The sequence below is a fragment of the Haliotis cracherodii genome, unplaced genomic scaffold, assembly GCF_022045235.1.
Source record: "Haliotis cracherodii isolate W230 unplaced genomic scaffold, xgHalCrac1.p SCAF_7, whole genome shotgun sequence".
In the NCBI taxonomy this organism is placed as follows: Eukaryota; Metazoa; Mollusca; class Gastropoda; order Lepetellida; family Haliotidae; genus Haliotis; species Haliotis cracherodii.
Window position 1 is genome coordinate 56,210,456 of NW_027266330.1, and position 72,089 is coordinate 56,282,544.

Here is a 72,089-nt window from a genome sequence, read left to right on the forward strand (position 1 = left end):
TGACATCCAATCTATTCTGTAAACAATAGTGTGACCAACAAAATTTCTTATCTAAAATATTATTTGAGAAACATGATTAAATAAGATGTTTTTTTCATCTGGTGAGGAACTGAGACAATGCTCACAGTATTCTATTCATGACATCTTAGCAACACAGTCCAATCACAACACTGATTGAGTGAGTATGGTTTTACACCGCTTTTAGCAATATTCCAGCAATATCACGGCGGGGGACACCAGAAATGGGCTCCACACATTGTACCCATGTCGGAATTCGAACCCGTGTCTTTGGCGTGACGAGTGAACGCTTTAACCACTAGGCTACCCGACTGCCCCCTTCAGTCACAATAATAATCCTTCAATAATAAAGACTTTTCCAATCCTAACAGCACAATTGTTCACGAAATGGACGTATAACATGATGTCCGCGTTGCATGAGATATCATCAGGCATAACTCTTCCAACACAAGATAATACATTTTATTTGGTTTACAAAACATTTAGAATAAAATTCAATGTAGGTGGTCGAAAAAATATATAAAAAATCTTCCAGATTACTACTGCTAGTAATGAATAAAAAAACAACCTCGTAGGTCACACCATCACGGAAGTGATTGCAAAATGATATCGAAAGATAAGCAATTGTTTTCTCACCTAAAAATCACAATTTCTGTGTATAATTGACAATTTCTAACTCACGGCAGTGACATAATCTTCTGTATGTTTTTCATTTCACCTAATTGTAAAATAGATACAGATGTCACAAGTCATTTACTTTTTTCCTAATTCAGTTTTTTGTGTTGGTTGGTATCGTAAACGAACTAAAAAAATATAAAGCCTAATACCAAAATAATCTCTCCATTGATAATAAATAGATGGGATACAAACAGGATGTTTTCTGATGGACGAGGATGATGTCATCACGGTAATTCGATACAAGATCAACGAGAACTCTTCTTCTTAGTCTGGCCACCATCTTTAAACAGCTTCCATGACTTGACTTCGGCCACAACAAGACTAAAATCACCGACAATCTCCGTAAACGACAGCTCCCGTTTAAACCATTCTACCATCCTGGGTGGATCTTCCATACTCAGATGCCAATATTTGTCCACAGTGCCATACTTGACGCTCAGCTTTCTCACATCTGCTACCACCGTTTTCGGCGCCACGACCCAAATTCCACTCCTTTCATCTTGAGGTTTGTCCGCAGCAATGGTTCTGATGCTCTCCATTTTCTTCTCCAGCTTTTCAAACGATGCTCCTCCGAGATCGTAGATGTACAGTTTTGACTCCGAATCTTCTGGATGGAGGAAGAGATGTTCTGGCGGCATGTAGGTGTGGTAGAAAACGACGTGACTATCGCCTTTGTTTGAGGCGATCTTCTTCTGCAGTTGCGAGATCCCCGGCACAATTCCCCCTTGATGCAGGAACCCAAAGACCAGGAGACCCAGCAAGTTGACCACGCAGAACTTCATAAAAATCAACTTCTTCATCTTGAACGACGCCATTGTTTTCGTCGCTATGACAACACCTAATGGAAACAGCGGTAGAAGAAACCTGGGTTCTTGATGCGATATACACGAAAACACGACAAGCGGGAAGGAGAAACAGGACACAATGTAGACGTCATCGAGATGAAAGTCGCTGTTCACTTTGAGAGACCCGCCGAGCATGACATTCAACACGTTCTTGAGAATTCGCCACAAGACGAAGATCACCATCGGCCCAAACAACAATGGCAGACTGACCAGTGTGTGGAAGTAGAAAGGATGGTTGCCATGGCGACTCAAGTTGCTGGACTGGGAATTGTACGCTAAGAAGTTGTAAGGGGAGATAACTATGGATGGCTTGTACGTAGTGTACATTTTCCTAAGACACTCAATCTTTTTGTCACTGACCACACAATTCTCGATATCTTTCGGGATATGTCGGACAGATTCGTATCGGAAATAAATTGTATCCACAACAACAAACACGACTGAAATTAGGACACAAACAATGGACATGACTGAGAGCTGATTGACAACAAAATTGATTCTATCAGAAAACCTTCTTTCAGAAATAACACTGTTCCACAACCAATGAGTGACGGGCACAAATGCAAATATAAGGAACGTTGGTCTGTTGAACATCCCAACAGTCAAGATCGCAGCAATCAGAGCAGTTTCACGAGACGAACTTTGACCTCCCCGCCTCTGTTTGCACATGATTGGACACGCTCCACTCGTCACAGCCAATAAGACTGCAAACAGAATGGTTTCGATGGAGTTTGAGAACGTGTGGGTCATATAGGTCCAGGCTACATAGGACGTTGAGTAGAGCAGCATGCTGGTGTAGCCGTTGTTGTTGTACTTGCGGCATAGGTCGAAGGTGCAGCTGTCGACGATGATGCCAGCGATGGAGATGACCAGCCTCGGCAGCACCAACACCAGACACGGGGTGGCCAGATTCAGCAGACGCAACAGGAACAGGACCGGTCCATAGGCAGCGTAGGGGAGCAGGATAGAGCGGATTGGATTCTCCCAAGTGAACTCCCAAGTTCTGTGGTGTTGGACATCAAGGATATCACCTGTAGGGGAGAGACAGAGTGAGTGAGTGAGTGAGTGAGTGAGTGAGTGAGTGAGTGAGTGAGTGAGTTGGGTTTAACACCGCTTTTAACAATATTCCAGTCATATCACGGTGTGTCAGCTTAATGTGGGAGGAAAGCCCGAAGTGATGCAGGTCTCAGACGTTTACCACTTCGGTGAAACCCACGAGCACGGGTATGGTGCTGACAAACCTAGAAACATAATTGGGGAGAGCCGGGATTCGAACCCACAATCATAGGTTTCTGCCATGCCCAAGGGACACAACTCTGCTTTTCCTGAAGTAAGTGCATGTACATATTACTTGAGACCTGTGAAGATCCGGGATAGAATAGGTCTTCAGCAACCCTGCGAGTGGCGACTAATGGGATCGGGTGGTCAGGCTCACTGACTTGGTTGATACATGTCATCGTATCCCAATTGCATGGATCGATGCTCATGATGTCAATCACTAGATTGTCTGGTCCAGACTTGATTATTTACAGATTGCTGTCATATAGCTGGAATATTGCTGAGTGAGGCGTTAAACAAACAAACAAAACATGTTTCTTGAAAACTATTAAGCAACTCATGATGATCTTGGTTAGAATTGGTCTACAGCAACCCATTCTTTGTTGAGTGAGTGAGTGAGTGAGTGAGTGAGCGAGCGAGCGTACAGTTTTATGTTTTGAGCCCTTATGAGGAATCAAACCTGCATCTTCAGTGTGACGAGTGAACGCTTTAACCACTAGGCTACCCCACCGCCCCTTATGGCATAATAGGTTCATTGATCGTCAACATTCATCAACTTCACAGCCAGCAATATTCCAGCTACCCGGTATGTAATTGTTGCCTTATGTTAATCAAGTCATGATCAAATAAATAAGTGGTTGATATCATGAACAACATTCTTTATTGTCTCTTCTGACAAGTATCTGTTGTTTAATTTTGAAGTCAGCCATGTTCAAGCTACCCGGTATGTAATTGTTGCCTTATGTTAATCAAGTCATGATCAAACAACCAGTGGGTGATATTATGAACAACGAAATGTTTCATCGCTTCCTATGACAAGCATCTGTTGTTTAATTTTGGGGTCAGCCATATTCCAACTATATAATGGCTGCCTTTTAATAATCAAGTTGAAATTATGTTCGAATATCGGCCTCTAAGGTCAAGGTAAATCCCTGGAATCACACCTATATCTGTGGGTATTACCAAGTTGAGTGAGGGAGGGAGTACGGTTTTACGCCGCTTTTAGCAATATTCCAGCAATATCACGGCAGGGGACACCAGAAATGGGCTTCACACATTGTACCCATGTCGGGAATCGAACCCGGGTCTTCGGCGTGAAGAGCGAACGCTTTAACCACTAGGCTACCCGAATACATGGCACATTGCCGATTTACAGTTGGATGAAAATATACCTGCGACAACTTCCGTGGTCTGGAAGAACTCGTCCGGGTGGAGATAACCGGACTGCGGCACGAAGACGCTGAGCAGACGCACAACCACCAGGATCCGCCACACTTGGGTAGCATCCATCTTGTCCAGAGAGATCATCAACCTAAAACAAACGAATTTTGTTCAGTCAATTTTCATCCTCAGTACCAGATCAATATCAGTATCTTCAGGTAAAAAAGTATGCAAAACATCAAACCATACCTCACAGGAAAAGTTATATGACAGAAATACAAAAGAAAATATGTCCAAATGAAGAATACTGTATTTAGCATCCTGCTCCAAAAAGCAAAACCTCACGATAGTCCTTATTTTGTGTGTGTATAATACAGACCTTTTACAAAAGCAGCAGCGTCAATACAGGAGATAACTGCCTAATAACTATTAAAAATGTTTTTGTTTTATTGACTTTTGAACTACTGTTAGATCTCTGAAAACAAATATAACGTGTTGTATATGGTTTGATAAGTCCCTCCTTGTCAATTTTTTTAAGCAGCCAGCATGCTTATTATGGCAAAAACAGTATCTCAAATCAAACAGCATTTTGATTTATAAAGTATTTTTTCACTCATTTTCAATGTGTGGTCAGAATCATTCATAAAACCTAGGTTTTGAAATGGGTCACTTCTTAAACCTGCTTTGAGGTTTTACATTTCAATTGTAATACCCAGTCTTTACAATTAATGTTTTATAAACTTGATGTGAACACAAGTGTGTTTGATGCTTGGTTTTTTAAAAGTCGCAAATTCTTTTGCATGAAAATTCCATGACGTGAATCGAACCTTTTTACCCTCTGTTTTCCCACTGAGCTACTGGGGAAGGTGATGAGAAGTTGCTCAGTTTATCATGTCATGATCCCAGCTAGTCCATGCTGCACATGGTTTCACTATAAGGCATGTCAAAGTTTTCTTATTTTTTCTGGTATTTCTTGCATTTAGACAGTTTATAAGTTGGATAAAACACGCCTCCGGGGTTTTGGTTGAAAGTGTAAAACCGTGAGCGAGGGAAAGGCCAGGGGGCCGAACTAAATACAAACACATACTCCGATATATTACTTCCAGTGATAGAAATGTATGTTTTTAAGTGTGTCCCTTGGCATTCAGAAAGATTAGAATCTCATTAAAATCAGATCTTAGTTCTCACTACCGCTAAACAAAGATCTGAGGACATCCCATTATGGGTCATGTCAGACCAACCTTGCGCGAACTTTGACTGACCAATGGAATGACTGACAAGAAGTCGACATTTGCCAATCAGAAGGCAGCTTTCTCGTGCTTAACAGCACTAATTTCAAATTGGCAACTACGCTTCGAAACATATTTTGACAAATTCTTGGTTAAAAATGTGAAACCTGAACAAAAAGAACATTCTGGAATGGCTAACAGATGGTCTAGATTGTAAGGATTCAGTCGTTAAGCCTATTACTATCGTTCGGAACAACCAGTGTTAAAGTTTTCGAGGTTGCATGGTTCGAAATCACATTCCAACTGTCACCTTCATGATCTGGTAAGCGACGCTCTGATTGGTCGGATGAAAGGTCGTTCTGATATGACCCCTAATGGGATGTCCTCAAATCTTTGTTCAGCGGAAGCAAGAACTAAGATCTGATTTTAATGAGATTGGTTCAGGTGTGCCAAGAAGAACACTTTTGGATTCTGAGTAGGACCTGGGTACCCACAGGACTACCCGGACCCGTTGTTAGTCACGTGATGCATTGTTTAATGACAAGACTTTATGGTTACATTAAAAGTCACTAATGTTTGTTTTTCTTTCTGACTATGCATGCATTCCTTCTGACTTTTATATGTTTGAATAAAGATAAAGATTCAGTCAGCTTCAGTGTATGTTTCATGACCAGATTGTTTTTTGTATTTGAATACTTTTGGTCAGAGCTCTGGTCAAACAATTCCAAATCGGACATTCAGTGCCGATCTCTTGGGACCTACAGCAGGTACCCGGTAGGGTTGGGCAATAGGGGTTCAGGGACCCCGGGTAGTAAATCTGTACTCGTCCCAGCCCCTAGCTGCGGTTGTTTAGAAAGTTTGCCACATTCCTTTTAATTGAGAATGTAACAATTTCTGAATCACCAGGTCAAGGATTACCAGGTATTATGGATCCAACAGTGCATTTTACAGGTTTGTCAAGACGACTCCTGCGAAGGAACATCTATCAATGGATCTGTATCAATCACACAAATCACAAGATGTTGTTCGAAAATGCTGAATTAGATTTCCAAGTGTGCCCATTGGTTGCAAGGAACTTATTTCAACTATTCCCTTAGGACTTAAAGAGTGACGTTGGTAATACAAGGAATTTCGAATCCTGACTTCGATCTGTCCCTCTAGGTATATTTCAGTCAGCTTGTTTCCTGATTTCTACAGGACCATTGTGCCATTTGAATCTGACTCAGAAAGAACCTGTGGAAGCAAATGGGTCCGAGTTTGTTTGTTTGTTTTTTTGTTGCTGCACTCAGCAATATTCCAGCTATATGACGGCGGTCTGTAAATAATCGAGTCTGGACCAGACAATCCAGTGATTGACATCATGAGCATTGATCTACCCAATTGGGATACGATGACATGCATCAATCAAGTCAGCAAGCCTGACCACCCGATCCCGTTTCTCTCCTCTTACAACAAGCATTGCCTTTTACGGCAAGCATGGGTTGCTGAAGACCAATTCTACCCTGGATCTTCAAGAGGACTTAACAGAACAGAGTAAAACAACAGAGATAAGATCCACTGGATAAGCGAGGGTGAGAGAGCAGGGGGCCTATCCCATCGTGGGTCCTCACAGATATCATGAATACTTCCGACTACAGCACATCACTCACTCCTTTAAAGCAGCCAATCAATGGATCTTTCCGTCCACACCTACGACAGCCTGCATCAATTATTTGTTATGCATCAACTGTCAGGTAAATGTTGGTATCAATTATCTGCCAGATCAAGTGGACAGAACGAATGGACTACAGCACTGTAAAGCATGTAGATCATGTGAGACTTGGTCATTAACTGGCCTGAACAAGGTGGGACGTTAACCCAGATACAGCTCTTCATCACTAATTAATTGGTCCACCCAAACTTCCCAAATGAAGAGGGAGATAAAAACGATGAGGTTGTGTTAAAATTTCAGTAATAAAAGCCATCTGGTGTATTTTCAGGTACGCCATCCATTTCAGCGGAGCTGCATGCATTGATAAGCTGGCAGGTATAGGATGCTTGGCCGTTACGAGAGTTTTAACACATGTAATATCAACCGACTTATGTCATCATCTTAATGCACGAAAACATCTGGCACCAATGTAATATTCAAAGAAAGCTTATGGCCATGACAAATTAACTCTACGAATTTGAAAAAATTGAGTGTTCTTTTTCTTCTTTGGAGTAGAAAATATTTTCAGGTCATTTGGTGCAACTGTCTTTGAGAAGCCACATGTTATTTTTGCAAAATTGTTAATAGTGGCAAAATATGGGTGCTGATGAAGTTTTCTCAAAGAATATACATGAAACTTTCCATCATCATTATCAGTGGTTTCCATGGTTTCTAAGATTACTAGTTGTTTTTTAGTTGGTTTTTTTACAAAATTGGCTCTTATCTTGATTTGAGAACAATTACAAAGAAAATGTAAAGACAATGACATAATAATTGATGATGTATTTGTTGAAATATTTATTACATGTGAGAATGAAACAGTTTTAATCCAATGACAGAACCACATGACTGTTTTTATTCAGTGCTACAAATTCTTCAAAAATAATCTATAACCATCCTTCGCAAGTTTATTTTTTCCAAATTAAAAGTTTTTTCTTTCAAATTTCAATCTATTCATCACTCATTTGTTTTTGTTTTAAAAAGGGAAACATTTTGAGACTATAAAAAAATGAAATGTTTTAGATGTATATAACGGTTCTTATTATAGGCTTGGCTCGGAAAGTTAATTAGCTTGTAATTGTGTTTCAGAAATTAGCTCTGTTGTGCGCATGCTGAAAACGCTTCAATGGGTGTTTGCGCATGATGTTTTTATACATTTGAATTTTTGATTTAATGCATGTTTCTTTACGCATGTTAATTGAACCGGAGACTGGGGGCTCTGAACATTTACAACTCCTCACCCCTAACACGCCTTTTCCTGCACTCTTGAGATTAAATCTTGGCTTGCATTTGCCTCGTTGAGAGGTGATTTGTGAGGAAATAAAAATGTTGTCATACACAACATTACAATATGGCCGCCGGTTGTCATTCTACCAAGATGATTGATATATATTTGTCTTTGAGTTAACCACTGACATGACCTCATCCCCCCTAAATATTTTATGGAAATTAAACAATTCACGAGCAGTGTCTAATTTTAAAAAAATTAAACATACAGGGGTGAAATTTTGACAAGCCAGATGGGCCATCTACTTTACGTTTCAGCAGGCCCTTCGTAATTTTAACTGGCCATGGGCCAATAGGCCAGCAGTTAAATCGAGCCCTGTACATCCAACATGTTCAAGGCAAATCTGGGATTTGAACCAACCACCAGGGATTGTTTCCATAACCAACCAACCCCTCACTTCAACTGCATATGTATTGCACCAGTAATCATCAAACAATCCCTTCAAATGTTTTACAAATGTAACTTCTAAGTACCAACAAGCCCATGTCTGTTGAGGACAAGCTACCCACCACACATCTGTAAGGACATGCTACACAAGGCCGACTGTGCTATCAGCACACATATACATAGCACCAGGAAGTAATGGCTGTTGCATGAAGCTTGCTGTTGTATCAAAATCAATTTATATCAAAATAAGATAGTCCCAAGACCAAACTCCGCTTCCCTCTATAATACATGACTAGTCCCTACTGTTAAGATGACAGTAACAACATGCTGGAAAGTAGGTCATCTTACATCCTGGTTGCTAGAGGAACTAAAACGTGTTTTGGTGTTGCACAACAGTGCATATTAGTGCACATGGTATTAACAAATGTAAGCCAGACCAAAATATTTCTTGTTTTGTGGATTCTTTTCTTGGTCAGTATGTACAACTGAGAGGAATTTGAGTGTCAGGTTAACACTGCTTTCAACAGCATTTCAGTCATACCAAGGTTGGTTGGTTTGTTGTTTAACGCCGCACTCAGCAATATTCCAGGTATATGACGATGGTCTGTAAATAATCAAGTCTGGACCAGACAATCCAGTGATTAATATCATGAGCATCAATCCACGCAATTGGGACTGATGACATGCATCATCTAAGTCAGCAACCCTGACCACCCGATCCCGTTAGTCGCCTTTTACGACAAGCATAGTCGCCTTTTACGGCAAGCATGGGTTGCTGAACACCTATTCTACCCCGGATCTTCACGGGTCTCATACCATGGCATGTCAGCTTAATGCTGAAGGAAAGCCTGAAGTGATGCAAATATTAAACATTTATTACTGTGGTTATATTATTAGTTATTGTGTCTTTAGTTGCTGTATACGGTGTCATATTAGGTTAGCAGAAAAATATTGGGCGAGGAGCCTTGCCCAATATGTTTCTGTTAACCTAATATTGCACCCTATACAGCAACTAAAGACACCATAACAAATTTATTATGCAGAAAGGTTTACACTATTTGGTATATTTGTCTCACATGTCATGTCAAAACTTAAAACTCAAAACCTAACACTTACAACCTAAGACGTTAAGGGTCAAAGGGAGACTACTCTTCAAACCTCAGAGGCCAAACCTTGTTGATAATTTTAACTTTATAATCTTTATTAAAGTCACAAACGTGATCCAAAAAAACATTAACACCCTGGCACATCAAAAATAATGATATTAAAACACAAAACAGTGTCAAATAACGAATTTCTGTACCAGAATTTTCATGTGAAATATGAGAGGTGGGTGTTGGAAAATCCCAAATGGCTGTTAATGACGGTATATTAGGTCAGTATCAACCATCTTGGATTTTACTGACGGTATACGGGCTCATATGGGGACAGTTGTTCTGCTCTCTGATTGGTCAACCTCACTTTGAAGCATAATAACAACAAACACAGGTATGAGTGAGTGAGTGAGTTGGGTTTAACGCCGCTTTTAACATTATTCCAGTTATATCAAGGCGTGTCAGCTTAATGTGGGAGGAAAGCCCGAAGTGATGCAGGTCTCAGACGTTTACCACTTCGGGGTGAACCGGGATTCGAACCCACAATCATGTTTCTGGCGTGTCCAGGGAACGCAACTCTGCACAGCGAATCGCGGCGCCTTAGACGACTGGGCCACCCGTGCCCCCCAACACAGGTATGATGCTGACAAACCTAACAACATGGACCTGGATACACAGGCTCCTGGCATGCCTAAGGGTCACAACTCTGAACAGCCAACGGTGGTGCCTGTAGTCGACTGGGCCACTTTTGACGGCACCTCTTTAAAACATACAACAGAGCCACAAGGCAGTATGTATCTTTCCTTAGAATGCATATCTTACAAACAAGCAAATTGTTAAATAAAAGCTCATTTTCAAACCTTGTAAAAAAGACGATCTATTGAGCATACGGAAAATGTGAGCCTTACAAACAGGGTTTGAGATTGGTTCATTTTCTAGGGCACTGGTTCATTTTCTAAGGCACTTGCTGTCTTCCAAATCATTGAAATGCCCTGAAGATCGTTATCTTCACGAGGCAAGGGAGTTAACTGACTTTAAAAGTCCAGTTTCCAACCTCGCCGAACTAGACTGGAATATCCAAGCTCAATAGTAGCGCCACCAGTGGCTGTAACGAGTTATGTCCCTTCTATGTCCTTCCTATTGACCAATCAGATTCCATCTCTCTATCATTTGCATTTGCTTCAAACAAAATGGCGGCACCCAGCCAAGTGAGTGAGTGAGTTGGGATTAACGCCACTTTTAACAGTATTCCAGTCATATCACGGCGTTTCAGCTTAATGTGGGAGGAAAGCACGAAGTGATGCAGGTCTCAGATGTTTAGCACTTCGGTGAAACCCACGAGCATGGGTATGGTGCTGACAAACCTAGAAACATAATCGGGGTGAACCGGGATTCCAACCCACAATCATAGGTTTCTGGTGTGCCCAAGGGACGCAACTCTGCACAGCGAATTGTGGCGCCTTAGACGACTGGGCCACCCGTGCCCCCCGCACCCAGCCAGGATGAACTGATCGAAGATCAGGATCTATATTGTAAAAAACCAGGTCTTACCCTGCAAAGTGCATCAAATCATTCGAGCACCTTGATTACAATCATGAAAAGATCTGCAAAATATCTGTTGACGCAATGTCGATGGTACACATGCTTTGCAAAGCTTGCACTCCACCGAAATCTGTATGTTGAAATATGTGTTGTTTATGACTCGTTAGTCCAGCCAAAATGTAACTCCGGAATTACAGCTTAGTTCAGCAAGGATGGAAACTGGACTTTCACAGTGCATGTCAAAAACTTTCATTAGTCTGCCTAACCCACACTTGTCCACACAAAAATTGATCCTTGAACACACTCAATACCACTTAAGTCTATGTACCATACTTCATTACCAACCCGTGTTACCTGTAATTTGTCATGCTTTCTTAGGCTTGACGCCATCAAACAGTGGGTATATTTTCAGATTAAGTGCATGTCAGGGTTGGAAATTGGCACTAGTCCTGTAGTCCTTGCCAAACTGCCCAATAGTTAAGGTATCAAAAGGACTAGTAGAAATTTGTCATTTTTAAGGGGTTTGCTATTTATTATCATTATAAGGACTAGTGGACCAAAAATGTTAGTTTCTACCGCTGCAAGTTCATATTGTGTCTTACAGCAATGTGTCATTTATTTATATGACACTGACAGCAGATGGCCCATGTCTAAACTTGATAAATTTATGGGACTTTGTTTTCATGTCAACATGCACCTTGTGCAAGTTGAGCAAGTTTCTCAAATGGAATCAGAGATACAGAAAAGCTGCGTTTTTTCATAAAATACTCCCCAAAACAATTCAAAACCCAGTAACTTTCAATTAACTTGCGTACAGAAAACAGATGCATTAGATGGAAAACTCAATTTTTGAAAACATACGTAAATAACCAATGAAGATTTTCAGCATGCGTACAACAGAGCTTACTTCCGAAACACAATTACAAGCTAATTTACTTTCCGAGTCAAGCCTATATTTAGAACCGTCATATTACATCTAAAACATTATTTCCTTTGTTTTAAATCTGAAAATGTTTACTCATTTATGGAAAAACCCAGTAGAGTGATGAATAGATGTGTGGAAAAATATTGGTTACCCAATGAAAAATACAATAACCCAAACTTTCAAGAAAAAACCCAATTGCTTAAAAGGTTATCTGGAGATCTGTGGAATCCTGCAGAGTCCTGCAGAATCCTGCAGAGTCCAATGTTTCATGACCTTAAAGCCAAACTCACTCCATGGATCTCTTGCCCTGTTTCTGAAACAGGCAGTCCCTGTTGGATCACATAGCAATTAAATGTTGAAACACATTTTATAATAAATTAAGACAATTTGGTAACTATGGTTTCTTGTATGGTTGTGCAGTGTCACGTCATACATGTTCTATCTATGGCATGAGTGAGTGAGTATGGTTTTATCAATATTCCAGCAATATCACGGCGAGGGACACCAGAAATGGGCTTCACATATTGTACCCAAGTTGGGAATCGAACCCGGGTCTTCAGCATGACGAGCGAACGCTTAAACTAGTAGTCTACCTAACCGCCCCTTATGACATAAGGGAGTCTGGACACAATACTTGAAAAACGTTTTACATCAATTTTAAAACAACAAGAATTTTTTATTTTATTTTGGCCAATCACACATTCAATACAAGAAAAAAACAAGGTTACTTTGGAAAGATAACATGTTGGATTCATCACCATTCTGGACACCAAAAAAATTGTGTTTATTTATGAAAAAAACAGCGACTTGTTATCCCAACAAGAAACAAAAACACTTTTATTTGGTGTTTACTGTCACCACACGTTAAAATACAGGACCAAAACTGACAACGTTATTACAGAAAGATAAAATGTAGGATTCATCAACATGTGCCACACCCAATACACCTCTGTCCCAGTTGTCTCCCTTGTCACAATCTCCAAGCAGTTATCAGAACTGTACACATTTCTTGGTTCCTGCAATTTCTCGGACACAACGGTCACACAGATAATGTACCCAGAGGCAGGACTCAAAGCTTTCAAAACATACCTCCCTATCTGAGGATGAACAGACACAGATGTCAATTGCTTCTTTCTACCAAATTTATGAATGTTAAACACCACGACATGCTTTTCCTTTGAAGGCACTCCAATATTCACTGAATCCCATTCAACCTTCAGGTACGTATCCCCTATCTCAGCAATTCGGACCGAGAGATCTTTCAGTCTCCATAACAGATTGTCATCTTCATCTTCATTGGCTGTTCCAGAAAGAGGCTGATTGCAACCAAATGCTTCATTGGCCAGCACATCCCATGTATCTCCATGGAGATGGTCAGGAGACGAGCACGCTGGGATAAACTTTTCCGTTTCTACATCAATGTATTTCAGCTGATATTCTCTCGTATCAAACAATTCCTTTAACCACAGCATTTCGCACACACAATTCAAAGGGTTTTGGCCAAACAGAAATACTTCTTGCGGATAAAGTGAGATTTTCTTTTTTTCAGGAACCACAGTGATTCTATTGTTGGAGATATCAAACCATTCAATCATGGGGAGTTCATCAGGAATATCGTCTATGTAATTCCGGGATAGTGATAAAAATTTCAAATCCTGCAAATGTTTGAAAGTTTTAGGGTGAATAGTTTTAATTCTATTTCCAGTCAAATCAAGATACCTCAAACCTCTCAATCCTTTGAAAGTATCTTCTTTGAGTGTTTTTATTCCATTGTAAGCGAAAGACAAATACCTCACACTCCTGACATGTTTCCACATCGTCCTGTCTATTTTCTCGATGAGATTGTCGCGAAATGAGAGGATTTCAAGTTTCTCCAAACCAACACCACAGTCTTCATCATGCTGCCCAGTTGGGATTATTTCCCCTAGTTTGTTATGATCCAGATAAACATGAATAGCATTTTTCAAATGACACAGATCACTCAGACGAACAATGTCAATATCATTTGAACTCAGTCTGATATACTGCAAGCTTGGCGTGATATTTTTGGGCACAGAAGTCAAATGATTATGAGAAAGATTTAGCGAAACAAGCTCGGGAACAACACCAGCCCCTATTGCATCAATTTCAATTCTATTTATGTTGTTGAAACTCAGGTCAAGCATTTTCAGAGTTGGTGATTTTTCCAAAGATTTTCCATGCATAACTGAGATGCTGTTTGCACTCATGTTGATAGACAGAACATTCTTCATGAGGGGAATAGTATCTCTACCTTGACAGGTTACATGCATTAGCTTGTTCTCTTGTCCCTCGTCACACTGACATCCATCAGGACATGTAGAGGTCATGTGACATGTCGTTATTACAAGTGTTAAAATGTGGAATAAGCCCATTATTTCCATAGTGACATGCAATATTGGACACGGATGCTGATATCACCAGAACTAGTTTATAGCAGGACCAGCGATCATCCTCACGTCTTATCATCAATGTTGTTATTTCATTCTGAAAGACAGTTTTTTTTTTTCTAGTAGTTGTCTCAAAAATCCAATAATTTCATTTTACTTTAAATACAAACATATCAAACTATCAGTTCACTCTGAAATACTTAAATCCTTTAATCATGTTAATAATATACCATTAATGTATGTCTTTGATCAGCAGAATCTATTTCAAGAGAATTCAACTCAATAAAAATTAAGAACCTGTTTCACTTCAAAGATATTTCAAACAGGACATTTTGACATTACTTAGATATATATAAAATTCATGTTGGTATAAACAAACAAAAGAATCCTTTCAAAGAGCATCATAATTTCAGATACCGGAAATTTGAAATAAAATTTGGCTTCACATATGGCTTGAAGCTACGTGTTTGCTTCTCCTTGTCAGTAGGCAAGGATTCGAATGCTGTGTTCAAATTGCTAAACTTCATCTTATGACATAAACACCTCGTCTCCACATAACTTACTTGTTAAGACAGAGCAAAATAATTATATTAATGTGGAAATACCTCGCCAGTGAAACCGGCGTGTTTTGTCAACACAAGGGGAGCACCTGTCGCTATAAATAGCTGCTAGTGACCTTAATACGAGGACATCCGGGCTTTACTGTTAATATCTTCCTTAAAATGGTGTTGTAGTCTTCTGTATGATGTATTATTTGTGCTGCTTGTACCTTTGTGGATATGTTCTAACGAGACAACCCTCAAATACGCTTGCATCCCATCTCCCATGCAACAATCACTCTAAACGCGTGGGTACCGACGCGAGGGAGGCTTCTTTGACCCGTTTTTCAAAGCGGGGGTTAGACGCGAAATTATGCAGGAAAGACAGATTAACAGCATCTGAGACATATCTTGCGTTCTTAAATAAATACAAGAAATCGACATGAAAAACAAAAACATTTACATACGTGGTAACTGAACGTGCCGATGCAGCCGAAGAATTTTAGTCTTACGAATTGACCCCGATATACAAAATAATCAACCAATCAAAATATAATGGCGTTCTAGTCACGTGGTTAGTGTTCGTGGCGTGCTCGAGCTGTCGAAAGCAGCTAGTCGAGGTGCGCCATTGTTCGAGGGAAGGGGGATTGTTGGGGGTTCCGACAAAATCCGCCGTTTCATGCGGCTGGTGAAGATATAGGCCTCATTCCCCGATATCAAACAAATATGACGATCATATTATTTCTTCTTGACACTAGTGCGTCGATGAATCAACGCACGTACATGGGAACAGCCCTTATCGATGTCGCTAAAGCAGCAGTTGAGACATTTATGAAGGTAAAGCTGACTAAATCAGCTTAAATCGCGGTAATCGGATGTTTTGAGGAATGACCATATGTGGTGACAGCCTCGCTAAATCAATGTTTTCTTTCTCTTTATTCAGATAAGATCCCGCGATCCGAATAGCCGATGGGACCGATACATGCTACTGACATTTGAAGATCCTCCTGCTAATGTTAAGGTAAAATCCAAGTGTCAGGCAGTATGTTCCCTTTGAAATTGATATGGTCGATTAGTTCTGCATTGGGCCAGTGGACAAAGCCACATTTCTTTTACCCCACCCCCAACGAGAAGCTAAAAGCAGGCACAAACTGCAGAGGTAAATTCTCCAGCTGCACACCCGCCATTTTCCTGCTCCTCTGACGCAATGCACTCTGGGTATGCTAAGCAACAAGGTCTAATTAGCATATTCAAATCGCCCGGGTCACTATGAAGGAAATAGTATGAAAATGACTGCAAAGATTTAGAAAATGAATTATAATTCCGTACTGAATTCTGCAGCCATCTCACATGCAATATACGTAGTATAACCACATTGTAGCGTTTTTAATGTAATATAATGCTATATTTATACTTAGTAATTATATTATTTTTCTTCAAGGAAAGTTATATGAACAAATAATTCAACCAAATATTTTGTGAAATTTGTCTAAAGCACTGAATGAACATGTATACACATTGCATCCACAGCTATAATGTGACAAACATCAAGTCATGTGCACACATCTGAACAAATTAGAAAAGTTCATAAAGAACTTATTCCATATGTGAATGATGTTACAGAGATTGAGAAACAATCCTCCTATCAAACACCAGTCACAGTACTATAGACCCATGAAGATCCGGGATAGAATACCGTATTCGACGTAATAAGCACCCAGACCGCTCTCAAAATTACAAATAGGGGTCCCTTATAAGAATATTATTTTGGTGAAAAACAACAGAGTTGAAAGATAAATTTCGTGGTTTATGCTGACAGCCTGAAATGTTTATATACAACATATATATTTTTCCAGAATTTAATTGCCTATAATTAAGGGTGCATATAACACACGAGTGCGTATTATACACAAATAAATAAGTCTTGTGTACATTGATCAACCCGAAGGGGTGCTAATTGGGATTGTTCACTGGTCAATATATTAGAAAATATCGCCGTGGGTGCATATTAGAGCGGGGCGCTTATTACGCCGATTACGGTAGGTCTTCAGCAACCCATGCTTGCCGTAAAAGGTGACTATGCTTGTCGTAAGAAGCGACTAACAGGATCAGGTGGTCAGACTCGCTGACTTGGTTGATGCATGGCATTGTGTCCCAATTGCGTGGATTGATGCTCATGATGTCAATCACTGAATTGTCTGGTCCAGACTCGATTATTTACAGACCGCCATCATATAGCTGGAATATTGCTGAGTGTGGTGTTAAAAGAAGGTTTGTGACATTTTTGTGCATATTTGTATGCAAGCAGTTAAATATTAATGGGTTAATGCCACTAATCGTCATATATTTTGCACATTTTACGCAAACGCAGTGCTCAACACTAACAATAACACTGATCCGTGTCTAGTATATTTTCTTATAGACCAGTAAAATTAAATGGTGGTCTAGTGTTCTTTGGGGACGAACAAAGTAATTTAAGTTTGACTTTTAATCAGCAATAGATCAAATCTAAACTCCTTGCATCATTGTGTCTAGTTGAGGGGCTGCGGGGTAGCCTAGAGGTTAAAGTGTTCGCTCATCATGCCGAAGACCTGGGTTCGATTCACCACATGGGTACAATGTGTGAAGCCCATTTCTGGTGTCCCTGCCGTGATATTGCTGGAATATTGCTAAAAGCGGCGTAAAACCATACTCACTGTCTAGTAAAGATCCAACACGACTAGTAGATTTATTTTTTGTCCTGTTCCTTTGGACCACTGAACAAGCACTGAAATATGCAGCTTATCTGGACCTCTCAACCTGTTTCGTAAGATATAAGAAAATCAGTCATTAAATCCCTGAAATTTCTTTTATTTCTAACTAGAATAGAATTATCACTTATTTGTAACTTGCAATCCACAATTTTGATAAATCTAATAATTCAAACAGTCATCCTATTTTATACCCCAAAGACTTGCTATGTGAATTGTTTGTGTCCATTCTTAATTTGTAGGCATATAAGATGGAATATTTTGCATCCAGTAAAACCCAAATCGTAATCACAGTAACACAATATAGAGAGTATTGTCTGGAGCAGATAGTAATGAATTACAGCACTACCACTTGATAATGTAGGATCATATCAAATCATGAATAATTCTTGATAAAGTTGATAGTTGAAAAACCATACTCGTTTCTATGTTGTTGTTTTTACATTCTGAATTTGTTGGGACACTATCACAAACCACCAGCGGCACATTGGAGCTGTAAATATGCAGATTATAGATTATACAGGCAGACATGATGGTAGTCTGTGCATATGCAACTTGATTCTTTAATCATATATCCCATTGTGCAACTGTAGTCCAAATAGTCCAAAGCAGGATGGAAATTAACACCATGGTTACACTACAAGTAACTAATGTTTGCATTTCTTTCTGACTGCACGCGGGGGGCGGTCGGGTAGCCTAGTGGTTAAAGCGTTTGCTCGTCATGCCGAAGACCCGGGTTCGATTCCCGACATGTGTACAATGTGTGAAGCCCATTTCTTGTGTCCCCCCGCCGTGATATTGCTGGAATATTGCTAAAAGCGGCGTAAAACCAAACTCACTCACTCACTCACTCCAACTGCACGCATTCCTTCTGACTTTTATATGTGAGTAAAGATAAGGCTTCAGTCAACTTCAGTGTAAATTTAGCCAGGCGTGGTATGTTGTTGTCCATGACCAGATCAATTTATACATGTATTTAAATACTTTTTGCCAGAGCTCTGGTAAAACAATTCCCAATCTCTTGAGATTTTTAAAAACTTACTGGCTGTTTGTGTAACCTCATTATGGAGTTTTTGAAATTGTAGTAACACCTCGCAGGAGGGCTTACAATCATTGTAAACCCTTGATAGAACAAAAACTACGAACAGCCTACGAGACGCACGTTCAGATTTCGTGCCATTGCGAGATGCACGTGCAGATTTCGCACCGTTGCGAAACCCACGTGCTGAGGTCACCGGTTTCATTGAACCGAGTTCACGACTGCAGGCGATATTTCATCTCTGATACAGGTTATACATTTGAGAATTTTTATTACAGTTATTTAATTAAAAACGTTGTCTATGCGATGAGTCGGTTTGTAAGTTGGACAAACCATGTCTCCTTGAGATTACTAGAGATTGTAAACCCTCACATAGGAACGTCCCCCATGTGAGGGTTTACAATCTCTAGTAATCCCTCGGAGACATGGTTTCTCCTACACATAGCAGTTGCCCGGTAGGTCTTGTACCCAGGTAGTAAAGTTGGACTCGTCGTAGCCCTACTGACAACTGCGCTTAGTTAGGAATCCTGAATAAATCCCAGATCTGTCTGATGAAGAAAAGATGAGATTTTGTTTAAAAAGCTATTCCAAATGGTTGCAAGTTCGTAGTCATATCTAAGTTGAAAAGCAACGGAAGAAGCAGTTGAAAGAGGAATCCAATAACTATTGCTATGTAACAATTACAAACATGTCATCAGATATATTAGTGATATTTCAATACGAGTATGTCACTTTGTGAAGATACGGGTAAGAATAGGTCTTGGCAGACCATGCTTGTCGTAAGAGGCGACTAACGGGATCAGGTGGTCATGCATGCTGACTTGGTTGATGCATGTCATCGTATCCCAGTTGTGGAAATCGATGCTCATGATATCAATCACTGGATTGTCTGGCCCAGATTCGATTATTTACTGTCATACAGCTGGAATATTGCCGAGAACAGTGTTTAAAACAAAAACCACTTTGTGAACCCCCAAAATGTATCTGATAAGAAAATTGATATGCGATACATTTTTTGAAAATTGTATGAGGGGAGGGTGCAGGACTTCTTTCCGGGAACACCTGGTGTCATCACTGATTTTCAGTGATCCATTCATATCACTGTCATCAATATTTTGCCTTTTATGGCCAATGGAATCTGTTTCGGCATATAATTGATTGATATTTATGTATATCTATTTTTACAGGCGGGGTGGTTGGTTGGTTGCTTGCTTTGTTGTTTAACGCCGCACTCAGCAGTATTCCAGCTATATGATGGAGGTCTGTACATAATCGAGTCTGGACCAGACAATCCAGTGATTAATATCATGAGCATCGATCCATGCAATTGGGATCGATGACATGCATCAACCAAGTCAGTGAGTCTGACTACCCGATCCCGTTAGTCGCCTTTTATGGCAAGCATAGGTTGCTGAAGACCTATTCTACCCTGGATAATGGCGTTGACATTTATATTTATATATATTTATTTTTACGGGCAGGGTGGAATGGCGTTGACATTTATATTTATATATATTCATTTTTACAGGCAAGTCGGAATGGAGTTGACATTTATGTTTATATATGTTTATTTTACAGGCAGGATGGAATGGCGTTGACATTTATGATTATATATATTTATTTTTACAGGCGGGGTGGAAAGAGAGCCATGCTACATTCATATCTGAGTTGAAGAATCTGAAGGCTGGAGATTTGTCCACACTCGGCCCTGCCCTGAAGAATGCGTTTGACCTGCTCAACATCAACCGCATGCAGTCGGGGATTGACACATATGGACAGGTATGATCTTGTGCCTTTAACATGTCTGGCGGGGACAGGGATTGCCCACTTGGCTGTGGTGCTTCATTTCTATGGAGAGTCGTATCCCTTAGAATGCCTGCGATGATGAGTTTGAATTCCTGATTCCTCCTGTAGACAGCACCATTTATGTTGTCGTGGGTTTCACCAAAGTGGTAAACAGCTAACATCAGCATCAATTCAGGCTTTTCTCCCTCAACAAGCTGACTTGCCATGATTATCTTTGAATTTCTGTTAAAATCGGGGGTGGTCGGGTAGCCTAGTGGTTAAAGCTTTCGCTCGTCACACCGAAGACCCGGGTTCGATTCCCGACATGGGTACAATGTGTGAAGCCCATTTCTGGTGTCCCCTGCCGTGATATTGCTGGAATATTGCTAAAAGCAGCATAAAACCATACTCACTCACTGTTTAAGTCGTGTTAAACTCAACTCACTCACTCACTCACTCACTCACTCACTCACTCAAAAAGACTCCCTAACCCAACCTTACTCAATCAACTTCACATACTCACCCAACTGAGGGCAGGTGGGTAGCCTAGTGGTGAAAGTGTTCGCTCGTCACGCCGAAGACCCAGGTTCGATTCCCTACATGGGTACAATGTGTGAAGCACATTTTTGGTGTCCCCGCCATGATATTGCTGAATGAATGTTGTTAAAAGCGGCGTAAATCCATACTCACTCATCACCCCCACAACCTCACTTACTAACAGAATTAATGTCATTGCAAGTTGTCCGTCCCCCCAAATAGAAAAAATAATCATTGGTCATCATGATTAATGAAGCCATTCTGTTCTGTTTGTTTTGTTTTTTTAAGTGATATTGAAATTTTCACCTTGGTTTGACCAAATAAGAAAACACAACTTTATGGATAACAATTTCTGGTATATTGCATATAGTGACATTTTGATGTAGATTCTTACACCGTTATCAAGCTGGAGTGAAATGCAATAAATCAGAAGTTGTTATCCATAAAGTTGTGTTTTCTTATTTACTCACCAACTTCTAGAATGCCAATCAAACACTTGCCCTCAAATTCTCTCAAACATCATCACCTTGCACTATAAACATCACCTCCTCGCACAAAAACATCATCACCTCGCACTATAAATTTCACCTCCTCGCAAAAAAACATCATCTCGCACTATAAACTTCACCTCCTTGCACAAAAACATCATCACCTCGCACTATAAACATCACCTCCGCGCACTATAAACTTCTCCTCCTCGCAAAAAAACATCACCTCCTCGTACTATAAACATCTTCTCGCACTCTAAACATCACCTCCTCTCACTTTAAACATCACCTCCTCGCACTATAAACATCACCTCCTAACACTATAAACATCACCTCCCCGCACGATAAACTTTACCTCCTCACTATAAACATCACCTCCTCTCACTATAAACATCACCTTCTCGCTCTATAAACTTCACCTCCTCGCACTATAAAGTTCACCTCCTCGCACTATTGACATCTCCTTGCGCTATAAACATCACCTCCTCACTATAAACATCACCTCCTCGCACTTTAATCATCACCTCCTAGCACTATAAACATCACCTCCTCGCACAATAAACATCACCTCCAAGCACTATAAACATCACCCCCTCGCACTATAAACATCACCTCCTCCTTAAAATCATCACCTCCTGGCACTATAAACATCACCTCCTAGCACTATAAATATCACCTCCTCTCACTATAAACATCACCTCCTCGCAATATAAACATCACCTCCTCACACTATAAACATCACCTACTCACTATAAACAACACCCCCTCGCACTATAAACATCACCTCCTCACTATAAACATCACCTCCTAGCACTATAAACATCACCTCCTCGCACTATAAACATCACCTCCTCGCACTATAAACATCACCTCCTCACTGTAAACAACATCCCCTCGCACTATAAACATCACCTCCTAGCACTATAAACATCACCTCCTCGCACTATAAACATTACCTCCTAGCACTATAAACATCACCTCCTCGCACTATAAACATCACCTCCTCGCACTAAAAACAGCACCTCCTCACTATGAACATTACCGCCTAGCACTATAAACATCACCTCCTCACTATAAACATCACCTCCTCAGAAATCACTAAACCAATGAATTTGTTCCCACCAATGAGAACCCAATGCAGAATTCTCAAAAATATCCACCAAGGCTATTTGTGGCCATGAGTTTTGTTCAAACTGTAATGGACATTCCATTCATGTTTTGTTGTGTATTGCAGGGGCGGAGTCCATTCTTCTTGGAGCCAGCCGTGATTATCGTGATTACTGATGGCGGCTACCTCACAACCATGAACGGCGTGCAAGCTGAGGTAACACTCTGCGGCGGTTGAATGTTTGTGTTTTGTCCATAAAGTGGGTCTACTCGGACATTAATATTGGGGAGTACTGTTAATTCCCTATGTGACAAGGCAGATAATTGTCCAGGCTAGCAAGCACCAGGTGCTGAGATCGTATAGGACAACACTATATTTCTTATTCAATAATGCTTCAATGATAGGACAACCCTATATTTCTTATTCAATAATGCTTCAATGATAGGATAACACTATTTCTTATTCAATAATGCTTCAATGATAGGACAACCCTATATTTCTTATTCAATAATGCTTCAATGATAGGATAACACTATTTCTTATTCAATAATGCTTCAATGATAGGACAAGACTATATTTCTTATTCAATAATGCTTCAATGATAGGACAACCGTATATTTCTTGTTCAATAATGCTTCAATGATAGGACAAGACTATATTTCTTATTCAATAATGCTTCAATGATAGGACAACACTATATTTCTTATTCAATAATGCTTCAATTATAGGAAAGTATATTTCTTATTCAATGGTGCTTCAAGACGAAGACAAGGCTGTATTTGTTGTTCAATGGTGCTTCAAGTCTAAGACAAGTCTATATTTGTTATTCAATGGTGCTTCAAGTCTAAGACAAGGCTGTATTTGTTGTTCCAGTTGAACCTGCCCATGAATAACAATGTTCCTGGCACCGAGTTGACAAAGGAACCATTTCGGTGGGACCAAAGAATATTCAGCATTGTTCTCAGAATGCCTGGCAGTGTGCCGCCAGAAAATGCCTTCCCATTTATCCTGCCCGCGGAGTCCCACCCTATAGACGCCATGTGTGATGTGACAGGAGGTGAGAGGCCATATTGTTTACGTTTGCTAAAGTTGTACGCACATTTGGTAGATCAGTTTCAAAATGTTTTAGTTATTGGCAAATACATTGATGACTTGATTGTGTTTTAGGGGCGATTAGGTAGCCCTGTGGTTAAAGCGTTCGCTCGTCACAGCGAAGACCCTGGTTGGATTCCCGACATGGGTATAATGTGTGAAGCCCATTTCTGGTGTCCCCCGCTGTGATATTGCTGGAATATTGCCAAAAGCGGCTTAAAACTATACTCACTCACTCACTGATTGTGTTTTATGATACACTGATGTGTTGGATCATTGCTCACAATATTACCCACTGGGCGACGCCATCTTGAATGGAGTCTCGCTCTCATGAGATCTCGTTATGTATTTACAAACTAACTTTTAACATTTAACAATCCATGAGGATCCAGGGTAGAATAGGTCTTCAGCAACTCATGCTTGCCGTAAAAGGCAACTATGTTTGTCGTAAGAGGCAACTAATGGGATCGGGTGGTCAGGCTCACTGACTTGGTTGATGCTTGTCATCGTATCCCAATTGTGTAGATTGAAACTCATGATATCAATCACTTGATTGTCTGGCCCAGATTCAAGTATTTACAGACCGCGTCATTTGGCTGGAATATTGCTGAGTGTGGCGTTAAACAACAAACAAAGAATATTCAACATTTAACAACTGTCTGGTCCAGACACCGTTGTTGTATAGATGGAATATTGCGAGTGCGGCAGTTAACAACTCACTATCAGCAGTACTTCTATCATGGCATGTTTCAGGCCGGTCGTATGCTGTCTTCACTCAGAAGATGTTGAATGGAGCTCTAGAATCTTTGGTGCAGAAAGTGCAAAGTGGAGTGGTGATAAACTTTGAAAAAATTGGAAACGACCCACCACCTTTAATCACCGAGGGTAGGTCACACCTGTAACATGTACACACTAGGGTAGGTCACACCTGTAACATGTACACATTAGGGTAGGTCACACCTGTAACATGTACACACTAGGGTAGGTCACACCTGTAACATGTACACACTAGGGTAGGTCACACCTGTAACATGGACACACTAGGGTAGGTCACACCTGTAACATGTACACATTAGGGTAGGTCACACCTGTAACATGTACACACTAGGGTAGGTCACACCTGTAACATGTACACACTAGGGTAGGTCACACCTGTAACATGGACACACTAGGGTAGGTCACACCTGTAACATGGACACACTAGGGTAGGTCACACCTGTAACATGTACACATTAGGGTAGGTCACACCTGTAACATGTACACACTAGGGTAGGTCACACCTGTAACATGGACACACTAGGGTAGGTCACACCTGTAACATGTACACATTAGGGTAGGTCACACCTGCAACATGTACACATTAGGGTAGGTCACACCTGTAACATGTATACACTAGGGTAGGCCACACCTGTAACATGTATACACTAGGGTAGGTCACACCTGTAACATGTATACACTAGGGTAGGTCACACCTGTAACATGTACACACTAGGGTAGGTCACACCTGTAACATGTACACACTATGTAGAAAGAGTGAGACGAGGAATGATGAGGTTATATTCTTGAAGCTTGCTGTATTAAACAGTTATGTGTCATTAGTTAGGCAAATATAAATATTAGTCTTGGTTCTCAGGCACCAAGCATCATCATAAAGCCTGCCGAACGTTAATATAAAACTCCAAATACTTAAACCAAATGCACAAAAAAAATGGAAAATGGAAAAAATATGAAATGTGTAATGAACTTTATGATGACGTGGGCAGTGCCTGAGAACCAAGACTATTATTTTTTTTAGCCTTAGACACCCACTTATCAGACAAAATCTAGACATGTCTGATGAATTTTTATCTTAAGTTTCAAATTTGTACTGACCAAGTTTCTTATCACCCGTTTGTTTACCTGAATTTTCTGAAGGGGTAGGATGTAATATTTTTCTGTGCATAATACTCGAAGAATCTTTGATTTAAAATATACTGAATCCTATAGAGGGGGATGCGCATCACACTTAGGTGCGCAGTGTACTCAAGAAAATACGGTAGGATAATGCCTACAGCCCATCTCAGAGCGGTGTAGTGTGATCGCAGTCTATGTGCAGATGTGTGCACTTGTAATTGAAAGTTTAACCGTCATCACAGACTGTTTATTCCCTTACTCAAGGAGGGCCTTTTTCAAACCACAAATTAATCTTTTCGATCTTCAAGTTTGTTTATGCTGGGATTTTTATACCCCCGACTTTTTAGGTCGGGGGTATATAGTTATACCAAGGATCCGTCCGTCCATCCGAAAACTTTGTCTCTCCGCGATTTCTCTTAAACTATTCACTGGATTCATCTCAAACTTAGTACATATAATCTGTGTCATATTGAGGGGTGCAGTCAAAAGAATTTTTTTTTTAAAAATAATTTTAACATTTTTTAATGAAGTTTTCAAACCCTAACCCTATCCATTATTTAATTTGAAACTACTGACACACTACTGCCCCCAAAAGCCACTATGCTTGTCGCAAGAGGCGACTAATGGGATCGGGTGGTCAGGTTCGCTGACTTGGTTGATGCATGTCATCAATCCCGATTGCATGGATTGATGCTCATGATATTAATCACTGGATTGTCTGGTCCAGACTCGATTATTTACAGACTGCCGTCATATAGCTGGAATATTGCTGAGTGTGGTGCCAAGTTACGTCCCTTGGGCACGCCAGAAACCTATGATTGTGGGTTCGAGTCCCGGCTCCCCCGATTATGTTTCTAGGTTTGTCAGCACCATACCCGTGCTCGTGGGTTTCACCGAAGTGGTAAACGTCTGAGACCTGCATCACTTCGGGCTTTCCTCCCACATTAAGCTGACATGCCAGGATATGACTGGAATACTGTTAAAAGCGATGTTAAACCCAACTCACTCACTCACTCACTGAAGATTTTAGAATTCTCTACCCTACAGCGCCTTTGCACTCTGAGATGAAATCTTGGCTTCCATTTGCCTCAATCCGTGGTTATTTATGAGCAAATAAAATTGTTGTACACAACATTACAAAATGGCACTTTCGGTAAGCAATAATACAAATGTCAACTTGAAATGAAATAAAACCACCTTTCAACTCACATGTTAAAATTCTGCAGTGTATTTGACAAATTCTTTGATAGATGAAAAATTCTGATCGGGTTCTGCACAAAATGTAATTTTCTGCAAGATGGGCATATTTCTGCAAAATACAGCGGAATTCAGCAGGTTCTGTGAGATATTACGTTGTTATTCATTTCAGGTGTTAAAGCAGACGGCAGCTCAGAACTAAATGGGACTCTGAAAGGTAAAGTGTCTATTTAATAAAGCACCCAAGTGGTACAGATTCCTTTGTTTTGGTTAAGCAGTTCAGGGAACCCTTGAAGATCCGTGTAGAATAGGTCTTCAGCAACCCATGCTTGCCGTAAAAGGCGACTATGCTTGTCATAAGAGGCGAATAACGGGATCGGATGGTCACGCTCGCTGACTTGGTTGAAGCATGTCATCGATCCCATCAATATCAATCACTGGATTGTCTAGTCCAGACTCGATTATTTACAGACCGCTGCCATGTAGCTGGAATATTGCTGAGTGCGGCATTAAACAACAAACAGACAAACAAAGAAATAAATGAGTGAAGGTTATTCCAACGTTAGAAATTGGCACAAGTCCTAAAGTCCTTGCCACACTGCCCAATAGTTAAGGTATCACAAGGCCTCGTAGACATTTGCCATTTTTAAGGGGTTTGCTATTTGTTATAGGACTAGTGGACTGATTTCTATCGTCGGATTCTTGGTACCCAGGATCTGACATGTGGAATATTTCTTATGTGAACTAAACTCTCTCATATAAAGAAGTAATCTTTTCACTTCAACCAATAATGCCTGAAAGTATGTGTGGTCAGGTTGATTGTCTAGTATCAGAACAATGTCGATTCCTTCCAGGCCCAGCGCTAACTGAGAATCAAGACGCCAACAAGATCATCTCTGACCGTGAGAATGGAAATGAAGATAAGAAACAGTTGAACTTGCAGCAGTCTCAGCTGAATGCTGCATGGCACAACTGCCGCAAGCTCATCTACGTCCCGAGATCTGCGCAGAAGGGGTACTCCGTCGGTCACTGGCCCATCCCTGAGGCCTACTGGCCTGACGTCAGTAGTCCGCAGTTGGTGAGTTTACAGCTTGTTTGGAATATGGGTTAGACAGTCTTTAAAGTTAATACCAGCCTACTAGCCCAACACTTATTCTGGCTGAGGACAGTTAAGAATCCAATGATGGTTCTCAATGACTGGTAGTAAGTAGGAGCCCACAAAGAAGATATAAATTGAATATCATTTACGGAATTTGATTTTTTTTTTTTTTTAATTTTGTTTCCATAAATGGAAAACAAATTAGGCCATGCCCACAAACAAATTACTCTTTCCTAATTGGCTGATAATGGAATGGGTGGGGCTTGTGTTGAATTTTAGCGCTGACTTATTGTCACTGATTTTGTAGTGTCTGCAGTTAATGTGTTAATAATTAAATTTGTCTTTGAAGTTATTATTGTTGATGTATTTATTTATAATAATTAACTTCAATATGAATTTGCATTTATGGAGGTATAAATTTACAAAATGCTGTGCACTCGTTGTATAGGTCTGTACGCACACATCTTTTATTTCGTGTTTTACATTTATGCCTCCATAAATGCAAGTAAATGTTAAGGTCAGTTCTGAGTTTAGACAATTTATGAATGTGTATTGTATCCCCAGCCTCCGCGGTCAGCCCACCCTGTGTTGCGATTCTCCTGCTCTCCGTGTGATCCCATGGTCATCGAGAACCTACCCTTCGACAAGTACGAGCTGGAACCATCACCGCTCACTCAGTACATCCTGGAGAGACGACAGCCAAACTCCTGCTGGCAGGTCAGTCACCCTGGTCGGTCACCCCTGTTGGTCACCCTGGTCAGTCCCCCCTGTTGGTCACCCCGGTCGGTCACCCTGGTCAGTCACCCCTGTTGGTTACCCCTGTTGGTCACCCCGGTCGGTCACCCATGATGGTGTCATCCTGGTCAGTCCCCCCTGTTGGTCACCCCGGTCGGTCACCCATGATGGTGTCATCCTGGTCAGTCCCCCCCCCCCCTGCTGGTCACCCCCGTCGGTCACCCATGATGGTGTCATCCTGGTCAGTCCCCCCTGTTGGTCACCCTGGTCAGTCACCCATGGTGGTGTCATCCTGGTCAGTCCCCCCTGTTGGTCACCCTTGTCGGTCACCCATGGTGGTGTCATCCTGGTCAGTCCCCCCTGTTGGTCACCCTGGTCGGTCACCCATGGTGGTGTCATCCTGGTCAGTCCCCCCTGTTGGTCACCCTGGTCGGTCACCCATGGTGGTGTCATCCTGGTCAGTCCCCCCTGTTGATCACCCTGGTCGGTCACCCTTGGTGGTGTCATCCTGGTCAGTCTCCCCTGTTGGTCACCCCTGTTGGTCACCCTGGTCGGTCACCCATGGTGGTGTCATCCTGGTCAGTCCCCCCTGTTGGTCACCCTGGTCGGTCACCCATGGTGGTGTCATCCTGGTCAGTCCCCCCTGTTGGTCACCCCGGTCGGTCACCCATGATGGTGTCATCCTGGTCAGTCCCCCCCCCTGCTGGTCACCCCCGTCGGTCACCCATGATGGTGTCATCCTGGTCAGTCCCCCCTGTTGGTCACCCTGGTCGGTCACCCATGGTGGTGTCATCCTGGTCAGTCCCCCCTGTTGGTCACCCCGGTCGGTCACCCATGATGGTGTCATCCTGGTCAGTCCCCCCCCCTGCTGGTCACCCCCGTCGGTCACCCATGATGGTGTCATCCTGGTCAGTCCCCCCTGTTGGTCACCCTGGTCGGTCACCCATGGTGGTGTCATCCTGGTCAGTCCCCCCTGTTGGTCACCCCGGTCGGTCACCCATGATGGTGTCATCCTGGTCAGTCCCCCCCCCCTGCTGGTCACCCCCGTCGGTCACCCATGATGGTGTCATCCTGGTCAGTCCCCCCTGTTGGTCACCCTGGTCGGTCACCCATGGTGGTGTCATCCTGGTCAGTCCCCCCTGTTGGTCACCCTTGTCGGTCACCCATGGTGGTGTCATCCTGGTCAGTCCCCCCTGTTGGTCACCCTGGTCGGTCACCCATGGTGGTGTCATCCTGGTCAGTCCCCCCTGTTGGTCACCCTTGTCGGTCACCCATGGTGGTGTCATCCTGGTCAGTCCCCCCTGTTGGTCACCCTGGTCGGTCACCCATGGTGGTGTCATCCTGGTCAGTCCCCCCTGTTGATCACCCTGGTCGGTCACCCATGGTGGTGTCATCCTGGTCAGTCCCCCCTGTTGGTCACCCCTGTTGGTCACCTTGGTCGGTCACCCATGGTGGTGTCATCCTGGTCAGTCCCCCCTGTTGGTCACCCTGGTCGGTCACCCATGGTGGTGTCATCCTGGTCAGTCCCCCCTGTTGGTCACCCTGGTCGGTCACCCATGGTGGTGTCATCCTGGTCAGTCCCCCCTGTTGATCACCCTGGTCGGTCACCCATGGTGGTGTCATCCTGGTCAGACCCCCCTGTTGGTCACCCCGGTCGGTCACCCATGATGGTGTCATCCTGGTCAGTCCCCCCCCCCTGCTGGTCACCCCCGTCGGTCACCCATGATGGTGTCATCCTGGTCAGTCCCCCCTGTTGGTCACCCTGGTCGGTCACCCATGGTGGTGTCATCCTGGTCAGTCCCCCCTGTTGGTCACCCTTGTCGGTCACCCATGGTGGTGTCATCCTGGTCAGTCCCCCCTGTTGGTCACCCTGGTCAGTCACCCATGGTGGTGTCATCCTGGTCAGTCCCCCCTGTTGGTCACCCTGGTCGGTCACCCATGGTGGTGTCATCCTGGTCAGTCCCCCCTGTTGGTCACCCTGGTCGGTCACCCATGGTGGTGTCATCCTGGTCAGTCCCCCCTGTTGATCACCCTGGTCGGTCACCCATGGTGGTGTCATCCTGGTCAGTCCCCCCTGTTGGTCCCCCCTGTTGGTCACCCTGGTCGGTCACCCATGGTGGTGTCATCCTGGTCAGTCCCCCCTGTTGGTCACCCTGGTCGGTCACCCATGGTGGTGTCATCCTGGTCAGTCCCCCCTGTTGATCACCCTGGTCGGTCACCCATGGTGGTGTCATCCTGGTCAGACCCCCCTGTTGGTCACCCCGGTCGGTCACCCCGGTCGGTCACCCATGGTGGTGTCATCCTGGTCAGTCCCCCCTGTTGGTCACCCTGGTCGGTCACCCATGGTGGTGTCACCACGGTCGATTTAACTGCTGGACCATTGGCCTGTGGCCAGTTAATAATTTTGGACACTGCTTGTGAATCATGTAATTTCCATAAAAAAATGTTTAGGGGGATGACGTTGTGTGAATGGTTAGCTGAAAGAAAGATATATATTGATCATCTCTGTGGAATGACAGCCGAACACCATTTTGTAATGTTGTGGACGACATATATCACCACTGATAAGGCAAATAGAAGTCAAGATTTATTCACGGTGCAGGAAAAGGCGATTTTCGGTGCAGAGTTGTGTCCCTTGGCCACGCCAGAAACCTATGATTGTGGGTTCGAATCCCAATTGAGTGGATCGATGCTCATGATGTCAAACACTGAATTGTCTGTTCCAGACACGATTATTTACAGACTGCCGTCATATAGCTGAAATATTGCTAAGTGCAGCGTTAAACAACAAACTGCAAGATTATGTACATATGTTCCTCTAATGCAGCAATACTTCATTAATTAAGGTAAAATCATGACAGTCGTCAGAGATTTGAGATTTTATTTCTTTAGACTAGTTTAAAATGCTTCTGTGTTTCAACTTTGATAAATTAATGGGACCAGGATACAACATGGTTTTGTTTTCATGTGAATAAGGGGCAGTCGGGTAGCCTAGTGGTTAAAGCGTTCGCTCGTCATGCCAAAGACCCGGGTTCGATTCCCGACATGGGTACAATGTGTGAAGCCAATTTCGTGTGTCCCCCGCCGTGATATTGCTGGAATATTGCTAAAAGTGGCGTAAAACCAAACTCTCACTCACTCATGTGAATAAGCACCTGGTTCATGTTAAATCAATTTTCTTAAATCGAACTCTGTTATCAAATAGCTGTTTGTCTTGTTGCAGGTGTTTATTGGTAACAGTGCTAAGTACAGTGATATATGTCATCCGTTCGGCTACCTGAAGGCCAGTAGCGTTCTGAGCTGTGTCAACCTGTTCGTGATGCCGTACAACTACCCCATCTTGCTGCCTCTGCTGGGTGAGTCCTCAACCTTGCTCTCCATTCATTTCGGAATTTATGACATCTTCATGAGGCAAGGGAGTTAACTGTGAAAGTCTGGTTTCCATCCTTGACGAACTAGGCTGGAATTTCAGGACTTTTTCTTAGCACCACCAGTGGCTATTATGAGTTATGTCCCTTCTATGTCCCTCCTATTGACCAATCAGATTCCACATCTCATATCACTTGCATTTGCTTCAAACGAAATGGCTGTGCCCAGTCAAGACGATCTGATCAATAATCAAGATCTGTATTGTAATAAAACGGTTCCTACTTCGCGAAGTGCATCAAATCAAGTGTAAAACATGAAAAAATTTGGAAGCTATCTGTTGACACTGCGTTGACGGTACAGATGCTTTGTAATTCCTGCAATCGTCGAAATCTGCATGACAATTTACAAACCGGATGTCGATTTAGTTACGCGACTAAATTTGACTATGCATAGACTCGTTAGTCCAGCCAAAATATTACTCCATAATATCAGCCTAGTTCGGCAAGGGTGGAAACTGGACTTTATAGTCAGTTAACTCTCCTGCCTTGCGACCAAATAAGTTATAATAGATAACTGTATTCCATTATTAGGGAGGTTTGATTATTTATTTACAAGTTATTCACAGAGGGTAGAGATAGTGTTAGCGACATATTCAATATGAATATGTCGTCAAACCTGTCTTGCTGTTTCACCTTTTGTAGGCACAATGTTTTAGTGGGGAGTATTTATGTTTGCACCCAGAAGATTTACTATTCCATATTCGACTTAAGGCGCTCTAAAAATTAGAAGTAGGGGCTCTTAATAGAGTATTATTTTGGTGGAAAAAAAACAGAATTGAAAGATAAATTTTGTGGTTTATGCTGACAGCCTGAAATGTTTATATACGACAGATATATTTTTTCCAGAATCTAATTGCCCATAATTATGGGTGCATATAGCACACGAGTGCGTATTACACACGAATAAATAAGTCTTGTGTACATTGATCAATCGGAAGGGGTGCTAATTGGGATTGTTTACTGGCAAATATATTAGCAAATATCGCTGTGGGCGCTTATTAGAGCGTGACGCTTATTACGTCGAATACGGTATGGTGCTTTCAGATGTATTTTCCACTTTTTATTATTTCAGTCATGCAGCTATGTTGATTTTGTGTGAAATACAACTGTGTCTTTGATGCTTCTATAAATATTTAAATGTTTTCATCAACAGAGGAGCTGTTTAAAGTCCACAAATTAAAACCAACACCAAAATGGAGGCAACAGTTTGAGAACTACCTCAAGACTATGCCTGGTTACTATGCTGGGGTGAGTGCCTCTTTAGTTTACTGCATGCTGACTGATTGGTTGGTTGTTGTACTACATGCTGGCTGAGTGACTGCGTAACTGCGTAGCTATCCTAGAGTAGAGATCCTGACTGTATAACTATCCTAGAGTAGAGATCCTGACTGTATAGCTATCCTAGAGTAGATATCCTGACTGTATAACTATCCTAGAGTAGAGATCCTGACTGTATAACTATCCTAAAGTAGAGATCCTGACTGTATAACTATCCTAGAGTAGAGATCCTGACTGTATAGATATCCTAGAGTAGATATCCTGACTGTATAACTATCCTAGAGTAGATATCCTGACTGTATAACTATCCTAGAGTAGAGATCCTGACTGTATAGCTATCCTAGAGTAGAGATCCTGGCTTAGGGTAACTATCCTAAAGTAGCGATCCTGAATATATATAACTATCCTAAAGTAGCGATCCTGAATATATGTAACTATCCTAAAGTAGCGATCCTGAATATATGTAACTATCCTAAAGTAGCGATCCTGAATATATGTAACTATCCTAGAGTAGCGATCCTGAATATATGTAACTTTCCTAAAGTAGCGATCCTAAATATATGTAACTATCCTAAAGTAGCGATCCTGAATATATGTATCTAATCTAAAGTAGCGATTCTGAATATATGTAACTATCCTAAAGTAGCGATCCTGAATATATGTAACTATCCTAAAGTAGCGATCCTGAATATATGTAACTATCCTAAAGTAGCGATCCTGAATATATGTAACTATCCTAAAGTAGCGATCCTGAATATATGTATCTAATCAAAAGTAGCGATCCTGAATATATGTAACTATCCTAAAGTAGAGATCCTGAATATTTGTAACTATCCTAAAGTAGAGATCCTGAATATATGTAACTATCCTAAAGTAGCGATCCTGAATATATGTATCTAATCTAAAGTAGAGATCCTGAATATTTGTAACTATCCTTGAGTAGAGATCCTGAATATTTGTAACTATCCTAAAGTAGCGATCCTGAATATATGTATCTTTCCTAAAGTAGAGATCCTGACTATGTGTAACTATCCTAGAGTAGAGATCCTGACTATGTGTAACTATCCTAGAGTAGAGATCCTGACTATGTGTAACTATCCTAGAGTAGAGATCCTGAATATATGTATCTAATCTAAAGTAGAGATCCTGACTATATGTAACTATCCTTGTGTAGAGATCCTGAATATATGTAACTATCCTAGAGTAGAGATCCTGAATATATGTATCTAATCTAAAGTAGAGATCCTGACTATATGTAACTATCCTTGTGTAGAGATCCTGAATATATGTAACTATCCTAAAGTAGAGATCCTGAATATATGTAACTATCCTAGAGTAGAGATCCTGACTATGATTAACTATCCTAGAGTAGAGATCCTGAATATATGTAACTATCCTAGAGTAGAGATCCTGACTATATGTAACTATCCTAGAGTAGAGATCCTGACTATATGTAACTATCCTAGAGTAGAGATCCTGAATATATGTAACTATCCTAAAGTAGAGATCCTGACTATATGTAACTATCCTAGAGTAGAGATCCTGACTGTGTGTAACTATCCTAGAGTAGAGATCCTGAATATATGTAACTATCCTAAAGTAGAGATCCTGAATATTTGTAACTATCCTTGAGTAGCGATCCTGAATATATGTAACTATACTAAAGTAGAGATCCTGACTATATGTAACTATCCTAGAGTAGAGATCCTGACTATATGTAACTATCCTTGTGTAGAGATCCTGAATATATGTAACTATCCTAGAGTAGAGATCCTGAATATATGTAACTATCCTAGAGAAGAGATCCTGACTATATGTAACTATCCTAGAGTAGAGATCCTGACTATATGTAACTATCCTAAAGTAGAGATCCTGACTATATGTAACTATCCTAGAGTAGAGATCCTGAATATATGTAACTATCCTAAAGTAGAGATCCTGACTATATGTAACTATCCTAGAGTAGAGATCCTGAATATATGTAACTATCCTAAAGTAGCGATCCTGAATATATGTATCTAATCAAAAGTAGCGATCCTGAATATATGTAACTATCCTAAAGTAGAGATCCTGAATATTTGTAACTATCCTAAAGTAGAGATCCTGAATATATGTAACTATCCTAAAGTAGCGATCCTGAATATATGTATCTAATCTAAAGTAGAGATCCTGAATATTTGTAACTATCCTTGAGTAGAGATCCTGAATATTTGTAACTATCCTAAAGTAGCGATCCTGAATATATGTATCTTTCCTAAAGTAGAGATCCTGACTATGTGTAACTATCCTAGAGTAGAGATCCTGACTATGTGTAACTATCCTAGAGTAGAGATCCTGACTATGTGTAACTATCCTAGAGTAGAGATCCTGACTGTGTGTAACTATCCTAGAGTAGAGATCCTGAATATATGTAACTATCCTAAAGTAGAGATCCTGAATATTTGTAACTATCCTTGAGTAGCGATCCTGAATATATGTAACTATACTAAAGTAGAGATCCTGACTATATGTAACTATCCTAGAGTAGAGATCCTGACTATATGTAACTATCCTTGTGTAGAGATCCTGAATATATGTAACTATCCTAGAGTAGAGATCCTGAATATATGTAACTATCCTAGAGAAGAGATCCTGAATATATGTAACTATCCTAGAGTAGAGATCCTGACTATATGTAACTATCCTAAAGTAGAGATCCTGACTATATGTAACTATCCTAGAGTAGAGATCCTGAATATATGTAACTATCCTAAAGTAGAGATCCTGACTATATGTAACTATCCTAGAGTAGAGATCCTGAATATATGTATCTAATCTAAAGTAGAGATCCTGACTATATGTAACTATCCTTGTGTAGAGATCCTGAATATATGTAACTATCCTAGAGTAGAGATCCTGAATATATGTATCTAATCTAAAGTAGAGATCCTGACTATATGTAACTATCCTTGTGTAGAGATCCTGAATATATGTAACTATCCTAGAGTAGAGATCCTGAATATATGTAACTATCCTAGAGTAGTGATCCTGACTATGATTAACTATCCTAGAGTAGAGATCCTGAATATATGTAACTATCCTAGAGTAGAGATCCTGACTATATGTAACTATCCTAGAGTAGAGATCCTGACTATATGTAACTATCCTAGAGTAGAGATCCTGAATATATGTAACTATCCTAAAGTAGAGATCCTGACTATATGTAACTATCCCAGAGTAGAGATCCTGACTATATGTAACTATCCTAGAGTAGAGATCCTGAATATTTGTAACTATCCTTGTGTAGAGATCCTGAATATATGTAACTATCCTTGTGTAGAGATCCTGAATATTTGTAACTATCCTTGTGTAGAGATCCTGAATATATGTACCGGTAACTATCCTAGAGTAAGAAAGGTGCAGTGTTTGTGGTAATTCCTTCATGATATGTGTCCTCCTCTGCAGCCATTACGCCGGGCGATGGCCAGGATGGGTGCGGCGAACCTCGTCCCTGACAACATGGACAACTGCCTCAGCTACAGCGTCATCACCTACCTCAAGAAACTTAAAAACCAGGTACTTCGCACGCAAATACGATGTCCTAATTTTGACATTTTTATTGGCAGTCAAAACCGAGGCGGAGTGTAACTAACTTATTAACCATCTAAAAGCTGGAAGTACCAAAAGTATAAGAAAATATCTGGATACCTTACAATGAAATAATACAATAGTCACAGTATAAATCAAATTCGATGACAGCAAGCGAGAGAAAGATCATGTGCAGCAAGCATACAACTGAAGTCATGACATGTAAGATTAAACTCTTTCATCACCTGCCCCAGGGGCTCAGTGGGAAAACAGTGGGTTATTATAGTAAACATGACTTGTGAGGTTGCAGGTTCAATTCACATCATGGAATTTTTATGTAAAAAATCAACATTAGGAGCATATCAAAAGGCTGTTTATACAGTTCAGCTGTAAAACCATTTCAGCAGGTCTCACTTGAAAGTAGGACCTCTCACAAGGTTAGGATTAGATAGCAAGATACCTACAATACTATAGCCCAAAGGTGCAGTGGGTTTAGGATTCTAGATAAAGCCCTTGGTAATCCAGGTGTTGTTCTGAAGGTGCAAAATTTTGTCACAATCACTGATCACAATAACATTTTAAAACGGTGGCACAGGGACCTTTGCATAGCACACGTATTTTTAATCAGTAAAGTTAAGCACTGTTTTAGCACATGTCTCTTTTGGTAAGTTTCTTTGTACGATACCTATGAAGATCCGGGTTAGAATCCATCTTGAGCATGCTTCAGCAACCCATGCTTGTTGTAAAAGGCGACTAACGGGATCGGGTGGTCAGGCTCACTGACTTGGTTGATGCATATCATGGATCCCAATTGCGTGGATCGATGCTCATGATAATAATCACTGGATTGTCTGGTCCAGACTCGATTATTTACAGACCACCGTCATATAGCTGGAATATTGCTGAGTGCGGCGTTAAACAACAAACAAACCAACCAACCATCTTGAGCAACCCATTCTGTCAAAGGCGACTATGCCTGTCATAATCAGCGACTAATGGGATCGGGTGGTCAGGCTCGCTGACTTGGTGGATACATATCATCACATCCCAGTTGCGTAGATGGATGCTCATGGTGTCAATCACTGGATTGTCTGTCCCAGACTTGATTATTTCCGGACCACCGTCATATAGATGGAAAATGCTGAGTGCAGTGTTAATCAACAATGCACAAACAAACAAACAAACAAAACCTTGTACGAAATATGCCTCTTTACAACAGTGAATGAGATGGTTATGTGGCTGTTTACCTTCTAGCATCTCACAGGCAGCTTTGGTTGTGTACTCCATTGACCAGAGTAATAATAAAGCACTTGGATCATGCTTTTGGTGTGGATTTGGCACTTTATGATTATGCACATCATTATTGTCGTTGTTGTTAATGGTTGTATGGGGGCACGGGTGGCCCAGTCGTCTACGGCGCCGCGTTTCGCTGTGCAGAGTTGCGTCCCTTTGGCACGCCAGAAACCTATGATTGTGGGTTCAAATCCCGGTTCACCCCGATTATGTTTCTAGGTTTGTCAGCACCATACCCGTGCTCGTGGGTTTCACCGAAGTGGTAAACGTCTGAGACCTGCATCACTTCGTGCTTTCCTCCCACATTAAGCTGACACGCTGTGATATAACTGGAATAATGTTAAAAGCGGCGTTGAACCCAACTCACTCACTCACTCACTAATGGTTGTATGTCTCTTATCCCATCAGGCCAAGATAGAAATGGACAGGCTGATCGCCTCAGTGGGTCAGAAGCCACAACACAATGAAGGAATCAAAGTCAGCTCCAGGTGAGTTATTTACTGCCCAAATCTTTTAATAGTACCTGATGGTCTGGGGGTCTTTAATTTACTGTGAAGAAATTTGAATCCAATGGAACTGTTGTATCAAGTTCCAAGATTTTTTCAAGGATTTCAAACAAAGTGCCCTTGGCAGGTAAATTAGGAAAAATCATTATTTAGTTCAAAATCGAATTTTTAGAAAGTTCATATTTTCTTAATTTCATAGGTATTTTAACACTAATGTGAAATTAAGCCTTTTTCCTCTTTATTTGCCCTGTTATCAGTGAAAATCAAATCACCACGACCAAGACATTACGTTAGTTAGAACTACTCTGACATGAATTTTATACCTATTTGGGAATTTTTATGTGCATTTGCTGCGGACTCGGGCTCTAAATACAACACTGTGTTCCGTCCATTATCTATGCAGAATGTACTTCTTCCCAAAGGAAATGAAGCTCTTTCAAGATCATAGCACTTAGCTGTCATGGGATCACTGTGTAGAGTTGTATCCCTTGTCTGGAGGAGGATCCACTGATTGTGGGGTCATTATCCTTGGTTTGTCACTATCATGCCCGTTATTTATTTTACCGAAGCGGTTAACAACTACGGCCTGTGTCTTGTTAAGGGGCAGTGTAGTTGCCTAGTTGGTAAAGCGTTCGCTTGTCATGCCGAAGACACTGGGTTCAGTACCCCTAGGTAAATTGTGTAAAGCCAATTTCTGGTGTCTCCCTGCTCCCCTTGCTCTGATACTGCCATCTTCCTGAGGCAAGGGAGTTAACTGACTTTAAAAGTCCAGTTTCCACCCTTGCCGAACTAGGCTGGAATTCATGGGCTCGATCGTAGCGCCACCATTGGCTATTACCAGTTACGTCCCTTCTTAACCTGTCCTATGGACCAATCAGATTCCACCTCTCGTATCACTTGCGTTTGCTTCACACAGATAATCAAGTTCTATATCGTGATGAAACGGGTCTTACATCCCGATATGCTTCAAATCACGTGAGCACCTTGATTCCAAGATTTGGAAAATGTCTGCTGACAACGAGTTAGCGGTGTACATGCTTTGCAAATACTGCAATCGACCAAAATCTACACGGCAGTTTACGAACCGGATTTGATTTCGGTGCGCGATTTTGTTAGGATTATGCATAGACTCGTTAGTCCAGCCAAAATCTAACTCCATAATACCAGCCTAGTTCGGTAAGGGTGGAAACTGACTTGTATAGTCAGTTTACTCTCTTGCCTCGGGAAGATGTTATACTGCTTGCATAATGCTGAACGTGGCATAAGATCACTCACTTACTCCTACAGCTAAACTGTTGTGATATAGCTGAAACAGTGTTCAAAGTCGTGCTATTCCCAACTCACTCACTCATAGTGTGTCTTTAACACACCATCATTATAGGTAATATGGGCCACCTGTGGCCCAGTCGTCTAATTCTCTACAATTTGCTCTGCAGAGTTGTGCCCCTTTGGCACCCCAGAAGCCTATGATTGTGAGTTCACATCCTGGTTCACCTCAATTATGTTCTAGGTTTGTCAGCACCATACCCTGCTTGTGGGTTTCACCAAAGTGGTCAACATCAGACCTGCATAACTTCGGGCTTTCCTCCCACATTAGGCTGTGATATAACTGGAACACTGTTCAAAGTGATGTTAGACCCAACTCACACACTCATGGGTAAAATTGCAAAACAGGTTCCAAATAAGTGTTTGGAGTTGGAGAGCTAAGATCATTTTATGGAGAAGTAATGGCGACAGGTGACCTGAAGATGACATGGGGCAGTGTTTCAAATAATTTAAAAACCCAACAAGACCTATAAGTGTTGCCTGCCTTCTTCAAATTTACCTGCCCACATTCAGACATTATAAATATTGAAAAGAAATATTGAAAAGTAAGAGACAAATATTGAAAAGTAAGAGAAAAATATTAAAAAGTAAGAGAAAGTAAGATACAAATATTGAAAAGTAAGAGAAAAGTAAGAGACAAATATTGAGAATTAAGAGACAAAATATTGAAAAGTAAGAGACAAATATTGAAAAGTAAGTGACAAATATTGAAAAGTAAGAGAAAGTAAGATACAAATATTGAAAAGTAAGAGACAAATATTGATAAGTAAGATAAAAATATTGAAAAGTAAGAGAAAGTAAGATAAAAATATTGAAAAGTAAGAGAAAGTAAGATAGAAATATTGAAAAGTAAGATAGAAATATTGAAAAGTAAGATAGAAATATTGAAAAGTAAGAGACAAATATTGAAAAGTAAGAGATAAATAATGTAAACAATTACTTGAGAATGTAAAAGAAGGTATAATAAAACTGAATACGTAAGTAGTCTTAAAATTATATGCCAGACAGTTGGGCTGGTGGACGAAAGAAAATTTTATTGCAGCCCAGCCACAGGCAGGCAGGCAGGCAGTTATTTCGGACACTGACATTGGGTCATGTTGATGCTTCTGTTTCAGGAGTCAGACGTCAGTGCTACAGAGGAAGGACTTCAACCAGTTGATGCAGAACCTGGGAGGCAACATGGCGTGGCTGAAGCAGGACCTACAGGAGTACACCACGTTCAGCATCGCCGTGCCCGACCGGGGCATCAAACCTCAGTTCTACAGGTGAGTGATCACTGCCACCAGGTTGTGATGTGAGGTGAAGTGATTCACTCAATCCTGGGCGATGTGCAGCCTTGTGGTGGAAGCGCTTGATTGTCTCACTGAAGGTCTGGGTTCGATTCCCCACATGGGTACAGTATGGGAGACCATGGTTGGTGTCACCCGTTGTGATATGCCAAATATTGCTGAAAGCTGTAACAAACTATTCACTCACTCACTCACTCACTCACTCACTCACTCACTCACTCACTCACCGCCTCCTTGGTCTAGTGCTAGAGCTTCCACCTGGAGGACGGAAGGTCGTGGGTTCAATCCCCGACCGTGTCATACCAAAAGATGTTAAACAATGGTACTTGTTGTTACCCTGCCTTGCACTCGGTATTAAGGGGCTCAAACAAGGACTGGTCGTCTCCGCCTCCCTTATCACTAGCGTCCGCCCAGAAAGCGGAAGGTCCGGGGTTCGATCCCCGGCCGCGTCATACCAAAAGAAGTAATAAGATGGTACTTGTTGTTACCCTGTCTGGCGCTCGGCATTAAGGGGCTAAAACAAGGACTGGTCGGCTCGGAGTCGGTATACTGTGTCTGAGTGGGGTATTCATGTTTAACTGTGGCATGGTATCTCAGTGAGCTAGCACTACAAAATCAGCATCAGTAGTACATCGACTAGTTCATGTTTTGTGTTTCAGGAACCCATACGATATTCCAAGGAAAAGTCTGCTTGATCAGGTGACGCGGATGAGAACAAACTTCCTTCAGTCTTCCTACACCAACACAAAACTCTGTGATGAAGGTGAGTGGTCCTACGCCAACACAAAACTCATTCATATCATTTAACATACCAGTGAATTTGCATCTCTTCACCCAGCTGGAAATGGGTACCAAGTAGGATGAATTGGTGATGTGAATACAAAATGCAATTGGAATAATCTGATCTGTTGACCAAGGTAATTATGTGATTGTCTTTAAGCATTTTTGATGATGATGATGATGATGATGATGATGATGATGGTGATTTACAGTTTACCAGTGTGATGGACTTTGAGAATATTGAATAATGATGAAGATGATGGTTGATGATGATGATGATGATGATGATGATGATGATGTTCACATTGCTTGCATTCCCCTGCTTCAGACAATCTACACAGTGTGCCGGTCGGGCAGATGGGGAACTATCAGGAGTATCTCAAGAGGCAGCCCCCCGCCCTGCGAGAGTTGGAGAGTTCGCCTGTCAGATTACACATGTTTGGAAATCCATTTAAAGTCAATAAATCAGTGAGTAACAAATACTGGAAAATAACCTTCATACAGTATGTATTTAGAGATGAAATGACCCGTAAATACTCATCTTCAGCAACCCTGACTTGCCGTAAAAGGCGACTATGCTTGTCGTAAGAGGCGACTAACGGGATCGGGTGGTCAGGCTCGCTGACTTGGTTGAAGCATGTCATTGGTCCCAATTCCGTTGATAGATGCTCATGATGTCAATCACTGGATTGTTTGGTCCAGACTCGATTATTCACAGAACGCCGTCATATACCTGTAATATTGCTGAGTGCGGCATTAAACAACAAACAAACAAAGCAATATTTACAGACTGCAGTCATATAGCTGGAATATTGAGTGCCTTTTCATTTGTTCTTTCAGAACCAGAACACTTTCATGGTGGACGAGGCAGAAGAAGCCATGTTCGGGACTCAGACACGAAACAAGCGGTCGTCCGAGAGCCCTCCTCCATCACCCGGGCCTAAGAAGAGAAAGGCGGGCCCGTTGCCACGAGAACTGTCGGTCCAGCAACTGATAACACCACCACCATCACCGGTCCCTGATAGCCCGGAAGAAGAGAAAATGGAGACGGATGAAACACAGGAACAAATGCTGGGTAGGTGCCAGAGAAATAATGGATCTCTGTGAGATAGTCACTATTTCACACTATACACAGCACAGGTTACAATTCAGTTGACAGCCTCCGTGGTCTAGTGGTAGAACGTCCGCCCTGAGAGCAGAAGGTCGGGGTTTGATCCCTGACCATGTCATACCAAAAGACGTTAAAAGATGGTACGTGTTGTTACCCTGTCTGGTGCTTGGCATTAAAGGGCTAAAACAAGGATTGGTCGGCTCGGAGTCAGTATACTGTGTCTGAGTGGGGTATTCATGTTAAACTGTGGCATGGTATCTCATTGAGCTAGCACTATAAATCGGTGTCAGTCCGGACTAGTACAAGCAGCCACACAAACACACACGTACATGCACGTCGCTATATAAGTGCAATAATCTTGGACCTGACGTTAAACCCCATTTCACCTCACCTACAAATCAGTGACGTTAAGCCACATTAGTGGCAGAGAGTAGTTGAATGGGTGACCGCGTTCGTCAGCTTGACTCCGGAGAGTTTCTAGGGCTTCGGTCCTGCCCCACACTGAAGCACTTGTTGTGCATGTGTCGCCTTTGGCCATTGACTTTGTTCGAAATGTGCCTCTGTTCACCCAGCAGTGAATGGGTACCCGGTAGGATGATATGGTAATGACTGTTAACCTTCTAGCACCTCCCAGGTAGCTTGGGTTGCATACTGCCCAGGGAGCTGAGAATGAAATTCAAGTGTACACTGATCCATTGAAGGGGATAATAATGTTGTGCTTTGAGCATGCTTTATAGTGAGAATTTGGCAATTGATGATGATTATTATTAAAAAAAATTTTATCGTTATTTTTATTATTATTTTTGTTATTATTATGTTCCCCCATCACTTGTGAATAGTGAGCACATTATGCAGCTTTTCTTTTTGGCACTATTTTTAACCAATGAATTTGGCTGCTTATGATGATGATTATTTTTTATTTTTTTATTTTTATCATTATTTATATCATTATTTTTATCATTTTTATCATTATTTTATTATTATTATCATTATTTTTATGTTCCCCCATCACATGTGAATAGTGAGCACTTGATGCAGCTTTTCTTTTTGGCACTATTTTTCACCAATGAATCAAGCAATTCTTACCAGAGGGAAAACAGCAGGTGCCCGACCTGTTGGCCTGATACCATAGAAAATATTGAGGCTGAGAAGTAGGAATCGTATTGACCTTACAGATATCATTACAAAATGTCTTGTTGACTTTGTTTAAGAATTTGACTTGCTTCAATTTCATCAAATTTGGAAGGTTTCAAAATTTGATACAATATTCAAAATTTGATGCAATATTCAAAATTATTTTGACAGTGGGATGGATGTGTTAGGTATTGTGTATAACAACTGTTGGAGCTGTTGAATCCATTTCTACAGGTGTGTTGCTCTGTAGGAGGCGTTACTAAACAAATTCTTGTATCAAGCTACATCAAGTACAGTGCTTGTTTCATGATCTAAAGGGGTGGTCGGGTAGCCTAGTGGTTAAAGCGTCACGCCGAAGACCCGGGTTCGATTCCCGACATAGGTACAATGTGTGAAGCCCATTTCTGGTGTCCCCCGCCGTGATATTGCTGGAATATTGCTAAAAGCGGCATAAAATCGAACTCACTCACTCATGATCTCATGATCTAAAGTTCTTCAAAAACAGTAGCTTCAATTGTAAAGTTAATGATTACTTTTTCGGTAGATTTGAATAATGTATATTTAGCTGTTCATTGTTTGGATTTGTTTCATATGAATTTTCCCAGCTTAATAAGATGAATCAAGTTTAATTAAATTGAAATTAGTGGATAACATTTTTACTATCTACAGAATGATAAAAATGATTTTTTGAATCTGTTTCCACTTAATTTCCTGTATGGGGTTTAAACACATACATTCAAGGGAAGTAACTCTGAATGTTACTATTTGATTGTGATTAATTTCTTCATACGACAGTAGATGCTAAATACTTGGCCAAGTCTTTAATCGTACAAGCAGGATGTTGAAACAAAATACACGTCAGGACAAGAGGTAACAGTCATAATATTTAATGTACCGTTGGATAACAGGTTTTCAGACGATTACTCAACCTATAATGGGGGTTGTGCATCACACAAACATTGTAAATACTCAGATAATGGCTTCTTTTTAAGATAAAATTGTTTTTTATAATTGAATGAGATGTTTTACCGTTGTTCATGTGATTAGAGAGAAAACTGTGTGTTTCTTAAGCATCCGAAAAACTCATAACACGGGGATACTGTATAAAACAACAACACATTATTCAAAAACAAACCAATGGTTAAGATTTTTAGACTTCAAGGATGTTTTGTGATAACTGGGTTTTTGAACAACTGGACCTAGCTGTGTAGAGTGCATGCATAGCATCATTACTTGAGTGAATGCTCATCCCTAAAGATCCGGGGTAGAATAGGTCTTCAGCAACCCATGCTTGTCGTAAAAGGTGACTATGCTTGTCGTAAAAGGCGACTAACAGGATCAGGTGGTCAGGCTCGCTGACTTGGTCGATACATGTCATCGCATCCCAATTTCGTGGATCGATGCTCACGGTGTCGATCACTGGATTGTCTGGTCCAGACTCGAATATTTACAAACCGCCGTCACATACCTGGAATATTGCCGAGTGCAGCATTAAACAAATAAACAAACAAACAAACATGAATGCTCAGAGAGCTTTGTTGGTGGTGAAATATTGATGTGATTGTTTTGTGTGCAGAAGACCGGCCCCTGCAGATAGTGCTTGATAGTGATGATGGTTCCCCAGAGAAAGTCAAAAGTGCTGAAAAAACAAACAATCATGTGGGTGAAGACCACAATCATTCGAATAATGTGGACGCTAAAGTGACGAACAATATCGATCATGGAAACAAGATTGGAAATTCCCGGCGTGAAGCCGCTGTGTGCAGTCATAACTCCAAGCTCCGCATCTCCCTGGTGAGGGAGGTCAAACGGCCGGGGAAAAGTAAGTTCTGGAATTTCTTTACTCATTTGTTAAAATATTTCAATTTATGACGATTGAAAACGTCCTTTGTTTTGTTGCGCTACAATCTAATTAAAATCTGAAATTGGTGCTCGTTACCGCTGCACAAAGATCTGAGGATGGCCCATTACAGGTCACATCAGGTCAACCTTTCATGTGACCAATCAGTGTGTCACTTGCGAGATTTTGAAATGAAAGTCCGAATGTGTTTTCTAATCGTGCAGACCGCCTCCGTGGTCTAGTAGTAGAGCGTCCTCCCAGAGAGCGGAAGGTCCGGGGTTCGATCCCCGGCCACACCACACCAAAAGACGTTAAAAGTTGGTACTTGGTTACCCTGTCTGGCCTTCGGCATTGGGGGGCTAAAACAAGGACTGGTCGGCTCGGAGTCAGCATATTGTGTCTGAGTAGGGTATTCATGTTAAACTGCGGCATGGTATCTCAGTGAGCTAGCACTATAAATCAGCATCAGTCCAGCCTAGTACAAGCAGCCACACAAACAAACACACACACGTGCATGCACATCTCTATATAAGTGCAATAATCTTGGACGCGACGTTAAACCCCATTTCACCTCATCACACCTAATCATGCAATCTTAAGGTTAACATTCTGAATGACAGCGATGGGCTGTATGACTGATTCCAAATGCTAGACATTTGAAACGAAAGAGACTTTCCATATCTCATGGGAAGAACTGCCATAAAATCTTTGCCATCGTTTAGACATTCCTGAATTTCTTTTGTTCAGTTTTCAAATGTATTGCGAACTATGCCAAAATATTTTTCAAAGCTAGTCTGGAATGGAAGTTGCCATTTTGAAACTAGCACCCTGAAGCTTGAGAAAGCTGCTTTCTGATTGGTAAATGTAGACTTCTTGTTAAGTCATTCATTGGTTGGTCGTCCTGACATTACCTGTAATGGGATGTCCTCATAGTGAGCCCTAAGATGCCATTGATTCAGCAGGATTTGAAATTGGTTTAGACTGAGTCAGTTCGTCTAATGTTAAAGGTATCCGGTAGCTATGTCCTTATTTGATACCATTTTTGGTCTAGAAAATGTTTCGGGTTAATCACTGCTGCTGGAGATCAATCTTCCCAAGGGAGTAAACTGACTTTAAAAGTCAAGTTTCCACGGGCCAATGGTCCATCAGTTACCGTATTCGAATTAGTAAGCGCCCCGCTCTAATAAGCGCCCACGTCGATATTCGCTAATATATTGGCCAGTGAACAATCCTAATTAGCACCCCTTCCGATTGATCAATGTACACAAGACTTATATATTCGCGTAAAATACACACTCATCTGTTATATGCACACTTAATTATGGGCAATTAAATTCTGGAAAAATATATCTGTCGTACATAAACATTTCAGGCTGTCAGCATAAACCATGAAACTCTGTTTTTTTTTCACTAAAATAATATTCTAATAAGAGCTCCCTATATCTAATTTTGAGAGCGCCCTGGGCGATTATTATGGTAAATCAACCCCTAACGTCATGATTCTTGGTCTGCAGCAGTTCTATAGTATTCGTGTATGTCGTGTTTCAGATTACGATGGTATATTTTCCCTGCTGAACACAATCCAGGGAGGGCTGGATGCTCGGTGCTCGTTAGTCAGGGACGTGATTCACGAAGCGGCAAGATTTAAGAAGAAAGTGCTAATCAAGATGTTGGAACAGTTTGTGGACACCATGGTGCAAGGCGAACCAAAGAGGGAGAGAATGAACTCGTTATCTGTACCTCATGCAAGGTGACAGATTTTGTGGTTGCCATAGCAACATTTACCTGTGATATTTTAGCAAAGACATGCAATTCTAGGAATTCTTTCCCTTTATGGATGGATCTCGTTATGTGAATTTTGTGATCGAATGTTTTTTGTGTTGTCTGCCATCTTCATCATAATCAGGACTGACATCATCGCAAGAGGATTGAATGCTTCACAGGAGGACTAAACACTTGACAAGAAGACACATTGCTAGATTCAGGGGTGCCCTGGATTGGACGAATATGCTGGTTTCCAAGACAACTGCTTGTAAAACATTTATTTCTTTTCAACTGGTTATGAGAAATTATGAAATGTCATGCTTCTCATTTGGCTTGTGATAAGAATATTTGCTATACAAAGCTGTAAAAAATTTAAAAAGAACTTGCACTTGTCTTGCAAACTTTCTGTGAGTTGCCATTGTCTTGCAAAGTTTGTGATTTGCAGTTGTCTTGCAAACTTTCTGTGATTTCAAGTTGGCACTTGTCCTATTGAAATATTTCAGTTGTCAGACCCTGCGGATTCCTCTTTGATACAAAACAATCATCGCCATTAGAACATCGTAAATCCCATCATTCATAAACAAGAATCACAATTCATCCAGCTAATAACTTGAATCACGACATTAATACAAGAGCATTTTGCTTCTGGTAAATCAAGCCAGCATGAGCATCCAATAGGCTTCAATATCCATTACAGACAAGCAGGATCAGATGTGTAAAAAATGCTTGAGTCATATTTCACCTCGGGATTTCTATTTTTAAGAAATTTTTGTGCTACATATCACAGCTGAAGGCTTCGCCTCAAGAAACAGGGCTAGTGGTGGCCCAGCAGTCTAAGCGAAACAAACGTATGATCAGGGTTCGAGTCCCAGATGTGTCATGATGGTTTCTAGGTTTGTCAGCACCATACCCATGCTTTTGGGTTTCAGGGTAAACATCTGAGACCTGCATCACTTCTGGCTTTCCTCACACACCAAGCTGACCGAAATACTGTTACAGACAGACAGACAGACAGACAGACATACATGAATGAGACAGTTTTTTGTTTTTCTTTCGGATCAATGACCCTGGATATGTGTAGTCCTTTCAGAAACATGCCAACACATCCAACGTAAATGGTCAGATCTCAGACCTAGAGCATGCAGTTGGTAGGGTGTTCTCTCATCCCACTTGAGCAATGGGTTCAATCCCCATATGGAAATAATTCTATGGTATCCCTCACTCCAATAGTGCTTGTACCCAGTTAAGGGTTCTTGTCAGTTCAAGTTTGTTGCTTTGTCAGGTACTAGTATGAGGCTTGTTTCATCCACAATCTCATTAATATCTGATTGTGTACTCCAATTTAATACCCGTCTATCAAAATGTTATAAACCGTCCCTAGGTGACATCAGGTGGATTTGATATGATCAGCTGGTTCTTCTTCATGTAAACAGCTGCAGTTCTGCTGATATTGCTCACACACTCTTGGTATGTGTGTGTGAATCATTCGGAGCAGCTTCTGAAAATGAATGTAAATGAACAGTTCCAAATGGATAACAATAAAGGCTGCACCGTGGTGTGGGTATTTTAGACCCTGTTATTTCAGTCCTACATTCAATGACATAAGAATTTCATTTCTCCAGCACCAAAAATTAGTAAATTTGCTTAAAAAGTACTGTCCAAGGCCGCTAGTATGGAAATGAAGCCACTTTTGTTAGAAACTTTTCATCCAACTAAAACATCCATCATCATTCCTTTTTATTGCATGGTCAGTTTGTTTAGGTTCACCTGGTGTGAGGGGGCCCGGGGTGGCCAAGTCGTCTAAAGCCCAATTCACTGTGCAGAGTTGCGTCCCTTGGGCACGCCAGAAACCTATGATTGTGGATTCGAATCTGGTTCGCCTCTATTATGTTTCTAGGTTTGTCAGCACCATACCAGTGCTCGTGGGTTTCACCGAAGTGGTAAACGTCTAAGGCCTGCATCACTTCGGGCTTTCCTCCCACATTAAGCTGACACGCCGTGATATAACTGGAATACTGTTCAAAGCGGCGTTAAACCCAACTCACTCACTCGCCTGATGTGACCTGGTTTGTCAGATCGTGATGGAGAGAGGTATCAAATCGGAATACCAATCTGATACGAATGAGATGTTTCTCCATGTAGCAAAGTAGTGGGTTAAGTCTCCCACCAGATCACTATGGCCAGTAATAACATTGCCAGATGTTTTGTCAATCAAAGCTATGAAAGTTTAAATTTAGACTCTTATGAGGTTCCACTTAGAAACGCCCATTTTACAATTCAAACTGTCACAATGTTGCCACAACTTTTCCCTATGAAATATGTCTATAAAATATATAGGCAGCTGCTATGTGTTAAATACAGTTAATCCACTGGTCATTCTTGTGGTTTAGTAACAAGATTGTAAGAGAAGCTAGTCCATCCAGATTATGTTTTTCTTGGACTAGCAGAAAGGTGGTCATGGCGTAAACTGCCATAAAATCTAAACTGGAATTATTGTCACATGTATGTAACAGTGGAGAAATAAAATCATGCTAGATCAAATTCAGAGGTATTATTTTCAGACTGGACTGTAACCTGATATCATTGGTCAGTTTAACAATGAAATATCTGATGAAATATCTGATCATTTGATCTTACTAACACGTTAGTCCAATAATCTCGAAGAATCCTCCTCCTGAAATGGAATATATTGTAGCTGATGTTGAAAGTTGGAGTTATGCTATGTTGACGTTTTCATAGGCCTGTGTATTGGAATTTTTTTTATATTACGATATGTATTGTGATATGTTTGGAACTAAAGCGTTTGACACTGATTGTACATGCTGATCCTATTTCTACATAAATAGTAGTAAGTATTACGCAGCATGGTCAGTCAGCCATGTTGTAACCATGGATACAGGGGAGATAACTTGAGAAAAACAACACTTCCATATTTTTGCCACTGTGTCAATGAATTTTGAAGGGAAACCATTTGGGAATATATTTCTGTGTAGACTTTAGGTTAAGCAATACAAATGGTGAAAAATTTGATGTTTTTTACCTAATATACCAGAAACAGAAAAATATTTCAAAACATACCCTTTGAAAAGTGGATTTCAGTATACTGGTAACATCCTGCAGTCCTAGTTTCTATTATTGTTTTGTTGCTGTTACCATTCTTGTGTCAAGAACTACCGTACAAGTAAATATTGCCATCTACAATACTGCTAGATACAAAGGGCTTCAGAAGAGTAGGTGATGTTGGAATGAAGGTTTTGATATGATCTCCAACGATGGCGAAAATCTTGAATTAAAATTTGATATGGTTCATAGAAAAATACATGACCAGTTCCGAAAAATATTTTACAGATTGTATTTGTATAGTGCTGCGTATGATTTTCAAACATATATTTCTAAATCATTTGACGTTTAATAAAACTTCAACCTGTCATATTTCAAGTCTAGTTTCGTCCAGTTTGTCCTTTCCAACCTTCATATTTATGCCGTAGCATGCTTCAGGGCCAATGTGCTGGCTGTGTACAGCGTGTGAAATAATTTTCAACAGTACCAGCCAGGCTATCAAGAGGATTGTTTTACTAGACAGTTTTAGACTTGAGAAGCCAGATTGTTTAACTTCTGTATACAAGGAGAAATTTGGTAGCATGTAGAGTAAAATTGTTTCCGGTTTCAACAACTCGGAATTTCCATCTGAGTCCATATCAGACAGGTTTCTGCCCCTTGTAGAGCTAGTGACAAGGAACCACAAGCAGGAAATGTTACAGAATATCCAAGACATGGTGGAAATCGGTCATTAAAAAGAATTCTTTTAGTCTCAAACTTGTATTTTGAACCAGAATAGGTCACAAGATCGAAAATTAAGCTAGCCCGTAGGCCTGAAACAGGTGCTTCAAGAGATGTAAGTGACTGAAAGAGGTGCTTCAAGACCTGTTTGAATGAAACAGGTGCATCAAGAGATGTGTGTGACTGAAACGTGCTTCAAGAGCTGTTTGAATGAAAGAGGTGCATCAAGAGATATATGTGACTGAAATGTGCTTCAAGACCTGTGTGTGACTGAAACACGTGCTTAAAGACGTGTGCTTGAGTGAGAGCAAATCTTGTGACATTCCATTCATGTGGTCTCAGCCAGCGTTCGAAATAACCGCTATCCCGTGGCCAGTAGTTTTCTAGTGGGGCCAGTAAAACCCTATATCCCGCTTGTTTCGTACCTTTTTTTACTTTTAAAGTTCAAACAGGAAATCTGATATGAAGAAGGCACAAAATGAATCTCTCTAATCATTACTTGTCCCTGTCGGCTACGTAATCGTAGTTTCAAATCTTTGTTTAAATATGAGCTAATCAGAACAGCGTATTACATAAGAAAAAAACTATTTTGTAGCACTCCTATTGCACTTGTAAACTGCAGTGAGAATTTAAATTTTTAATTTTTAATTTTTACTACTTACTACTGAAATGAGAACCGGTCATCTTTGGGAATTATTGAACTGAATCATATTCCATGAAACAGGAAGTAAGTTGGCTTTCAACCTGTAGCCATTTTTATCCCTACACTTGTAGAAGTATGACGAGCCATTCCATCATCAGTGTGGTGGGGTTAACTGACATTGTGTTGACAACAGACAGAACATTAAGGTGAATACTTTTGATTTTGAATTCCATCCCAAGTGTGCATGTCTGGTAGGGCTGGGACGGTTAACTCAGATACTCAGACCCGTGGTTAGTCACATGATGTATTGTTTAATGACAATAACAATGTCGCCATGGCTACACTACAACTTGCTAATGGTTGCTTTTCTTTCTGACCATGCACACATTCCTTCTGACTTTTATATGTTTGAGTAAAGATAATGCTTCAGTGTATGCATGATCAGATTGTTTTATACGTCTATCTGAAAAGCTTTTGCCAGGGCTCTCGTAAATCAATTCCCAATCGGACATTCTGTGCCCAACTTGACACTTACAGGAGGTACCCAGCAGGTCGAGAAATAGGGGGTTGGTAGCGGTTCTGGACTAGTCCCATCCCTTGTCCATGGGTATTATAGCTTGGGACATGATCCCCAATAACCTATGCTTGTAGACAGAAGCATCTCTATAGATCGTGGTAGTAACTTGCTTGATCATGTGTTGGCATGGAGTGATGCTCATAATATCAATCACTGGTTTGGATGGTCCAGACTCATAAAGACTGAGGTGATAAAGGTGGAATATTGATGCTTAGTGGGGCATTAACATTAAGATCCATGCTAGTTCTCATTTTAACAAGGTCAAAATATATGTAATTTACATTGAATTTCCTTGATCATGTTTGAATCCTAGATTTAATCCGAGTCGGTCCCACCCATGTAGATTTGTACAACCTTCGACACTTTGGACTTTCCTCCCAAATGTATACTAAATATATTGTGGTTTAAACCCAATTCACTCACTTACTCACTGTCATGTGAACTCACCAAGTGATCACCCCTCATCTTTCATGTTGGGTTCAAATCCCGGTTCGCCCCGATTATGTTTCTAGGTTTGTCAGCACCATACCCGTGCTCGTGGGTTTCACCGAAGTGGTAAACGTCTCAGACCTGCATCACTTCGGGCTTTCCTCCCATATTAACCTGCCAGGCTGCGATATAACTGGAATACTGTTAAAAGCGGCGTTAAACCCAACTCACTCACTCACTCATCTTTCATATTTAGGGCAAACCCTTCTCATCTGCTGTCATTGCCGGGCCCAATCACCTAATGCGCTGGCATGCGCTTACATTACACAATGGTCAAAGTGGCATTAAACCCAACTCACTCACTCACTCACAAACACTGAGTCTTCCCAGTCTCATTTTCAAATTCAGATCACATTTGTAGTTGAATGCTTCCTGACATTTTGTGTTTGTGAATACTTGTGCATCCAAAGTGCTAACCATTTCTCATTGTGTGTGTTGTTCCAAACATTCAAACCGTTGGCTGGACAATCTGAGTGGAGGTTAAGGTGCCACGATTCGCTGTGCAGAGTTGTGTCCCTTGGGCGCGCCAGAAACCTATGATTGTGGGTTCGAATCCCGGTTCGCCCCGATTATTTTTCTAGGTTTGTCAGCACCATACCCGTGCTTGTGGGTTTCACCGAAGTGGTAAACGTCTGAGACCTGCATCACTTCGGGCTTTCCTCCCACATTAAGCTGACACGCCGCGGTGTTAAACCCAACTCACTCAGCCACTCGGGACATAGTAGGAAGTCACGGAGTCAACCATTATGATTATAGTTGTTGTTACGATGGGTTCATGATGGACATTTTGCTTCTTTTTATACATTCAACAATGACAAACGTGACCCACCCGGAGAAAAGGGACCTCATGGTACTGGAATACTATTGTGCCGTGACATCATTAAGATGTTTAATGTCAATTTCTTCCGTATAAATCGCCGTGTGTGCAGACTACAATAATGGTATTTTTCTCTCATCAGCTCGTAATGTAATAAAAACATTATTCAAAACATTTCATTATAGATGTCTATTTTCAATTAATCAGATGTTATGTCTGAAAAATGGAATTATTACATAAACAGTTACAAGTCTGAAAATGGGACTTTGCAAAAAAATGAGCCCAAATGTTTAATGTCATGTATCTATGTAATAAATATGAATCAAAGGTTATCATGGTTATGAATTGTATTTTTGAGGTCCTAGGATACTATAGTGAGGAGGCAAATTTTCTCATAGTGGGTCACAGTTTGATAGCATTACCCAGGAACAATGTTAAGCACTGCTGACTGTACTGTACGGGGCGTGGGTGGCCCAGTCGTCTAAGGTGCCGCGATATGCTGTGCAGAGTTGCATCCCTTGGGCACGCCAGAAACCTATGATTGTGGGTTCGAATCCTGGTTCGCCCCAATTATGTTTCTAGGTTTGTCAGCACCATACCCGTGCTCGTGGGTTTCACCGAAGTGGTAAACGTCAGACCTGCATCACTTCGGGCTTTCCTCCCACATTAAGCTGACATGCTGCGATATAACTGGAATACTGTCAAAAGCGGCGTTAAACCCAACTCACTCACTCACTACTGTACTGTACAAAATAGTCCGAGATCCTGAATATTTTGGGGATATGGTTTTGTAGTGAAGACAAAATTTAAAAAAAGATCCTTTAAAATATTCATGATCCCAGACATTTTTGGGTTCAGTATATATACTTCCATGTAAAATGGAATATATTTATATAAATCATATCGTGTAGCCTAGTGGTTAAAGTGTCGCTCTTCACGCAAAAGGCCCTGGTTCGATTCCCCACATGGGTGAAATGTGCGAAGCCTATTTCTGATGTTGCCTGCCATGACACTGAGGGAATATTGCTCAAAGCAGTATAAAACCATTCTCACTTTATCATTTAGTAATTTTCTGACAAAATACATGTTTTTGTTTATAAGGTGACACATTGATATAGAGAAACCAACATCTAATGACCTGTTTTGTAACTGCTCAGTGGCAGGAGTGATTCCATACTTGTGTTTCATCTGCATGCTATTGAGGTAGTGTTCTTCAGCAGGTATCTCTTACTTTAGGCATGTATTAGATGTTTATCAAAATTATCTCGATGTCATTGATATATTTCCAAACTATTCATGATTCAAGAAATATGAAAATAAGGTGCGGTGCTTTACTTTTTTCCAGCTGTATGAATTCAGTCTGTTGAAAGTTGGGTAGCAGACATTCAAGGCGACTATACTTGTCGTAAGAGGCAACATTGCTTGTAAGAGGCGACATTGCTTGCCGTAAGAGGCGACAGGCGACATTGCTTGTCGTAAGTGGCGACTAACGGGATTGGGTGGTCAGGTTCGCTGACTTGGTTGATGCATGTCATCGATACCAAATGCGTGGATCGATGTTCATGATATCAATCACTGGATCGTCTGGTCCAGATTCGATTATTTACAGACCGCCGTCATATAGCTGGAATATTGCCGAGTGTGGCGTTAAACAACAAACAAACTAAAGAATATCAGAATATTCAGACTGAGCACACAATTTCATAAAAATATCCCCCTTAATGTTCATTTCTAACTTTTTTTTAGTTCAGTGTAAAATGGGGGCGGAATACACTTGATAACTGAGGATGTTTAAAGTCGTAAAAAAAATCTTGACTTTGTTAATACATGAGAAATTCACGATATGGCTGAAATATTGCCGATGTGACGTTAAATATCAACTCACCAATACATGAGAAGACGTGCTGAGTGTGCATCTTTTGACATTGTGAAAAATCAAGTCGGTGAAGATGGTAGCTGTTTTTCGGTTTCATGTTTAAATCATCGTTGCGGAATGGTCTGGAGCTTTGAGTTTGTACGTTGGCAGCAAAGAAGCCATAATGTCTCGTTCGAACAAGTTGCAGTTATTTCTCCTGAGTTGATGTTGGGCAAATGCTTGGATGATCCCCCGTGACTGTGGTGACCAGGACAGTGTCCATTTTGATCAAAAGCTGTGTTGAATTAAAACATGTTGACAATTAAATTGTCCGTTTTACAAGTGAATAAATCTAAAAGTAACATACGCTTTTGTTTTCTTTTAAAATATGATTCTCTCATGATAGTAGGGAGATTAATGCAGTTCCAGACGAATTCTGCAATTTGCGGAAAGATTTGCAGAAACTGTAACTCGCCGCAGAATTGCAGACAATTTGGGCATTTGCCATTTTTAACAGTCAATACACCAATTTTCATTATTTTCAAGCATTATTTATCCTTTTCCTAACAACATACCAAATATTAATTCTGCAATAAAAGGAAATTTGAAATAAATAATTCTCAATTTTACACATTCTTGTGGTACATGTATTACGACTACATAAACAATGTTCACATCTAACCCAAAAAGAAATATTGGTGACACCATGCATATTTGTTTGCATAATTGTATGGTCTTATCCAGTGATAAGTGTTTATAGTGACAGTTTGGGGAGTTATTTCATTTCTATTTTTCGAAAAAGGAGTTTTCATAATTTTTTTAGGGAGAAATGGTTCTTACTGCTGAATTTACCACAGAATTTAGTCATCTTAGCCACCATATTTTACATTCGACACTACTCGCCCCTTTCTGTAACCTGCAATAAGACTCGTCCCCCTATCGATGTATGTTATGTGCGAAAATACGACAAACCAATCAGAATGTGCGTATGATTTCAAGTTCTTCGTCAAAGAATCCCTCAGTAATTATTTTTGATTTTACATGTCTTGCATCTAAAAATATACCCAAGACACAGTTAAATGTGGTCAATCATACTGTATAATACCTTGCGTCCAGATATGCTTTAATTTGCATCTGATGTATATATAACATATGGGGAAAATATATGTGACGAGTTGACAATTGTTTTCGGTATGCCCGTTTGCGCTAAGACGGAACTCGGTCGCAAAAATGGCCATGAGAGGGGCATGAGTCGCTATTCGGCTTGTCCCGGGTTAACACGAGTTGGTCACAAATGCATATTTTAGTAATTGTACCACAGAATGTTGATAATTTACTTCAGAATTCGTCTGGGACTGTCAATGGTTATATCAGACATCTGTCATACCCAAGCCCCTTGGGGAGCAGTCACTCATCACACCCGAGTCCCTTGGGGAACAGTAACTCATCACACCCGAGTCCCTTGGGGAGCAGTCACTCATCACAACCGTGCCCCTTGGGGAGCAGTCACTCATCACTACCGTGCCCCTTTGGGAGCAGTCGCTCATCACACCCGAGCCCCTTGGGGGGCAGACACTCATCACTACCGTGCCCCTTGGGGAGCAGTCACTCATCACACCCGAGCCCCTTGGGGGGCAGACACTCATCACTACCGTGCCCCTTGGGGAGCAGTCACTCATCACTACCGTGCCCCTTTGGGAGCAGTCGCTCATCACACCCGAGCCCCTTGGGGGGCAGACACTCATCACTACCGTGCCCCTTTGGGAGCAGTCGCTCATCACACCCGAGCCCCTTGGGGGGCAGACACTCATCACTACCGTGCCCCTTGGGGAGCAGTCACTCATCACACCCGAGCCCCTTGGGGAGCAGTCACTCATCACACCCGAGCACCTTGGGGAGCAGTCACTCATGAGACCCGAGCACCTTGGGGAGCTGTCACTTATCACACCTGACACCCCTTGGGGAGCAGTCACTCATCACTACCGTGCCCCTTGGGGAGCAGTCACTCATCACACCCAAGCCCCTTGGCCGTCTGCCTGTGGAATTCCAGAGCAGAGTAAGTCCCAGTACGAGTGAAGTATCACGTGCAGAAAAGTGAGTGAGGTGACAGTATCAATGACGCAACTCTGCACAGGGAAATATGGCACCTTAGACAAAACTAGCAGGGCTCGACTTACAGAGTTACATCTTGCACTAGGTGCATGTTGACATGAAAAGCAAGTCGCACCAAACCAAACCAGGTTGCATCCTGGTCCCATATATTCATCAAATTTGAAACATAGATATACAACAACCACATTCATTACCGTATTTCATCATTTTTTCTGAACACAAGAATTCATATTGAATAAAACGCAAACGAGCAGAAACAGATTATTGAGCTTTTATTCTTGGGACACGACATCCATACACTATCTCTTCCTCTTCCTTTTCTTATTCAAATTCGGAATCATTGTCTGAACAACGGCAGGTCGATAGGATCCTGATTTGTCGACATTTGAGGAATGTTTCGGTTTCTTTGCTACTGGCTGTTCTATTCCCAGAATGCCAAGCACTTCCTCTTCAGCAGACTCGGACTCGGATGTGGAGCATTGTGGTGAGAGGACGCGTTTATGGCCCTTTGAGCCCGAGAGTGGTATAAAGCTATCCCCAAACGAACCTCCGCTCTTATACACATATAAATGTGAGTAGTCCTTCTTTGGAACAAACGGTGGAGGTCCGTCAACGGGAAAGACAAGACGTACACCTTTCCCAGCCTCTTTATCGTCGGTGTTTTTAGTTGGGGATTTCCCAGCCTCTTTATCGGCAGTGTTTTTAGTTGGGGATTTCCAATCCTCTCTATTGGCAGTGCTGTCAGTTGGGGATTTCCCAGCCTCTTTATTGGCAGTGCTTTTAGTTGGGGATTTCCCACCCTCTTTATGGGCAGTGCTTTTAGTTGGAGATTTCCCAGCCTCTTTATGGGCAGTGCTTTTAGTTGGAGATTTCCCAGCCTCTTTATGGGCAGTGCTTTTAGTTTGGGATTTCCCAGCCTCTTTATGGGCAGTGCTTTTAGTTGGGGATTTCCCAGCCTCTTTATGGGCAGTGTTTTTAGTTGGGGATTTCCCAGCCTCTTTATGGGTAGTGTTTTTAGTTGGGGATTTCCCAGCCTCTTTATCAGCAGATGTTTTGGTCGGGGATTTCCCAGCCTCTTTTGAAGAGAATGAAAGCTGAGATTGTGATGGACTTGCATCTTCATCTGGATCATTGTGGGAGTCTGGTGACAAAGACAAAAAACCTGTCTCTAAATTATCTGCAAAGTTTTTAGCTTGGGACTTATTCTTTGAAACTTCCAACAGTTTTCTGTCTGGCTCGGACTCAAGTGAAATAAACCTACTGGACATCACTGGAGTGAGGGAACTGTCTGGGAGAGATACGAGGTCAGTTTCACACTGTGAATTCTCCCGACTATTTCTGTCTTTAGACACATCATCTGTGACGGCAGAGGTATCGCCAGCCCCACCGTCTGCGGAAGACTCCAGCAACGTTGTCGGATCTGTACCGTCAAAGGAGTTCACTTCCAGGGACCTGTTTAACCAGGGTGTATTGAGGGGAGGAGCCTTACTCTTGCTGTATGTGACGAACTCGTGGAAGCTCGACTCACTGCCTGCTGCAACCTTCTGTAAAACATGGATGAAAAACAGCCGTGTGAAAAAGGTGTTTCGCAGGATGTTATAAAAATGTGGGGGTGTCAAATCCCACCCCCTCCCTGGAACCTCCAGTGATGATGTATAGAGACCCTTCTATTTTTTGGTTTACAGATATTGTTTCTCTCAAAACCTGTTAATATGTGGATACGAAACTTCCCCTCGAATACGAAACTGCCCTACATGCTTTGGGAATGACTTTACGGCAGCCATCTTGTTTTGCTTTAGGCAGGCAGTAAGTGACAACACGTGCGAGAGCCTGAAGTGTATTGTGTCAACAATTGCATATATCAAGAACCAACCTGTGTCTGTCTATTTTAACAAAACCTTTTGTCCATAAGAAAAGCTTTACAAATAAAATCAGACTCTTCAATTTTTATAAATAAGTGATAAAAACAAAGTCTTTCTTGTAATTTACACTGCTTGGGTCAGCACCATATCCACGAGCATGGATATGACGAACCGGGATTTGAACCCACGATCATAGATGTCTGGTGTACCCAAGGGACACAACTCTGCACAGCAGGTGAGTGAGTGAGTGAGTGAGTGAGTGAGTGAGTGAGTGAGTGAGTGGGTGGGTGAGAGAGTGAGTGAGTGAGTGAGTGGGTGGGTGGGTGAGTGAGTGAGTGAGTGAGTAGGTGGGTGAGTGGGTGGGTGGGTGGGTGAGAGAGTGAGTGAGTGAGTGAGTGGGTGGGTGGGTGAGAGAGTGAGTGAGTGAGTGAGTGAGTGAGTGAGTGGGTGGGTGAGAGAGTGAGTGAGTGAGTGAGTGGGTGGGTGAGAGAGTGAGTGAGTGAGTGAGTGGGTGGGTGGGTGAGTGAGTGAGTAGGTGGGTGAGTGGGTGGGCGAGCGATAGAGTGAGTGAGTGAGTGTGGTGGGTGGGTGGGTAGGTGGGTGAGTGAGTGAGTGAGTGGGTGGGTGGCTGGCTGAGAGAGTGAGTGAGTGGGTGGGTGGCTGAGTGGGTGGCTGACAGTGAGTGAGTGAGAGAGTGAGTGAGTGAGTGGGTGGCTGAGAGAGTGAGTGAGTGAGTGGGTGGGTGGGTGAGTGGGTGGCTGAGAGTGAGTGAGTGAGTGGGTGGGTGGGTGGGTGAGTGGGTGGCTGAGAGTGAGTGAGTGAGTGGGTGGGTGGCTGAGAGAGTGAGTGAGTGAGTGAGGTAGGTAGGTCTCAGACATTTACCCCTTTGGTGATACCCTTCTTGTTGGAGGCTAATTCATGTACATCACTGACGGCCAGTATCTCCTCACCTTAAACCCCAATGCCACCACACTGGTCACGCCAAGCAGTGGGGAAATCTTGGGATTGAACTCGGGGATACAGAGAGCTGGACATCCTCGGCTGGCAGCCAATGGGATGAGGTGTTTGGTGATGAGCGGGGGTTTCGTAGATCGGCATACTATAATAAGGTCAAGGTCATCCTTCTCCAAGCCTCGTGTGACCTCCCTGACACCACACACAATCTGCGATCTGTGGACACATGACAACGTTATTCTTATCCTCACATTATGTCCCATGGGCTTGTAGCCGGACAGCATTACTGAAATTAACTTACGAAGACAGTCGTTAGGAGTCCAAGTTTATAAGAGGCCTCTTTTCTTAGAGTCAACGAGATTCAGCTTAACAAGTAAATACACACAAGTTGACATCACATGGACAAATTAAAAATATTAAATGACACTCCTACTTGATCAAAATACAAAAACTTATTTACACCTTGAAAATCTCAGACAAACTTTCATTTCAGTAGTTTATACAAATAAATTTAACAACATTGTCATCAAGAAAATGCTCCATCTTTGTCGTAAGAAACATTCCATCTATACATGTTCTCTGTACCATACCTCATCAAATACGTAACAATCTCACCCTCACACCTTGGAACTTATGGTGAGTGAGTGAGTTGGGTTTAACGCCGCTTTTTTAACAGTATTCCAGTTATATCACAGGGTGTCAGCTTAATGTGGGAGGAAAGCCCGAAGTGATGCAGGTCTCAGACGTTTACCTCTTCAGTGATACCCACGAGCACGGGTATGGTGCTGACAAACCTAAAAACATAATCGGGGCTAACCGGGATTCGAACCCACGATCATAGGATTCTGGCCTGCCCAAAGGATGCAACTCTGCACAGCAAATTGCAGCGGCTTAGACGACTGGGCCATCTGTGGCCCCGGTCACCTCTTATGACTGTCACAGGTGGCTGGGGACCAATTGTAACTCAAATCCTAACGAGGAGATGAATTTACACAGGATGACCCTGTACCTGAGTTTCCGTCTCTCATTTTCAGCATTCTTTTCTTCCTCACACAACTGCTGTTCGTTATCTGTTTGCTTCTTCCCTTTAAAGTACAATGCAGGTCTCCTTGGCAATTTGATAGGGATTGACTTCAGCACGCTGAAACAGTAATACAACATGTACAACAATCTCATTAAAATCAGATCTTAGTTCTCGCCAAGGCTCGCTAAATACAATGTTTATTCCTAATGCAGGATATTTACCATCCCCAAACACACTCGCGTGATAACCTCTATTTATTCACCTGAATTTGCTGAAGGGATACGATGTGTTTTTTTTTAAAGCGCATATTAATACTCGATAAATATTTTTTTACACTATGAATCATAAACAGCTTCTATTCTAGAACTTCTTTTTTTTAACTCTAAAACATGCAACATAGATCGTGTTAGGTAGGCAGAGCATGTATACTGTTTTGTTGGTCATCTACCACCTACGACTCGACCTTCGTTAAACCGCTGATCATCTATAACGCTCATCAATTATTTGGACCCCAAAGGTAGCGTTGTAGTGAGTGAGTTGTGTACATCTTTCACAAAACTATTGCCACATAGTAAAATACCTTATTTGGGTTGAGGAATTACTGCTGTAAATAATCGCAAACTAGCTTCCACAGGAGATATAGCTTGGGAGAGATATGGCTACAATGAAATCGTTTCACAATGCTTTTCAGACCATTGAGACATCATCAGCTACCTTGATGTTACTATCAAATGACCAACAAAACTCTGCCACCGAACCTGCCTAGCTGTACTTTTTACAAACAGGACACCGCTTCTTAATGTTTACAAACTGAAAAATTTGGAAGAATGATGTTGGATGATAGACAGAATCTCACCTTCGTACCTTGGAACTTATGGTGAGTGAGTGAGTTGGGTTTAACGCCGCTTTTAACAATATTCCAGTTATATCACAGCGTGTCAGCTTAATGTGGGAGGAAAGCCTGAAGTTATGCAGGTCTCAGACGTTTACCACTTCGGTGAAACCCACGAGCACGGGTATGGTGCTGACAAACCTAGAAACATAATCGGGGTGAACCGGGATTTGAACCCACAATCATGGGTTTCTTGCCCGCCCAAGGGACGCAACTCTGCACAGCTAATCGTGGCGCCTTAGATGACTGGGCCACCCTCGCTTATGGACTTGTGTTCATATATGTTTTATATAAAAAAATACAAGGGAGAGATTGTTCATGAGTCTAAACCTGGCGAACTGGCAATGACAAGTAACTGAGTATGACACACTATCACACAAATCACAGACCCTCTTATCCAAATACAAATCTTACAACTAGCATTGGAGTGTCCATGGCCTATTTTAAATGGTTTGTTGTTTAATGCCGCACTCAGCAATATTTCAGCTATATGACAGCAGCCTGTATATAATTGCAGCTGGAACAGACAATCAAGTGATTGACATCATGAGCATCGATCCACACCCGAACCAGTTAATCCCCTCTTATGACAAGCATGGGTTGCTGAAGACCAATTACGGTCCACACTGGGCATTAATCAGTCACATATGGCCATGATGACTGCTACTTTAAACAAAACTGTCTCCTAAATCAATGATCAACTCAAATTATTGCAGTACCATACCTCTGCAGCTCATCCAGGATTCTTCCTTCAAAATATTTGTCTATCACTGGCCTGAAATAAAACATAAGATGTAATATTGTACAGGTCTTAGGCTAAAGTAAATAACTGTAGTCTTGGTTCTCAGGCTCTGCCCACATTATCATAAAGTTCAGTTCACGTTTTGTTTTTGTTACAATTTTCTAATTTTTGTGTACATTGTGTTTAAGTATTAGGATTTTTTATATTTTTTTTACATGGATGTAAAAGCAAAACGTGCGGCAGACTTTGTGATGATGCGGGTGGTGCCTGAGAACCAAGACTATCATTATTATTTTTTTAGCCTTATCATGTGGAATCATCTACATGTACAGATGGAACAGACACGGCCATGTTACTGATGGTGCCATGGCAGAATTGAACTGACACATTTCCTGTCTGTTACTATTGGCATTACTGTATTCGACATAATAAGCGTCCCACTCTAATAAGCGCCCACGGAGATATTTGCTAATATATTGGCTGGTGAACAATCCCAATTAGCACCCCTTCCGATTGATCAATGTACACAAGACTTATTTATTCGCGTATAATACACATTCGTTATATGCACCGTTAATTATGGGGAATTGAATTCTGGAAAAATATATCTGTCGTACATAAACATTTCAGGCTGTCAGCATAAACCACAAAATTTATCTTTCACCTCTGTTTTTTTAACCAAAATAATATTCGGATAAGAGCCCCCTATTTCTAATTTTGAGAGCGCCCAGGGCGCTTATACGTCGAATACGGTATTAGTGTGGTTGCGGTAATGTCCTACCCCTAAAAAGTACGAGACACCAGATTTCGTACCGAATCGAAGACACTTTAGTCTGTGATATATAAATGCTGGTCGCCATGATCAGTTTACGACCAAGCCAAATACACCTGGCATGGAATCCGGAATTGTCCTGCATTAATGTACTAACACTATTCACATGGCACTATTGTTTGCCGACACAACACAAAATAAAAATAAGCGGTCATTTTTCACGTATATTGCGAGCTCACTAGAGATATTTTCCAAACAATACATAAAGGTGACATGCCATTTGTATGCAAAGGGATTAAATAAGACATTCTTGTGCTTCTTTATTTCTTTCTTTTGCTTCTGTTTCACCGTCTCTCCTATAGTTGATTTAGTTTCACCCTTGGAAAGCATGGGCGCGGCCATTTTGTAGGGGAGGTCACTCTAATATTTCCAATAGCTTCCGATTTTGTTCGTGAGTTTTTCCCGCCACCTTGCGAAAGGGTGAAGATTGTTGATAGTTGTAACAACATAAACATGCCGCCAAGCAGACGATCCTCGAAACAGTCGAGCTCAGAAAAATCAACATCACCTGGAACGAAGAAGTCTAACGATGCACAATCTCAATGGATTATGATGGTTGAAGGTGCGTATGCAACAGATGACACTCACAACACAGTTGATAAGAAGTTTAAATTTAGACTGCGCGATGTCTTACTTTTATGGATCGAATTTGCCAGTGCATCAAGGGTATTGGTTTAGGGATTTACTTAAGTATTAATCACATATTATTAGATATCATTTTTAGGAAAGATAATTTTTCACTATTTATGGACCCGCCTGATAAACTTACGAAATCATGTCTTGACTTCCGAACACTGTCGCAACGTTTCTTACGGGGGTATATGAAACTGTAAAAAAATCAAGCCTGGATCAGACAATCCAGTGATTAACATCGATCTGTACAATTGGGATAAGATGACATGCGTCAGTCTAGTCAGCCAGCCTGACCACCCAATCCTATTAGTCGCCCCTATGAACATGTTATGGCAAGCATAGTGACCTCTTTTAACAAGCATGGGTTGCTGAAGACCAAATCTTACATGGATCTTCACAGGTGACCTTTGTCAATGAGATACCAGTCACATTAACGAAAATATCAAACCCTTGTTCGCACCCATTGGTATGATTAAAAGTAGATCTATCTCATGAAAATATTATTTAGTTTCGGAAAGTAAGTATTTGCGCGTGTCTCTACGATCCTAGGATTAGAGTGGGTTGTCCCCTAACTCCATCCTTAGCCGTTGGATCCTTGAATACAACTAGTGGTGAACATAGTGTAGCGGCCATCAAATTTTCTGAGTCCCGTGATGGGATTCAAACCACGGACCTTCTGATCAGAGGTCGGACGCCTTGTCCACATGACCAAAAAGGTTAAGCCCGTCAGCAAGCTGACAAGGTAAGGATGTCATCTGTGGGACGACTCCACGCCTTGCTACAATAGCATCTCCCAATACCCAAACACAAACCATCCTTAACCCAAGGATCGAAGATGGATCTTTGATAGTAAAGATGGCCCCAAGAGGAAGTTGAAAAGATAGTTTTCCATGGTTTTCACAGCACAAGTAGCCCAACGACTAATGCTCTAAAAGAAGACTTATACAGTAAAGACATTCCAGCTATATGACGGCGGTCTGTAATTAATCGAGTCTGGACCAGACAATCCAGTGATTGATATCATGAGCATCGATCCACGCAATTGGGATCAATGACATGCATCAACCAAGTCAGCAAGTCTGACCACCCGGTCCCGTTAGTCGCCATTTACGGCAAGCATGAGTTGCTGAAGACCGCTTCTACCCCGGATCTTCACGGGTCTCCAAGTAAGCACTGCATGCTATGATGGGAGAATGCTGTTAGTTAAATGTTCCAATTTAAGTTTATTAACGACCTGTTGCAATTGTTGTATTCAATCTGGCCTTGATTGTTCCACTTGCAGATTGTGTGTTGGATGATGATGGTGGAAATGAAGAAAGTCGGCCTGTCATGTGCAAACTGAGACACCCCAAATCTGGTAAGTGTTTTTAGATTAGTGCTATTTACAACATGCACATACCATATTCAGCATAATAAGCGCCCAGGGCGCTCTCAAAAGTAGAAATAGGGGTCTCTTCTTAGAATATTATTTTGGTGGGAAAAAACAGTTGAAAGATAAATTTCGTGGTTTATGCTGACAGCCTTAAATGTTTATATACGACAGATATATTTTTCGAGAATTTAATTGCCCATAATTAAGGGTGCATATAACACACGAGTGCGTATTACACAAACAAAAGAGTCTTGGGAACATTGATCAATCTGAAGGGGTGCTAATTGGGATTGTTCACAAGCCAATATATCAGCAAATATCACCGTGGGCGCTTATTAGAGCGGGACGCTTATTACGTCGAATACGGTATATACATTCAGGGATTAATCCAAACTAAACACCATTAGCAGACAAATTTGGAACAAATTGTAAAATATTTCAAAATTGGGATTGTTTTTCGAGTTCTTATTTTCTTAATTAATTAAATCCTCTTCCTCCTTGTTGGGCCTGTTATGAGTGAGTGAGTGAGTATGGTTTTACGCCGCTTTTAGCAATATTCCAGCAATATCACGGCGGAGGACACCAGAAATGGGCTTCACACATTGTACCCATGTCAGGAATCGAACCGGGTCTTTGGCGTGACTAGCGAACGCTTTAACCACTAGGCTACCCGACCGCCCCCCTGTTATGAGTGATCACAACTATTTCAACATGACTTGCGAACATTTAATTCCCATTTGCAAAGCTCCAGATAAGCTTTTGGTGTTGTGGGTATTTTACCCATGCATTTTAAAATCATTGAGTATCAGTAATTCTATCTGGGTATTCAAATTGCTGTTACCCACTAGTTTTTACACATGTGGGTATTTAAGTTAAATATTTAAAACACTATTCATCTTGTGCCTGCAAACTGGTGTCGTGTGGGTTTGAGAGCTTTATTATAGGACTCAAAAATACCACGATACTTCCACAAGAAAGTGTGATGGCAAATGATCATGATGTAACTGTCATCGTGGAGTTTGGCAAGGTTGACGGAATGCCCGTTTATAATTTCCAAACAAGTTGCTGATTTGCTAATTGAATACACAGGGTTACTTCACAATATTTTGAAGATATGCACAAGTTTTATTTTTGTAGCTTATCTGTAATGTTCTCTGCGCATTTGATATGCTTGGATTTTATTTTACTGCATATTTCTGCATTTCTGATGCGTATTTTACGCAGATACGCAGCTTATCTGGAGCTATGCATTTGGGGAATTTTACCAACTTGCTGTAGACTTGGGCCCACAGGCCTCAAAGTTTAAATTTTTACCAAGTAGCCATATTGCTTCAAGTACTTTTTCCAGGTAACCAGTGGTAAAATCAAGAAGTCAAGCCAATAGCGTAGGTAGCCAGAAGCAGTGCTAGAAATTGACACTACTCCTGTAGTCCTTGCCAAACTGCCCAATAGTTAAGGTATCATAAGGACTAGTAGAAATTTGCCATTTTTAAGGGTTTTGCTATATGTTGTTATTATAAGGACTAGTGGACTAAAACTGTTAGTTTCTACCACTGCAGAAGCCATTGTATTAATCTTTTATCAAATAACTATTATATGTACAAGTCATAGCGACCCGTGAAGATCCGGGGTAGAAGAGGTCTTCAGCAACCCATGCTTGCCGTAAAGGGCGACTATGCTTGTCGTAAGAGGCGACTAACGGGATCAGATGGTCAGGCTCACTGACTTCGTTGATGCATGTCATCGATCTCAATTTCATGGATCGATGTTCATGATGTCAATCACTGAATTGTCTGGTCCAGACTCGATTATTTATAGACCGCTGTCATATAGCTGGAATGTTGCTGAGTGTGGTGTTAAACATGTTTAACAACAAACAAACAATACAAATCATACCACAAGTCTTCGAATTGTATATTAGTGGAAACTGTACTTGAGTTTTGTTATTTGTGACTCAAACATTGATGCAATTTATGTTACAAGATTATGTAGGTATACCCTTGCTTATCCAATAAACTATCAACTAAAATAAAATACTAATTACATTATATTTATGTATTTCGGTTCATTGTTGACTTTAAGAGGAATTTTTTGCGAGTACAGTTAGTAGCAAACACATTTATTTTTGTGTCTACATATGTGTAGCAATAGAATTTGGTCGCCACAAGATATTTTCCAAGGTAGTTAATATAAGTTATTTGGCTCCCTCTGAATTTTAGACAGTAGACATTAAAATATAGGTCGCATTGGCAACTGTTTTAGTCGCAACTTTGAGGCCTTGATAAAGCCCAGTTCAGAGTAAACAGTTCAAGGCAATAACAGGATAAGAAATATAAACACCACAGCAAAACAAACCACTTGGGCTTGTCACATTTACATGCAGGCCTCAACGTGTTAACTAGCCTTGTCATAGATTAAGCACAAGAGTTAATGTTATGCTCGCTCGCTTGGGCTTGCTCTTTCTCACTCACTCACTCACTCACTCACTCACTCACTCACTCACTCACTCACTCACTCACTCACTCACTCAATAATATGGAGAACAAGTTTGAAAACCATCATATACCTTTTTTATTTGTGTACCGGACGTAAAGGTCAAACTCTTTTCCATTTTTTACTGAAACATTTGTGTGCCCTACTTGTGGATTGTGTTTAAATTAAGTTTAAATTTAGTTTAAAGATTCCATACTAATAGAAGAGGTGCAGTGCAGAGTTTGATTTTGATATGTGGATTTCTGAGAATTTTTTAAATTTTTTTCTGTACCAGAGGTGCAGTGGTAACTTATATGAACATTCTTCAAAATGACTATCAATCTTGGATCAAAATATTAATCAATGGGATTGATGTTAAGTCAAGTGTACCGTATCTCATGTATCTGGCAAAGCTTGCCTATGATACTCCAGTGCATCTTTGAATCATGCCATTACTATGTTGTATTATTGTGCTTTTTAAAAGAAACTGGCTCACCAGCATTAGAAATTGGCACTAGTCCTGTAGTCCTTACCAAACTGCCCAATAGTAAAGGTATTGTAAGGACCAGTAGAAATTGGCCCATTTTAAGGGTTTTGCTATATGTTATCATTATAAGGACTAGTGGCCGAAAACTGTTTGTTTCTAACCCTGCTCGCACGTTAAGGCATCAATATATCTCCAGTATCAAAATTGTTCTTCATCTGACAGAGCTCCAGATAAGCTGCGTATCTGCGTGAAATATGCATCAGATATGCAGAAATACGCAGTAAAATAAAATCCAAGCGTATCAAATACGCAATGAACATTACAGAAATGCTACAAAAATAAAACTTGTGCGTATCATCAAAATATTGTGAAGTAACCCTGTGTATTCGATTAGCAAATCAGCAACTTATTTTGAAATTATAAACGGGCATTCCGTCAACCTTGCCAAACTCCACGATGACAGTTACATCATGATCATTTGCCATCACACTTTCTGGTGGAAGTATCGTGGTATTTTTGAGTCCTATTAAGCTCTCTAACCCACACGACACCAGTTTGCACGGACTAGATACATAGAGTTTGTAAATATTTAATTTAAATACCCACATGTGTAAAAACTAGTGGGTAACAGAAATTTGAATACCCAGATAGAATTACTGATACTCAATGATTTTAAAATGCATGGGTAAAATACCCACGACACCAAAAGCTTATCTGGAGCTCTGAGCTGATGATGGTGTATTAGTGAGCCCTGTTCCGTATCACCCCGGGAGGGGATCTGGCAGTTTAGATGACCCCGGGTCGGGGGCCTTACTGAACAATATACTGAAGTTATTTCGTGTCTCGGCTCTTGTACAGGGTAAATGTCTGAAACACACAAAACAGCCATTAACTACGATGTCTATGTTCCAAGGGGGCACGGGTGGCCCAGTCGTCTAAGGTGCTGCGATTCGCTGTGCAGAGTTACGTCCCTTGGGCACGCCAGAAACCTATGATTGTGGGTTCAAATCCCGGTTCGCCCCGATTATGTTTCTAGGTTTGCCAGCACCATACCCGTGCCCGTGGGTTTCATCGAAGTGGTAAACGTCTGAGACCTGCATCACTTCCTGCTTTCCTCCCACATTAAGCTGACACGTCGTGATATAACTGGAATACTGTTAAAAGCGGCATTAAACCCAACTCACTCACTCACTATAATCCAAATTGAGCATGCACATGAAACGGAATGTCGAGACGTCAGAGTCTATACATAGATTACTGAACAACATGACGATAATACACCAGGTAAATAGGAAGTCAGATTTGACAAGAAGTATTTGTATGACAGTTGTACATTAATTAGATTACTCATACTATGATTGCCTGCGGGTTGCGAGGTTTATCCCCTAACGAAACAGGGTGAGAACCCTAACACGTGGCCTGCTCGGAGACCATTTTGCATGTGAACACAAGAAAGATAACTCCACGCAGAAGAGTGCCCAGAGCATACCACTCAAAAAATACTATTACGGTGTAACAGAACAAGCCCTGCTCACTTTTTGCCTTTAGAGTTATGGCCCTTGTTTGGTCTTTCAGCATACTCCTTCCCAGCGTGTGACACCTTCGTTACACTCTCGGTAACATCGCTGCCACCAGTGTTGGCGCGGCCATTACAAGAATCTTGACATTTGCCCTCTAACCCCATGTGTAGTAACGTTTATAGTTTTGTTTATGTCTTTAAGAATGCCATCATATTTCATTTTGAAAAGGTTTACGACTGACCATGTTTACCAGATGAATTTACTTGGTTGTATTAATAATCAGATTGGTTCGAGATTGCAGACTAACAGAAAATCAACCAACTTCTCCCTTACATTCTTACTATATCAATAACATGATAGTTTTAATGAAGTGGAACTTCAAATTGACAAACAAAGAAAAGTAATTTAGCAGCGGTAAGTGTATTCGGCGTCACGACAGTCGTCACTTGTTTGTAAACATAACGGTCATTTGGTTGCGGGGCCACCTATCACAGTGGGGAGTTTTGACCGGTGGCAGCGATAGTATAGAGAGCTCCAGGAACGTACTATCGCTGTGAGGAGCTTGGGCTATCGCTGTGAGGAGCTTGGTCTTTCAGACATGGGAGAAGAACTTTTCTCCGTAATACCCATAAATACATTTTACTTGAATTTGGTGTTGATATTGGTGACCCTGTATACTTGTGTCTAATCTCATATTTCTGTTTGTTTGCATGTACTTCTATATTTTTTATGTTCATTTAATCACAGATTCTGGCTGCCTGTTCTTGTTCGCCAATGGAGGACAAGACGTGTATGAAGCTATACAATATAAAGAGGAATTCAGATCTTGGTTTATTGGAGATACAGTTCAACATGGTGGGTCTTCAAAACGGAGATAAATTTATTTAAGATAAGGCAACGCTAAT

The 72,089-nt window shown here is 41.3% G+C and overlaps 5 protein-coding genes across 6 annotated transcripts in view; 2 read left to right on the forward strand and 3 right to left on the reverse strand.

The window, feature by feature from the left end:
* Positions 1-466: 466 nt before the first annotated feature.
* Positions 467-15,657, reverse strand: LOC139447184 (GPI mannosyltransferase 4-like). Of its 2 annotated transcripts, none has more exons than XM_071228397.1 (3): positions 15,550-15,657; positions 3,992-4,131; positions 467-2,572 (listed from the first exon to the last, which is right to left on the reverse strand). In XM_071228397.1, the coding sequence occupies exons 2-3, from the start codon at positions 4,125-4,127 to the stop codon at positions 942-944; spliced, it is 1,767 nt and encodes a 588-aa protein (XP_071084498.1). In that variant the 5' UTR covers positions 4,128-4,131; positions 15,550-15,657; the 3' UTR covers positions 467-941. The 2 variants fall into 2 exon arrangements, with proteins under 2 accessions (XP_071084498.1, XP_071084499.1); XM_071228398.1 differs by lacking the exon at positions 15,550-15,657 and adding an exon at positions 15,313-15,393.
* LOC139447186 (chondroadherin-like) lies at positions 12,830-14,577 on the reverse strand. Its single transcript, XM_071228399.1, has one exon. The coding sequence runs from the start codon at positions 14,535-14,537 to the stop codon at positions 12,990-12,992; it is 1,548 nt and encodes a 515-aa protein (XP_071084500.1). The 5' UTR covers positions 14,538-14,577; the 3' UTR covers positions 12,830-12,989.
* Positions 15,658-15,668: 11 nt separating the features above from the next.
* LOC139447183 (integrator complex subunit 6-like) lies at positions 15,669-49,906 on the forward strand. Its single transcript, XM_071228396.1, has 19 exons — positions 15,669-15,919; positions 16,026-16,103; positions 20,501-20,650; positions 22,916-23,005; positions 23,663-23,846; positions 24,635-24,766; positions 27,144-27,188; positions 27,826-28,049; positions 28,635-28,787; positions 32,029-32,161; positions 33,387-33,481; positions 36,956-37,066; positions 38,780-38,859; positions 41,319-41,468; positions 42,152-42,255; positions 42,601-42,740; positions 43,113-43,347; positions 46,094-46,339; positions 47,906-49,906. The coding sequence occupies exons 1-19, from the start codon at positions 15,809-15,811 to the stop codon at positions 48,109-48,111; spliced, it is 2,667 nt and encodes an 888-aa protein (XP_071084497.1). The 5' UTR covers positions 15,669-15,808; the 3' UTR covers positions 48,112-49,906.
* An 8,775-nt stretch (positions 49,907-58,681) lies between these two features.
* LOC139447953 (uncharacterized) lies at positions 58,682-65,226 on the reverse strand. The gene is made up of 6 exons (XM_071229456.1): positions 64,918-65,226; positions 63,851-63,901; positions 62,220-62,351; positions 61,207-61,426; positions 59,273-59,938; positions 58,682-59,116 (listed from the first exon to the last, which is right to left on the reverse strand). The coding sequence occupies exons 1-6, from the start codon at positions 65,040-65,042 to the stop codon at positions 58,694-58,696; spliced, it is 1,617 nt and encodes a 538-aa protein (XP_071085557.1). The 5' UTR covers positions 65,043-65,226; the 3' UTR covers positions 58,682-58,693.
* LOC139447952 (ribonuclease H2 subunit B-like) overlaps positions 65,065-72,089 on the forward strand; it is an 18,216-nt gene continuing 11,191 nt past the window's right edge. The window contains exons 1-3 of the mRNA XM_071229455.1: positions 65,065-65,262; positions 66,616-66,690; positions 71,932-72,039. Coding sequence (XP_071085556.1) covers positions 65,154-65,262; positions 66,616-66,690; positions 71,932-72,039 — 292 coding nt within the window. The 5' untranslated portion in view covers positions 65,065-65,153. The remainder of the gene's footprint in view (positions 65,263-66,615; positions 66,691-71,931; positions 72,040-72,089) is intronic.

Bases quoted from the DNA above. Each gene is read 5' to 3' on its own strand.
- LOC139447184 (XM_071228397.1), bottom strand. From the start codon at position 4,127: ATGATCTCTCTGGACAAGATGGATGCTACCCAAGTGTGGCGGATCCTG. The intron at 2,573-3,991 runs GTATATTTTCAT...TCTCCCCTACAG, and splicing joins GACCACGGAAGTTGTCGCAG to GTGATATCCTTGATGTCCAA.
- LOC139447186 (XM_071228399.1), bottom strand. From the start codon at position 14,537: ATGGAAATAATGGGCTTATTCCACATTTTAACACTTGTAATAACGACA.
- LOC139447183 (XM_071228396.1), top strand. From the start codon at position 15,809: ATGACGATCATATTATTTCTTCTTGACACTAGTGCGTCGATGAATCAA. The intron at 23,847-24,634 runs GTGAGAGGCCAT...GGCATGTTTCAG, and splicing joins CATGTGTGATGTGACAGGAG to GCCGGTCGTATGCTGTCTTC. The intron at 42,741-43,112 runs GTGAGTAACAAA...TTGTTCTTTCAG, and splicing joins CATTTAAAGTCAATAAATCA to AACCAGAACACTTTCATGGT.
- LOC139447953 (XM_071229456.1), bottom strand. From the start codon at position 65,042: ATGGCCGCGCCCATGCTTTCCAAGGGTGAAACTAAATCAACTATAGGA. The intron at 61,427-62,219 runs GTACAGGGTCAT...ATGTGTCCACAG, and splicing joins AATGAGAGACGGAAACTCAG to ATCGCAGATTGTGTGTGGTG. The intron at 59,117-59,272 runs GCTGGGAAATCT...GCCAATAGAGAG, and splicing joins AAAGCACTGCCCATAAAGAG to GATTGGAAATCCCCAACTAA.